The sequence below is a fragment of the Primulina tabacum genome, chromosome 17 (genome assembly GCF_025594145.1).
Source record: "Primulina tabacum isolate GXHZ01 chromosome 17, ASM2559414v2, whole genome shotgun sequence".
Lineage (NCBI taxonomy): Eukaryota > Viridiplantae > Streptophyta > Magnoliopsida > Lamiales > Gesneriaceae > Primulina > Primulina tabacum.
In genome coordinates, this window is record NC_134566.1 from 20,773,617 (window position 1) to 20,845,705 (window position 72,089).

Sequence of the window (72,089 nt, forward strand, 5' to 3'; positions counted from 1 at the left end):
CAAAGTATTTTAGGTAAAAAATGAGTTTTGGGCCCTTAAGTTTAAATTTACAATTGTTGCATATATTTTCTCATAAAATAAATAATTGAAGTAGGACTTTAATTATTTATAGTAAATTGTGATTTACAAGAAATTCGATTATAAATAAATTAATTTGAAAGTAGACAAAGGTGTTTGTATACTTTGTTAATTTAATTTATAATTGTGGCGGTTAGTGATTGGATCAAGATATATAATATTGGATCAATTAATTATTGTGATAATTAATTGATGGTGTATGATATGTGATATTATGCATGAAGGATGATCAAAAGCCCAAGCCCAATTTGCTAGGTGTATGCTAGGATATTTTGTGTTGAATGATTGTAATAATTATCAATTTATAAAGTGGGCTTGGTTTATGGCCCGTTCCCATCCCATGAGATGTATCCCTATGTGCCATGGATATTTATTTGTAAATATTAGAATAGTGGATAATCAAGATTGGAAGATGGTGGCCATGATCAATCGACCCAAAACTAATGGCCCGTGTGAGCTAAACACGGGCCTAGGTCCAATCCTAGGGTAAATGCACGGGATGCAAATGCAACTATTACATTTGTCTTCCTTGTCTTCCATTGACAATGGGTGCATGATGAACGCTATCCGTACTCGGGGCTCGGCTCATATTATTGGGGGGCCCTAGGTGCCGGAAAGCTGTGACATCCATTGACATGGTGATGTGAACTACGTGGAACTCCCATGATTTCGGCTCATATTATTGAGGGAACTCATGGCGACCGTCCATTAAGGTTCAATATCGATGGGTTAGGCTTGAAACGTAAAGATGAACGACGTCATATTATTGGGTCCTAATCAAACGTGAGACAAAAGTATACGTAGAGGGTTGCATGGCGATGCAATTGGAAACTACCTTTTAGGAATTGTGATTGGCTGATATTATTCGGGATCACAATTCGCTAATTAGGACCTTACGTACCTTCTGAGGAAAGTGTTTCCCTTTTTCAGTTGAGGGTAGTGAAAATGTCAAAATAGTGGGAGCGATAATTTATAAAGTAAAAGTCCAACTTTATATCTTATTAAATATTTTAAAATAGTCATTAACATTTCTCTGTTTTACTTTTTAGTACAAATCTTTGACAATGTCATCAATTCGCAACCCGCTTTCCGCTATTCTCGAAAAACATGTCTTAACCGGACCTAACTATCTCACTTGGCTAAGAAATCTGAAAATAGTCCTAAACTCGGAAAAGATTGCATATACACTAACTGAGTCGCCCCCTGTTGAGGCTCCGACTAGCTGCACTCCCGAGGAATTGCAGACCTACAAGGAATGGTGTGACCATGACTTGAAGGCAAGGTGTTATATGCAGGCTTCGATGAACGATGAGCTGCAGAGGCGATTCGAGGATGCAAAGAATGCTGCTGACATTCATTTGCACCTCAAGGAGCTCTTTGGTGAGCAGACTCGGCCTCTAAGGCATGCCACAGTCAAGGAGCTCATCACTTTACGCATGCGAGATGGGGCTTCGGTCCATGAGCATGGCCTAAAGTTGATTGGGCTCGTGGACAAGCTCGTTAGCATGGATCTGATCTTGCCTTCGGAGTTGACCACGGATGTGCTGCTGCTGTCGTTGCCTAGCTCGTTTGATCCTTTTATCGTGAACTTTAATATGAACAAGCTTGAGCCAAGCCTTGAAGAGTTGGTGAACATGCTTGTGACTTTTGAGTCCACTATCAAAAAGGAGAAGCTGGCTCTTTATGTGGGTTCTTCATCTGGCACAAAGAACGATCCACATGGGAAGGGAAAGAAGTGTTCTTTCCAACGTCCCAAGAAGAGCGTGCCCTTGAAGAGGCAAACTCTGGGTCCCGTTGTGGCAGCCGCGCCAGCCAAGGCTGAGAAGACAGTTGACATCTGTCATCACTGCAAGAAGCCTGGACATTGGAGGCGTAACTGCAGGGAATATCTTGCCCAGAAGGGTTCTGGCAAAGGTATGTTCTACATTGAAGTAAATATCTCCATTAACTCTACTTCTTGGGTATTGGATACCGGCTGTGGCTCACATCTCTGTAATGATTTGCAGGTGATGGGAAGAAGTAGGAAGCTCAGGGAAGGTGAGACCTTCTTGAGGATGGGCAATGGAGCAAGGGTTGCTACCAAGGCTGTGGGAGATGTTTATTTACATTTGAACAATGATTTTAATTTTGTCTTGAGAGATGTTTTGTTCGTACCAGACTTGATTAAAAACATTATTTCCATTCCTATGCTTGATATTGATGGATTTTCTTGTTTATTTAGCAAAGTTGTTTGCAATATTTACAAGAATGAATGTTTAGTTGGTACCGGAGAACTTGAAAACAATCTCTACACCTTAAAATTGAAAGATATTCCACTTAACAATGTCCAAGCAATAACAACAACAAATAAGCGCAAACAAGATACTCTTAATTCGGCACAATTATGGCATGCTCGATTAGGACATATTTCCTTAAGCAGGATGAACAAGCTAGTGGGAGTTGGCATGTTTGATATGTCCGATATTAATGCTCTCACGACTTGTGATTCCTGTCTAAAAGGAAAGATGACCAAAATTCCCTTTAAGGGCCATGCGGAGCGAGCCAAAGGGTTATTGGATTTGATCCATACCGGTGTGTGCGGTCCGCTTAGCATCACCACTAAGCATGGACATGCCTACTTCATCACCTTTACCGATGACTTTTCGAGGTATGGGTATGTGTATTTGATGAAATACAAGTCTGAAGCCTTTGAAAGGTTCAAAGAATTCAGAAGTGAAGTAGAAAAGCAATTGGGACGAAGCATCAAGGCACTTCGATCGGATCGAGGTGGTGAGTACTTGAGTGCCGAGTTCCAAGAGTATCTTAGGGAGAATGGGATTCTCTCGCAGTGGACTCCGCCCGCTACACCGCAGTTGAATGGTGTTTCGGAGCGTCGTAACCGGACTTTGATGGACATGGTTCGATCTATGATGGGGTTCACGGAGTTGCCGTCATCCTTTTGGGGATATGCGCTTGAAACAGCGGCACTGTTGTTGAACAATGTCCATACAAAGGCAGTTGACAAGACTCCATATGAGATATGGATGGGTAAGCCTCCCAAGTATTCTTATCTTAGAATATGGGGGTGTCCTGCTTATGTGAAGCAGGCAGTGGGAGATAAATTGGATAGTCGATCCATTTTATGCTACTTTGTGAGATATCCAAGGAATTCCGTTGGATATTATTTCTATCATCCCCAAGAAACAAAGGTGTTTGTTTCTAGGAATGCAACCTTTTTGGAAAAGGAATTTCAATTGGATAGAAAAGGCGAGATGATAGAACTCGAAGAGGTTCGAGAGACACCCACAGTTGTAGAACCCACACCCAATGAGCTAAGTGAGGAGATACAAGCTCCTAGAAGATCCGAGAGAGTCTCGAGACCACCTATGAGGTATGGTCTGCTTCTTGAAGAGGGCCATGATGAGCCTAACCTTGGATGTGATCCATGGACCTTCAAGGAAGCTTTATCTGATGCCGATTAATCCAAATGGATTGAAGCAATGGAATCTGAGATGAGTTCCATGCATTCGAACCAAGTGTGGAATCTTGTGGATCCACCTGAAGGAACTGTTCCCATAGGGTGTAAATGGATTTACAAGAGAAAACTTGGGGCGGATGGGAAGGTAATGACCTTCAAGGCGCGATTGGTAGCAAAAGGGTATACTCAAAGGCAAGGTGTTGACTATGAGGAAACCTTTTCTCCAGTTGCAATGTTCAAGTCCATTAGGATTTTGCTAGCCATAGCTGCATGGTATGACTATGAGACATGGCATATGGATGTCAAGACTGCCTTCCTTAATGGGGATATTAAGGAAGAGATTTACATGTCTCAACCTGAAGGGTTTACATCTATCGGAAGTGAGCATATGGTATGCAAACTTCAAAGATCTATTTATGGTCTTAAGCAGGCATCTAGGAGTTGGAACCTCAGATTCGATAGTACAATCAAAGAGTTTGGTTTTACTAAGAATCCTGAGGAACCCTGTGTGTATAAGAAGGTCAGTGGGAGTGCTGTGACACTCCTTGTTCTTTATGTTGATGACATTCTACTCATTGGGAATGATGTAGGAATGTTGCAATCAACTAAGATATGGTTAGCAAGTAAGTTCTCGATGCAGGACTTGGGTGAAGCATCATTTGTATTGGGAATACAGATCTATAGATATAGATCAAGAAGATTGCTTGGTCTCACCCAGTCCACATACATTGATACCATCGTGAAGCGGTTCTCGATGGATGAGTCCAAGAGAGGACATCTACCAATGTGTCATGGCGTGTCCCTATCCAAGTCTATGTCTCCCAAGACTGATGCAGAGATAGCGGCGATGACACGAATTCCGTATGCTTCGGCTATTGGTAGTATCATGTATGAGATGATATCTACACGTCCTGACGTGGCATTTGCACTAAGTGTAGTGAGTAGATATCAATCCAACCCTGGTCTTCCACACTGGAAAGCTGTGAAAGACATCCTCAAGTATTTGAGAAGGACCAATAAGTTTTTCTTGGTCCATGGGGATGGAGAACTTAAATTGGAAGGCTATACCGACTCTAGCTTCCAAAGCGATATCGATGACTCGAAGTCAACCTCCGGATTCATATTCGTGCTCAATGGTGGTGCTGTCTCTTGGAAAAGTTCCAAGTAAGACAGTACTGCGGATCCCACCACTGAGGCAGAATACATTGCTGCATCGGCTGCAGCAAAGGAGGCTGTTTGGATTAGGAATTTCGTCCAAGAGTTGGGCGTCATTCCTAATGGAGTTGCTCCTATCCCGGTGATGTATGACAACACGGGAGCCATAGCTCAGGCGAAGGAGCCAAGGTCTCATCAGAAGTCCAAACATGTATTGAGAAAGTACCACATCCTCCGAGAGATTGTGGAACGAGGAGAAGTGTCGATCGACAAAGTCGGCTCCGCAGATAATGTTGCTGATCCACTAACTAAGCCTTTACCAGGACCATCATTCGAGAAGCATCGCGAATCAATGGGTTTGAAGTATATGGGTAGTTGGCTCTAGTGCAAGTGGGAGATTGTTAGAGTAGGTGCATGTCGAGCCAAGTGTTGGCCGAGTGTTCACGATGAAACTCTATGTATAAACGATCTTTATTTTAATAATATTTGAATTTATTATATTGGCGCATCTTTATCTGTATACCCATGCTAGTTGCATAGATAAAGTCCTTGAATATACAAATAGTAGAAAGAATATGAGATGCTCATATGATGAGTATCATGAAACTCATATTTGGAATACTGTATATTCTAAACGGTTCCTAGTCGATTCAGCCGCCACTAAGAAGGATATAGGCGGCTCGAGTTCGAGACTAGTATCTGCGATGTGAGTACCATGTTTCATTGGTAGGGGACATTTTGATGTCCGAGCATGCAGATAGGTGCTCCTGGTAGAGTGCACTGAACAACCCTCCATAAAGGACTTTCCAAGTGGTTCTCACTTATCGAGTGGAAATGTCCTAGTTTATGGTTGTACATCATTAGTCCTTATGACCCGGGACAACATTGAGACTCTATGTGCTAGCGTTTCACTTTGACTTGTTTACCGACTTTTATGGGGTCATCAGGTGGCAAGGTTGGGTGTTACGGCGAAACATATAGGAGTCGATGCATTGTAGTCGGGGATTCACCGCTTACCTACGGGTATGGATATCCTATATGTTTTCATGTGCGTGTAGTTTGAAATCTCTTATCAGAGTATGGTTGTAATTATGAAAGGGGTTTCATAGATTACACCATCGATGCAACTACGACATGACACATAGTATCTATTCATTGACAACTCTCGATAAACCAATAGTTGTCGAATCGGTTGGGATATATGAGTTGAAGGGACCGTACTGTACGCTAACCATAATTGAATGGTTCTTGCAGGCCCTATCATTTGATACCTAGGGAATCATGTAAGCGATGCTGCTAGGCGTTTAACATGATTGGTTGGGTAATATCAGAGTTGAGTTCTGACGTTCTTATTATCAAGGGGTTGATAAATAAGAATGGAGCAATTGGGGTATGCTCATATAAGGACATGTTTAGTCCTAATCACATGGAGATGTGAACCCACGGCTAGTCGTATCAATGAACCATTGAGGGCCACACAAGTACTAGCTTTGTAAATCCCGATGAGAAGTAAAACAGTTCAATGTGTTGAACGGCTTATAAATGTGTTTATAAGCGTAAAGAAAAATAGAAGTATGACTTCTATGAGAGAAATATAAATTTTAATTTATGGAAGTGTTCCTAGATTAAAATTTGGCAAAGTGAATAATGTATTTCAAAATTGTGATTTTCATAGACATTATTGTGGACTAAATTAAATTAATTCAAGTGTTGAATTAATTAAACACTAGTGGACCTAGTAGAGCCCAAATAATTAAATTAATTCAAGTGTTGAATTAATTAAATATCATTGAGCCTTGTAGAGCCCAAATGGAGATAATTATTTAAACTAGTGGACTTGAATAAAATCAAGTAAAATACAATTGGGCTCAAAATGTTTGAGACAATTAAATATAAAATGTCCATGGGCACTTGTAATTTGTTACAAGCCCTTTAGGGTTTGCATGCTTGGGAGGTAAAGAGGTTGTGAATACTTTTGATTAAAAAAAAAAATTGGAAAGCATGCAACTTTTTGGTCCCAACTTTTCCCACAACAAATACTAGACTTCACTCCTCCATTCAAGCATCTCACTTGGCCGAAAAATTCACTCAAAAATCCTCTCAATATTTTTCTTCATTTTGTTCTTAAAAGTGTTGGAGAATAAAAAGTCTTCTCTTTGATAAATCCTCAAATTTTTCTAGTGCAAAATTTGAGGGGGTTTATCTAGTTAGTGGTGGGCCTTATTTTGAAGGAAAGGGAGGAGGAGCTTGTAGACTTGCCTACCTTGAAGAGCTTTGTTGTTTACAACAAAGTTGGAGCCATTCATCAACCTCAAGAGGTTAATAGGTAAAACTTTCTAACACCCTATGAATGTTTTATGGTGTTTGAATGTAAATGTTGCACACAAACATGGTGGCCGAAAATTTGAGCTTAAAATTAAAAATTTTTGACTTCCGTTGCGCTTCCGGCCACCGTAACCGGTCCGCTAACAGTACATGGCCTTCAGAAATTCCTACTAAGAGTCTCAACTCCATATCTTCACAGGTTAATAAGTGTTCCAATTTATGGGAATGATTTCTCTCATGGAGTTGGAATACAGTTAAATGCTCAGGAAAATGGTTTACAGAATGCAGACAGACAAACGAGCCAAACTAATCAAAAGATAGGAAATCCATAAATTCAAAATCCAGTTGTTCTTATTATATATTTTTTTCCTGATTTTTTTATTTTTTTTTACATCATGGAATCAGACTAATTTTATGCTTCTTGACCACATATTTATTTAATTTGTACAATGTATTTCTCTCTTTCTTTCTCTTTTTTTTTCTTTTTTTTATATTTGTATTTTTATGAGAGATAAATGGGTCGCAGCATAAAACTTAGAAATAACATAAATCTTCAACATCTTTCTTTTTTTTTTCTTTTTTTTCAGGAAATATCAAATTTTTTTTCAAAATAAGAACACAAGATCTAAACAATAGATAGCCTCTCTGATTATCAATAAAGGCTCGCAAGCTGTTTTCTCAATCCTCTCCACTCACTCACAAAATATGTGTGAGTTTAAAAATTTTAGGCACTCTTATCAGGTATATCTTGGGCAATATACTTTAATAACTGATTTTATCACAATGGTTAATCATTCAAAAAGATTTCATAAATCATATTTTTAGAGTGATCAAAATATTAAAATTGAATTTTTTTTTTCAAATAAAAATTTAAACATCCTTAGATAGATTATTACAATTTCTAATATAAACCTTTCAAACATGTAATGTATGATATTTTTGTAAAAAATACTAAGATACAAACAATAAACATGTTTTTATTTTAAAATAATTTTACATGTTTTTATTTTAAAATAATTTTTTTTAATTATTATTTTTTATTTTAAGTTTGTTCTCCCCCAATCAGAATATGACATTGTCCCTAATGTCAAAATAACTATTAATAAAGAGTACATAATGAAAGAGATATCACCTGGAATTTTATTGAAGATAACAAACTGAAACAAACGCAAACCAATCCACGATTTTTGAATCAATGATCCAAATTTCTTTTCTTACTGCTTGATTGCGACCAATTGATATTTGTTATCATCGGATCAGGCTTATGAACAAAAGCTTCCAAATCATCAATTAATTGGTCGGGAGTCGAAGCACAGATGAGCATCCGTCGTGAATTTTCTGAAATGAAATTCTGTTCTACATCTTTATCAAGAAATGTCAACAAACTGTCATAATAATTATTGATATTCAACAAGCACACAGGTTTACTATGGATATTAAGTTGTGCCTAAGAAACAGTGTGAAAAATTTCTTCTAATGTACCAAAACCACCTGGTAGTGCGATAAAAGCATCAGAATTTTAAATCATTTTGGTGATTCTTTTATACATAGAAGAAACTTTCAATTCCTCCCCAATCGTAATACCTGTAATATTTCCTTCAACTAAAGCTGTAGGAATAATACCTAAAACCTGACTAGCTCCAAGATGAGCAGATGTTGAAACATATCCCATTAACCCAATATTACCTCCCCCATATACCAAGTGAATTTTTCTCTCAGCCAATATCTTTTCAAGATTATTCGCTGCTTCTACAAATACTTCATTTTTTCCAGAACTCGACCCACAAAATACACAAATATTTTTCAATGTTTGTGCAGAGGATCCAACCATGTTTTTACTTTCTTTTTGGTCTGCGAAAATAGAGAAAAAGATGAGAGATTTTATAGGGGTAATAATTATCATGACAAAACTATGGGTCATAGCTGTAAGCAGTATAATCAGAATAAACAGTAAAAATAATAATGACACACATGCATATAAACAGTAGGGTGATTGTGGCTCACAATTTTCCTCTGGTTTAACGTCCAGAAACGACTTCAATGCCTTCTATGAGTCGAGGATATGCTTCCCTTCCAATTTTCTTATAAATTGGCAAACAGGGTCTTTTTTAGTCGGATTCCCAAGACTATGACGCTCATCTTGAAATTGTTTCCATAAACGGAGAAGTTCAATTTGCACATTTCCACTAGAATGCGTCTCAAGAGTCAATAAGATGTTATCTAAAGACTCCTTACTCAGCACATTCTTAATGAAACCAATTTTATCTTCTCTGTTATCGGAAACACATCCCAAAGATCTGCATCGTTTGTCACAAGTCCATCTTGTACACTTATGACAAACCCCTAACCTTTTGGCCCTTCGTTTTTTCCCATAAGTGCTTTTTCCTAATCCAGACAAATACCGAATGAACAATGATTGTGGAACTTCTCCTCCTAATCGGACCTTAGCTTCTATTACAAGACGAATATCTTCTGGAATTCCTTTTTGCATTAAGAATCTCGATCTTTCACACCTACCTGCATAAATTTTTCTTATAATATTTTCAGAAACAGAAAGAAAATATTTACAAATTTTTGAGAGATTTTCATCCATTTTGAAAAGAAAAGAAATGATTTTTTTTTATTTTTGTATCAGCAATTGTGGGAAACTGATTTAACCGACTATGAGAGTCACGGAGTACCGTTATCCGTCATTTAACCGAGAAAATAAAAATATTAAGGAAACCTGAAATAAAAACAAACAAAATTAAATGCAACATAAAAATTTAAGGATCAGAAGGGAAATAAACTCTTCCTGAAAGATTTCATTTTTCAAAAATGGTTTAAGTCTTTGTCCATTCACTTTAAAAACATCACCATTTTTAGGATTTTCAATATCCACAGCTCCATAAGGATACACATGCTTTACAACATATGGGCCTGTCCATCTTGATCGTAATTTTCCTAGGAATATGTGAAGTCGAGAATTATAAAGCAAAACTTTTTTACCAATCTCAAAAGATTTTCTAAGAATTGTTTTATCATGAAATGATTTGATTTTTGCTTTATAAATCCTTGAATTCTCATACGCATCATTTCTGAGTTCATCAAGTTCATAAAGTTGCAATTTGCTCAATTTGTTGCAATCATCCATGCTTGAATTAAAATTTTTGATCGCCCAATAAGCTTTATGTTCCAATTCCACAGGCAAATGGCAATGTTTTCCGTAAACCAACCTATAGGGAGACTTTTTTTAATGATGTTCTAAAAGCTGTTTGATATGCCCAAAGTGCGTCATTAAGTCGCAGAGACCAATCTTTTCTATTTGAGTTAACAGTTTTTTCCGAAATTTTCTTTATCTCCCTATTAGCTAATTCAACTTGTCCATTTGTTTGAGGAAGATAAGGAGTAGTTACTTTATGAGTAATATCATATTTTTTCATTAATAAAGCAAATGGTTTATTAACAAAGTAAGTTCCCCCATCACTTATCATGGCTCGAGGAATTCCAAATCTACTAAAAATATTTTCTTTCAAAAATTTGATGACGATTTTATGATCATTTATTCGACATGGAATTGCCTCTATCCATTTGAAAACATAATCAACTGCAACTAAAATATACAAGTATCCAAACGACGGTGAAAAAGGTCCCATAAAATCAATTCTCCAACAGTCAAATATTTCAATTTCAATGATAGGATTTGTGGCGCCCGGTTTAGAAATTCATAATTATTCCCTTACTAAGTGCCACATTTTTTTACAATCTTTCTTTATTGAACTTCTATTTTTATTTTTACCATTATTATTATTAGAAAGATATTGTAGATAAAAATTTAAATATTTTCTACTATAATTTAAAGATTATCTACAAATATTTACATTCTTATTTCAAATATGTACAATTATTTTACACCAGAAGTTTAACATTTATAGACAGATAATCCCAACTTTCAAATGCTCTTATTTCAGCTTCAGTTATTTTCCTCTTGTTCCAATTCAGGGGTTCCTGTGTCTGAAAATTACAATAGACGAAAAGAAACAGAGGGTTAAGTCTTTGAGGACTTAGTGAGTTTAAATTAGTATATGGCTTTTAAATAACACTTCATCATAATTATGCATGAAACAACAGGCATAACAATTTTGATATTATGAATGATATGCAATGAAATAATAGATAAATGAAAATTTCATAAATTAACATTGGTGGCTGTAATTGAGCACTTTTTACGAGCCGGGTGAACCATTCTCCGGACCGAAATATTCGGTGCGCGTTGTTTAGATGAACCATATACCTGGGACTTTTGACCCGTTGTTCATTGGACTCATTTTCCGAGCCGAAGTCACGTTTTCCAGTGGACTCAATTTCCTGACCGAAATCCGTTGTCCATGACTCCATTCATTAATAGTATATCAATCCATTCATAAATATGCAAGAAAATATATCCGTAATTGAAATGAACTGTCGATGATATTTGAACATTAAATAAATGCTATTGAAATTTCCAGGCCAAATGCCAAAGGCTTTAATAGAAGAATGAATAGTAATTTTCTCACCTGATAACTTACAGTTTAGGCTTGATTAATAATCAGAGTTGCTGGAGCAAGTCCTAAAAATATATTATGAATGATATTTATATGTTAGAGTTTTTAAATAACTAGCTGATCATATCCAGATTAATTTTTCTTTGTTCAAAAAAATTTAACCCGATTGATTTTACTTAAGTTTCCAAAATTCATATTAATTAGAAGGTATATCCAAATATTAGGAAAGTTGGCCAAAAAGTCGAAAATATCATCAGGAACGTTCGGCCGCCGGAAAATCCCCAATCCGACGGCGCGTGACGGTGCCGGCGCGTGAATGGCCTTCCGGCGGTCACGCGCGGCCGGTTTTTTTCCAGCATATGTAACTTTTGAAGATCTTTAATTCTTCTGTTGAAAGTTTTTTCAAATTCCTAACCCATCAATACCAGATTTAAATATCGTCGTATGGCTAACTAAGGTACTTCGGCATTCCGAAAATGTTAGTTCCGGCAATATTTTGGGACGACGGGCGGTATGTGCCTCATCTATGCAACAAGAGGTACAACTTTTATGTTCAAGCCGACCTCTAGTTTGGTGTGTAGCGATAAGAAAAATGAGCGAAAAGTACCTAGCTTGAATACGGGATACCGTTGCCGTTTCGCGGACTATCTTTGTTTGATTTTCTTGTTTTTTGCTCGATCCTCTTGCATCACCTCTAGTGCTATGTTGCTTTACAATATGAGGTGAGTAGTAAGTGATTTATTGGGATTTTTCGGAAAGGGGTATAGCTTTTTCTTCTATTTCTTCCTCTTTTTCTCCTTCCTCCCTCCTCTTCCTTCTTCTCCCTCCTCTCGTTTCTCTCTCTTTCTCGGTTGATTTTGGTGAATTGAAAGGAAGGAGTGCAGTATATATATAGCCGATTCCATTCTTATCCTTTTATTATTATTATTATTATTTTTTATTTTTATTTATTTATTTATTGAAAAAAATGTTATGTTTATCCAAACTTAATATTATTATATTCATGTATCTAATTATTGAACATAATTATCTTATATTAAACTTAATAATTATTGTAATTAATTACTTAACATATTTGTTGAGTTTAATTATAATATTTTATTATATTTTGGGTATTTGATTTTGGAATGGGAACTTCATAGTGCTTGATGAATTTTTAAGTGTATTGTGATGTATTTTAATGTATTTCTAGATACTTTGGACAAATAAAATTTGTACTAAAAAATAATGTGGTAAAAATTTAAAAGTGAAAATAGTAAAATTTATACTAATAAAAATGCATTTATGCACCTTTGTTTTTAGGGTGTCACAATATCTCCTCCTTTTTTAAAAATCTAGTCCCCAGATTTAAGAGTTATTGGAATAAATGAGGATATTGACATCTCATATCTTTCTCTGTTTCCCACGTTGCTTCTTCAATGTTGTGGTTTTTCCATAAGACTTTTATCAACTGAATTGGTCGACCACGAAGTTCCTTTATTCTTTGGTCCAAAATCTTCACAGGTTGTTCTTCATATGTTAGATTTTCTTCCAGATCTATCTGTTGGTGGTCAACTAATTGGGCTGAGTCTATTTTGCATTTCCTTAATTTTGATACGTGGAATACGTTATGTATACCAAATATATTTTCAGGTAGAGATAGACGATAAGCCACAGTGCATATTCGTTCAATTACTTCAAAAGGTCCAACAAATCGAGGATGCAACTTTCCCTTCTTTCCAGTACGCTTGATTCCTTTTCTTGGTGATACTTTTAGTAGTACGAAATCTCCGACTTCAAATTTCAAATCTTTCCGCCTCTTATCTGCATAACTCTTCTGTCGACTTTGAGCTGTTTGTATTCGTTGCCTGATAAGTTGTATTTTGTCGACAGCTTCTTGTATAATGTCAGGCCTGATTGCTCGTTCTTGTCCATTCTCTGTGCCTCTCCATTCATCCATATCCCAGTTAAGAGGAGAGCGACATTTTCTTCCATATAATGCTTCATATAGAGCCATTTTTATTGAGGATTGATAACTATTGTTGTATGAAAATTCAACTAGAGGCAAATGTTTTCCCCAGTTTGCCCCAAAATCCAGCACACATGCGCGAAGCATGTCTTCCAATATTTGAATGGTTCGTCCAGACTGACCATCGGTTTGCGGATGTGCTGCTGTGCTAAAATTTAATTTGGTACCAAGGCATTCTTGAAGTTTTTTCCATAATCTTGACGTAAACTTCGGATCTCTATCAGATATTATGGTAGTGGGGATACCATGTAATCGTATAATTTCCTTCTGATAGAGTTCAACCAGCTTTTCCACCCCATATTTGTGACTTATGGGTATGAAATGTGCTGACTTGGTCAAGCGATCAACGATTACCCATATGCTATTAAAACCTCCTGGGAGCTGGGGTAATCCGGTCACAAAGTCCATAGTTATTTGATCCCATTTCCATTCATGTATAGGAAGTGGTTGCAAAAGACCTGCTGGTCTTTGATGTTCAGCCTTTATCATTTGGCAAGATAGGCATTGTGAAATAAAATCTGCAATATCTCGTTTCATTCCTTTCCACCAGAAGTGTTTTTTAATCTCTTGGTACATCTTAGATCCTCCTGGATGAATGCTGATCCGAGACTGATGTGATTTTTCCATTATTTCCTTTTTCATTGAGCTAGGCACACAAATACGGTCATGATAGCATAGTATTCCTTGTGAATTGGTGACGAAATTGGTATCAGTACGGAGTTTTGAAACTTCTTGGTCCAATTCTTGATTTTTCTTAATTCTGGTATGAAATTCAGGTTCAATTCTCAATCCGGCCAAGTGCCCACGAGAATGGATGTGTATCCATTCTCTTACTTCTTTAATTTCCAAACAAGCCATGCTAATCTTTCTACTTAAAGCATCAGCCACTACATTAGCTTTACCTGATTGATAAAGAATGGAACAATCGTAATCTTCCAAAAATTCAATCCATCTTCTTTGCCTCATGTTCAGCTCTTTTTGAGTAAATAAATACTTCAGGCTTTTGTGGTCTGTATAAATATCAAAAGTGGAATCGTACAAGTAGTGTCTCCATTTTGCTAATGCAAACACTATTGCTCCTAATTCCAGATCATGAGTGGGATAATTTAACTCGTGATTCTTTAATTTTCTAGATGAATATGCAATAACTTTATCGTTTTTCATTAATACACATCCAAAGCCTTCTTTTGAGGCATCTGTGTAAACCACAAATCCTTCTGTCCCTTCTGGTAAAGCTAATACAGGTGCACTGGTAAGCATTTCTTTTAATTTGCAAAAACTTTTCTCACACTCATCATTCCATAAGAAAGGGTTGTCTTTGCGAGTTAGCTGTGTCAGGGGGACAACAATTTTCGCAAAATCTTTAATGAATCTTCGGTAGTATCCTGCTAAGCCGAGAAAACTTCTAATTTCTGTGATGTTGATTGGTTGTTTCCAACGAGATATGGCTTCTATTTTTGCAGGATTTACTTCCAGTCCTTTCTTAGAGATAAAGTGGCCAAGAAATGACACCTTCTCTAGCCAAAATTCACACTTACTGAATTTGGCATATAATTGATGCTCTTTCACAGTTTTGAGAATCAATCGTAAATGTTGAGCATGTTCCTCGTGATCTCTTGAAAATATCAAAATGTCATCTATGAATATGACAACGAATTTATCCAAGAATGGTTGGAATATTCGATGCATCATATCCATGAAAGCTGCAGGAGCGTTGGTTAATCCGAATGGCATTACCACAAACTCATAGTGTCCATAACGGGTATTAAAAGCCGTTTTGGAGATGTCATCCTCCCTAATTCTCAATTGGTAATATCCTTGTCGCAAATCAAGTTTTGAATATACTTGAGATCCTTGTAAAACATCAAACAATTCTTCGATATGCGGGAGATGATATTTGTTTTTGATGGTAACATTGTTAAGTTCTCGATAATCAATGCACATCCTTAGAGTTCCATCTTTCTTTTTGACAAATAATACAGGAGCACCCCATGGAGATGTACTAGGCTAGAAGTATTTCTTGTCCATGAGCTCTTGTAATTGAAGTTTTAATTCTTTTAACTCTGAAGGTGCCATTCGGTATGGAGTTTTAGATCTGGGTTGTGCTCCAGATATTAGATCAATGGAAAATTATACGTCTCTCTAAGGAGGTAAAGTATTGATCCCTTCAAGAAAAACTTCTGGAAATTCTTGTACAACTGAGATTTCTGAGATCTTGATTTGATCTTTTGGCTTATTTATCAAATAAGCTAGAAATCCTTGTCCGTTGTCTTTTAGTATAGCTCTAGCTTCTGCGGTTGATACTATTCCCATGGTATGGTTAGCTTTGGAAATGATTGGATGAGAAGTTTGAAGATAAACTTCTTTTGTGTAGCAATTGAGTTGGGCTTGGTGTCTATATAACCAGTCCATTCCAAGAATAATATCATAGTTTTTGATAGGTAATTCAATCAAATCTGCTAGATATTCTTTTTCTTGGAATTTTAAGGGACAGTTTCTGTAAATGATGTCAGTAATCATCGTTGTCCCTAAAGGTGAGCAAATTTCGAAGCTATATGGTAGCTGCTCAAATAACAGTGGTAATTTACGTACAAAAACTTTTGAGATAAAAGAATGAGTAGCTCCTGGATCAAATAATGTTTTTGCAGAACTGGATAATATGGTAACAGTACCTTCTACGACTGCAGTGGGGTCAACTTCCTCCTCTTGGTTTCCTAAGAGGGCATATGCTCGAGCAGGTATCTTTGGCTTTGTTGTGGGTTGGGTCTTCTGCGTTCTTTTTGGACAATCTTGAATACGGTGTTGCTCACTTCCGCAAATAAGACATTTCCCACCTTTTCTCCAGCACTTTTCTTCTTCATGATTTGGTAATCCGCAATATCCACACTTTTTACTGTTGTTTCTTGAAACTTTTCCTTTGACAGCTTCTCCTTGCCTGACTGGTTGTGTTCTCTTTTCAAATTTTCTTTTCCGGTTATTATCCTCAAAAGGGTTAGGTTTCCTGATTTTCTTTTCTTCTTCCTCTTTTTTAAGAAGTGCCTTGATATCTTCTTCCACTCGTAGGGCTTAATTAACAGCAGAAACATAACTGGTAACTTCTGTAGACAGTGTTGCCCAACGAATATCGAGCTTTAATCTTTGAACAAATTTTTTTCTTTTTCTTACCTCATCTTCCATGTAATGTGGTGCATAATGTATAAGACGGTGAAATTCTGCCTCATATTGAGCTACGGTCATGTCACCTTGGACTAAATCCATAAATTCACGTTCTCGGGTATTTAATATAACTTGAGTTATATATTTACCTTCGAATTCTTGCAGAAAATTGTCCCACGTTTTGTGGTGTGGTTCTTTGTCCATTTATGTTCCACCGTACGCCACCAGTTATGAGCTGCTTCTTCAAATAAGTAAGTGGAAAAATTTACCTTTTGTTCTTCAGAATAATTAAGAATAGAAAATATTTTGTTGATTTTGCTTAGCCAAGATTCAGCTTGATACGAATCTGGTTTGCCTTCAAACTTTGGCGGCTTGAATCTCAAAAATCTCTCAAGAGCTCGATCATTTGCCTCAATGTGATGTTCTTGAGCTTGATCATGAGGTCGTGGTTGATTTTGCTGACAAAACTGCATAAATTGATGCATTATTTCAAACATATTTTGTATGTTTTGTTCTTGGGGGGGGATTGTATTGAGCGTTTCTGGAATTTCCACCAGTTGCCGAGTTGTGGTCATCTTGAGGGGGGATGTCTTGTCCGATTCTGGCTTGAGTACTATTTTGTGAAGACGTCATTCTGAACACATAAATATAAAATATGAACATATCTTGCAATGAATGTACATAGTTATGTCAGAGGGTAAACAGTCAGTTTTATTTATAAACAAGACATGTTTCAAATATTTACAATACCCAAGCAAAATACAAACAGAACAAGCAAACTGAGTCATCATGCCTACAAAAAATGATGACCATGATAATCATCATGCCTACAAAAGATGATGATTATTAATACTAGTTATATACTAGTGCCAAATAGTCATTGTCTTCATTCGTCGTCGGAGAGATCTATAAAAGTTGTGTGGCTCGAGCCTTCAATTGTGCCTGTGGTTCCCATGGTAACATTTTGATCCGTATTTGGCCGTGATGTATGTGGTTCAATTGGGTCCGGTTCATAACTAAGCTCATTTTCATTTTCACTTTCAGGTAGGAGAGTCATTGGAATAAATTCATTGTAAGGCCCGAGATTATATCATTTTAATTCGAGATTATTTAATTTACGAATTTTGGAATGATGAATTAAATTCCACGATTTTTGTAATTAATTAGGATTGAAATGGAATTAAAAAGAGTTTTGAGGACCAAATTGCAAATAGTGAAGAATTCAGGGGCTAAAGTGCAATATTGGATTGAGTGGGACACTTGTCACCACCATACAACTTGATACATATATCACAATCTCCAATTCATTCTTCAGCAAAGAAAATCGAGAACAGCTCCAGAGAAGTGCTCAAATTCCTTGTGATCTTAGAAATCTATTTATGCATGATTCGGCCATAAGAATTTCTATCCGAACACGGTTCTGTGCTCCTCTCGTCACCTACTACACAAGAACGTAAGTTTCATTACTTTCTGACATGGTTTGAAATTTATGTATTGGGAGAATTATTATTTGATCATTATGATGTGTTCTGGGAATACTAGACATTGCATGATCGAAGTCGGATCGAAGAAAAGATTGATTATGGAATTTTTATGAATTTCTGATTATATCGATTGAAATTGGACATATTTGAACTATGAATTGATTACAGACTATATTGGATATGGGTTATGATTTATAATTAATATCTGTTGAGGTTGTATTGACGGGAATATTCAGATTGTTCCGTTATGCCGTTGATTTTGAATTAAATTCAGATTGATCAGATTCAGTGTTGAATTGAGAATATAATTTTGATATTATGATTCTCGATATGTCATTTTAGATTGATAGAGACAGTCTTGAATTCAGAACTTCCAGTTCGTCAGACCGAGACTACGAAAGAAAGGTATAAGTCAACGTGGTATTGGGAGAACGACTCGAGTAGGATATAATTGAGTTTCCCTAAATCACATACTTATTGTTATTGTATGCATTGTTTTGAATTAATATGCTTGTTCTATTGATTTATAGAAAGCATGTATTAGACGAGTATTAGACGAGTGATCTTGTGACAGAAGTGCCTGATAGTGGTGGGATCGCCACGGGCACATTGCACGATGTCACAGGATAGTGAATCGGCGATAGTGCTAAAGTCTGTGACGGATAGGTCAAGACACTGGATGTTTGGTTATATCGGCGTGGATAGAATCGGAGTTTCTTCTATTACTGATGGTCGATATGGAATGCCAACGTCTGGAAACCGAGATCCCTAGACTAGGATTGAGCCTAGTATGAGACGTGGAGTCACGAGTCGGATTGACATCATCATATTGATTTTATTTCCAAATTTTGATATATATATCTGATATCTGTTGCATGCTTTGTATTGATTATATGATTGCATGTTCGTTGATTTATACTGGGATTATATTCTCACCGGAATTATCCGGCTGTTGTCGTGTCAGTATGTGTGCATGGCAACAGGTGGGGCAGGATCAGGATCGAAGAGATGAAGAGAGATCGTGATAGAGTGGAGACTACGGACTTTATTGTAGATAGGGTTTGAACACTTGATATTTAGCTATTGAACCTTAGTTTGTATTGAATGTATGTTGTACAGGACTTGTACCTTATTTATACTGATATGTATAATAGATGAATTCCATTACATTCCGCATTTAATACTGTATTTTAAAAAAAAATTAGACCTTGGTTATTACAGTTGATTAATTTGTCCCAATGATGATTAAGAACATGATTAGCGTCCGGGTCCCACAACAGGTGATATCAGAGCGATAAATCCTTTAGACTGATATAGGAGCTAGTGAGCGGGGTAGAATGAGTTTTCTTTCTTTGCTTTTGATTGCTAGCATGACTTACTGCTTTATAATGCATTTTTATCTGTTTATCTGATTTGATTTGAAAACATGTGTTATTGTGAATAAATCAGGGCCGATTCTGGATCAGCAGTAAGATGATAGGAGGATGACTGAAACAGAATTATTGTATTTGGATTACTAATCTTTTTGATAATCAGATATGCCTCCCAGAAGAATACCAGAACAGGGTAGTACTTCAAATCCTTCGATGGATGTCACAGCAACTCCGATGGAAACACTTCTGAAGAGATTTCAGTCATTCCATCCACCGACTTTGAAGGGTACTGAGACTGCAGTGGATTGTGAGAGTTGGCTAGATGACATAGAGATGCTGTTTGACTCATTGGACTATACAGATGAGCGAAGAGTGAAGCTGATAGGGCACCAGTTGCATGACGTTGCAAAGAACTGGTGGATTACAACGAAGAATGCATTGGAGCATAGAGGTACGACTATTACCTGGAATGTGTTTAAGACCGAATTTTATCAGCGGTTCTTTCCAGTTTCATACAGGAAAGACAAGGGGGCCGAGTTTGCAAATTTGAGACAGGGACACCTGAATATTGAGGAGTATGTGTCCAAATTCTCTACATTACTGAGATTTGCTCCACATGTGGCCGAGAATGAAGAAGCGGTGGCTGATCAGTTCATCAATGGCCTGAATCCTGAAATATTTACCTTGGTGAACACCGGACGACCAAACAACTTTGCTGACGCCCTGAACAGAGTAAAGGGAGCAGAAGCCGGCCTGATTAGGCAGAGAGGAGCTTCGTATGTTGCCCCAGCACCAATACCACAGCAACCCTCTCCCAGATTTGAGAGTGGCAGCAGCAGTGATGGAAAGAAGGACTATCTGAAAGCCAGAGGAAGATAGTTTAAGAAGTCTGGCAGCAGTTCTTCCAGTTCCAGTGGCTCGAGACAGACCGGTCAGGGTCAGAGTTATACAGGAGCTTATTGCAGCACTTGTGGAGGGAAGCATTCCACATAGCAGTGCCGAGGAGTGTTTGGCTCCTGTCGTATATGTCGACAACAGGGACATTTTGCCCGAGTATGTCCCCAGAGAGGTGCACAGGGATCCCAGGCAGCAGAGTCATCTGGATCAGTGGCTCAAACAGGGAGACGACCATCTACTGTCCATTTTTTCCAGCCAGCACCGTCTGCCCAGTCACATCAGAGGCCAGGAGGAAGCCAGACAGTGAGCCAGCCTCCGAGACAGCAGGCCAGAGTTTTTGCTTTTACTGAGGAGCAGGCACAGGATGCACCTGATGATGTCATTGCAGGTAACTGTTCTATTTCTGGTTACCCTGCTTATGTATTGATTGATACTGGTGCATCACATACATTTATTTCATTGAGATTTGCATTTATGCATGCATTATATGTTGAGTCCCTATCTACTGTATTATCTGTTTCTTCTCCTTTGGGAAAAGGTCTTGTATCAGTGACTTCTATTAGGTCTTGTATACTACGATATGACTTGCATGAGATTGAGTGCTTGGGTTGTCTGATTTTGACTGTATTATCGGAATTGATATGTTGACCAAGTACAGAGCTACAGTTGATTGTTTCCACAAGATTGTGAGATTCAGACCTGAGATGACTGAGGAGTGAAAATTTTACTGTAAGGATTCTCGAGCCAGAATTCCTTTGATATTCGTATTATCTATGAGTCGATTATTGCAGAAAGGAGCGGAAGGATTCCTTGTATATTCAGTTGATTTACTGAAGTCGAGTCCATCATTGGCGGACTTGCCAGTGGTGTGTGAGTTTGCTGATGTCTTCCCAGACGAGATTCCTGGATTGCCTCCGATTGGAGAGATAGACTTCAGCATTGAGTTGATGCCAGGTACAGTTCCGATTTCTAGAGCTCCGTACAGAATGGCACCAATTGAACTCAAAGAGTTGAAGGATCAGTTGGAGGATTTATTGGCCAAGGGATACATCCGACCGAGTGTATATCCTTGGGGTGCTCCCGTGTTGTTTGTGAGGAAGAAAGACGGTTCAATGAGACTCTGCATTGATTACCGGCAACTAAACAAAGCAACGGTAAAGAATAAATATCCATTGCCTCGTATAGATGATTTGTTTGACCAGTTGCAGGGTTTTTCTATTTATTCCAAGATCGATCTGAGATCTGGATATCATCAGCTGAGAGTCAGGGATTCTGATATCTCGAAGACAGCGTTCAAAACCAGGTATGGACACTATGAGTTTATTGTCATGCCATTTGGTTTGACCAACTCTCCAGCGGTGTTTATGGGTCTGATGAACCGTGTATTTCAGAAATATCTCGATGATTTCGTGATTATTTTTATTGATGATATTTTGATTTATTCGAAGAATATGATTGAGCATGCAGAACATTTGAGAACTGTGTTGAAAATTTCGAGAACTGAGAAATTGTATGCTAAACTGTCAAAATGTGAGTTCTGGTTGAGACAGGTAGTATTTCTGGGTCATATCATATCCGGAGATGGTATATCAGTTGATCCCAGCAAGGTTGAGGCTGTGATTTCTTGGCCGAGACCGACATTAGTGCCAGAGATTCGCAGTTTTATGGGTTTGGCATGATATTGCCGTCGGTTTATTAAAGATTTCTCGAGCATTGCCAAATCGATTACTCAGTTAACTCAGAAGAATGCTCCGTTTGTGCGGTCAAAAGACTGTGAGTCCAGTCTTCTGGAATTGAAGAAAAGATTGACCAGTGCACCGATACTGACTATACCCTCAGGTATTGGTGGATTTGTTGTTTATTGTGACGCTTCTCACAGAGGTTTGGGTTGTGTATTGATGCAGCGAGGGCATGTGATTGCTTATGCCTCGAGACAGCTGAAGCCACACGAGACTCGCTACCCAATTCATGATCTTGAATTGTCGGTCATTGTCTTTACATTGAAGATATGGCGACATTACCTCTACGGTGAGAAATTTGAAATTTATTCTGATCACAAAAGCTTGAAATATCTTTTTTCAATGTCAGAGTTGAATATGAGACAGAGGAGATGGCTTGATTTGCTGAAGGATTTCGATTGTGAAATCAAATACTATCCTGGAAAGTCCAATGCAGCGGCTGATGCACTGAGTCAAAAGGTATGTTCTTTGTCCTTGTCGACTATTGGTGTTTCACATTTGATAGAGGATTGCTGTTTGTCTGGATTGGTATTTGAGACAGATTGTAAACCGATGAGATTATACACTGTGCAAGCTGAACCAGAGCTGATTTTGAGGATTAAAGCAGCTTAGAAAGTTGATCAGAAAGTACAGAAATCAATTGAGATGGTCAGATCAGGTCATCGATCACAGTTTCAGGTACATGATGATGTACTGTATGTGAATAATCGTCTTGTTGTGCCGAATGTTTCAGAGTTGAGACAGCAGATATTGACAGAAGCGCATAACAGTCGATTTAGCATTCATCCTGGTGGCAGAAAAATGTATAACGATCTGAAAGGAAATTTTTTGGTGGAAACAGATGAAGACTGACATTGCAGAATTTGTTTCCAGATGTCTGAATTGCCAACAGGTGAAAGCGGAAAGAAAAAAACCCGGAGGACTGTTACAGAGTTTGTCTATTCCTGAATGGAAATGGGATCACATTTCCATAGATTTTGTGACGCAGTTACCGCGTTCCTCCAGAGGTTCTGATGCGATTTGGGTGGTGATTGATAGACTGACAAAATCCGCATGTTTTATTCCGTACAAGATGACGTACAGATATGACCAGATGGCTGAGATATATGTCAGAGAAGTGGTCAGATTGCACGGAGTGCCGAAGTCGATTGTTTCAGACCGTGATCCTCGGTTTACTTCGCACTTTTGGTAGAGTTTCCAGTGGGCTCTAGGTACAAAGTTACATCTGAGTACCGCATATCATCCACAGACCGACGGACAGTCAGAGCGGACTATCCAGACACTGGAAGATATGCTGAGAGTAGTAGTGCTTGATTTTAGCACTGGATGGCAGGAGGCATTGCCACTTTGCGAGTTTTCGTACAACAATAGCTATCAGACGAATATTGAGATGGCTCCGTTCGAGGCGTTGTACGGAAAGAAATGTCGATCCCCTCTGTATTGGGATGATATCTCTGAGGTTCCTGAGATTGGACCTTACATGATCAGAGATATGACTGTGAAGGTAAAGCTGATTCAGAAGAAAATGAAGACAGCTCAGGACAGACAGGCCAAATATGCCAACCTTCGACGCAGACCGTTTGTATTTGAGGTTGGAGACCGAATATTTCTGAAGATTTCACCTTTCAAAGGAGTTGTCCGATTTGGCAAGAAAGGAAAGTTATCTTCACGATACGTTGGGCCGTATGAGATTCTTGAAAAGATAGGAGATCGTGCCTATCGACATGCCCTTCCGCCTTCTTTATCTGGAATACATGATGTTTTTCATGTATCTATGTTGCGGAGGTATCTCCCTGATGATTCTCACATTATTCAGCCAGATGAGGCCGAACTTGATGAAAGTCTGAGTTATATTGAGAAACCGATACAGATTATTGATCGTAAGGAAAAGAAACTCAGAACAAATATTATTCCTCTTGTGAAAGTGCAATGGACTCGTCATAGAACTGAAGAAGCTACTTGGGAGACTGAATCAGATATGAGACAGGAATTCCCAGAGTTATACCACTTATGTGAGTTTACGATTTCAGTTTCTGTTATTTCTGATTTGATTGCATGTGATATGATTGCTTGAGATTTCGAGGAAGAAATCATGTCTCAGAGGGGAAGAATTGTAAGGCCCGAGATTATATCATTTTAATCCGAGATTATTTAATTTACGAATTTTGGAATGATAAATTAAATTCCACGATTTTTGTAATTAATTAGGATTGAAATGGAATTAAAAAGAGTTTTGAGGACCAAATTGCAAATAGTGAAAAATTCAGGGGCTAAAGTGCAATATTGGATTGAGTGGGACACTTGTCACCACCATACAACTTGATACATATATCACAATCTCCAATTCGTTCTTCAGCAAAGAAAATCGAGAACAGCTCCAGAGAAGTGCTCAAATTCCTTGTGATCTTAGAAATCTATTTATGCATTATTCGGCCATCAGAATTTCTATCCGAACACGGTTCTGTGCTCCTCTCGTCACCTACTACACAAGAACGTAAGTTTCATTACTTTCTGATATGGTTTGAAATTTATGTATTGGGAGAATTATTATTTGATCATTATGATGTGTTCTAGGAATACCAGACATTGCATAATCGAAGTCGGATCGAAGAAAAGATTGATTATGGAATTGTTATGAATTTCTGATTATATCGATTGAAATTGGACATATTTGAACTATGAATTGATTACAGACTATATTGGATTTGGGTTATGATTTGTAATTAATATCTGTTGAGGTTGTATTGACGGGAATATTCAGATTGTTCCGTTATGCCGTTGATTTTGAATTAAATTCAGATTGATCAGATTCAGTGTTGAATTGAGAATGGAATGTTGATATTATGATTCTCGATATGTAATTTCAGATTGATAGAGACAGTCTTGAATTCAGAACTTCCAGTTCGTCAGACCGAGACTACGAAAGAAAGGTATAAGTCAATGTGGTATTGGGAGAACGACTCGAGTAGGATATAATTGAGTTTCCCTAAATCACATACTTATTGTTATTGTATGCATTGTTTTGAATTAATATGCTTGTTCTATTGATTTATAGAAAGCATGTATTAGACGAGTATTAGACGAGTGATCTTGTGACAGAAGTGCCTGATAGTGGTGGGATCGTCACGGGCACATTGCACGATGTCACAGGATAGTGAATCGGCGATAGTGCCAAAGTCTGTGACGGATAGGTCAAGACACTGGATGTTTGGTTATATCGACGTTGATAGAATCGGAGTTTCTTCTATTACTGATGGTCGATATGGAATGCCAACGTCTGGAAACCGGGATCCCTAGACTAGGATTGAGTCTAGTCTGAGACGTGGAGTCACGAGTCGAATTGACATCATCATATTGATTTTATTTCCAGATTTTGATATATATATCTGATATCTGTTGCATGCTTTGTATTGATTATATGATTGCATGTTCGTTGATTTATACTTGGATTATATTCCCACCGGAATTATCCGGCTGTTGTCGTGTCTGTATGTGTGCAAGGCAACAGGTGGGGCAGGATCAGGGTCGAAGAGATGAAGAGAGATCGTGATAGAGTAGAGACTACGGACTTTATTGTAGATAGGGTTTGAGCACTTGATATTTAGCTGTTGAACCTTAGTTAGACCCTGGTTATTACAGATGATGATTAAGAACATGATTAGCGTCCGGGTCCCACATTCATCTACTCCAAATACAAAGTTTTCCTACATGGGGTCAGGAAGAAATTCAACTTCCGGTGACTGCAACAGATAATCTTTTATCATAAAGGGGTCTTGATCTATTGTTGTGTTCATGATTCCAGAATAGTCTGCAAAAGGGGCTGGTACGTACTCTGGAACACTACTACCTCCGGTTTCAAATGTGCTAGTGATCGGAGGAGATGTGGTCTGATTTGTGTAAGATGGACCGATAACACCAGGTTCCATTCCGTGGATAGATTGATAAACCAGTTCACGCCCATTAATGATTAAGTGGTCAATGTGAATCGAAGGGTGTGATACTCCTTTTAAGAAACTAATCAAACCTCGGTCATAGAATTCATGCATGTCTATTAAGTATATAAGAGTGCGGTCTCTTTCATACAGTACATGACCTAATTCTCCCTGATATGCTAGATTATCAGCCCTCATCCGTTCTTCTATAAATCCATGAAAAGTTTCAGTTGTTCCAAAGGTTTCAAAATGCTCCCGATACATGTTCACTAGGCATTTCAAATCCGAATTTTCTTTGCTTAATTTTGCTATTTCTTCCTCCATTTGTTTGATGATTATAGTTTGTTTTTTCTTTGATGTCCCAATAGACTCTGTCATCCTGAAAAGAGACATTTCAATTATGAGGAAAACATAAAGATTAACGTATGACATTATAATAAACCTTAGACTCCTGTCTCTAGACTGTAAGTAACCTAGGCTCTGATACCACCTCTGTGGCGCCCGGTTTAGAAATTCATAATTATTCCCTTACTAAGTGCCACAATTTTTTTACAATCTTTCTTTATTGAACTTCTATTTTTATTTTTACCATTATTATTATTAGAAAGATATTGTAGATAAAATTTAAATATTTTCTACTATAATTTAAAGATTATCTACAAATATTTACATTCTTATTTCAAATATGTACAATTATTTTACAGCGGAAGTTTAACATTTATAGACAGATCATCCCAACTTTCAAATGCTCTTATTTCAGCTTCAGTTATTTTCCTCTTGTTCCGATTCGGGGGTTCCTGTGTCTGAAAATTACAATAGACGAAAAGAAACAGAGGGTTAAGTCTTTGAGGACTTAGTGAGTTTAAATTAGTATATGGCTTTTAAATAACACTTCATCATAATTATGCATGAAATAATAGGCATAACAATTTAGATATTATGAATGATATGCAATGAAATAATAGATAAATGAAAATTCCATAAATTAACATTGGTGGCTCTAATTGAGCACTTTTTACGAGCCGGATGAACCATTATCCGGACCGAAATATTCGGTGTGCGTTGTTCAGATGAACCATATACCCGGGACTTTTGACCCGTTGTTCATTGGACTCATTTTCCGGGCCGAAGCCACGTTGTCCAGTGGACTCAATTTCCTGACCGAAATCCGTTGTCCATGACTCCATTCATTAATAGTATATCAATCCATTCATAAATATGCAAGAAAATATATCCGTAATTGAAATGAACTGTGGATGATATTTGAACATTAAATAAATGCTATTGAAATTTCCAGGCCAAATGCCAAAGGGTTTAATAGAAGAATGAATGGTAATTTTCTCACCTGATAACTTACAGTTTAGGCTTGATTAATAATACGAGTTGCTGGAGCAAGTCCTAAAAATATATTATGAATGATATTTATATGTTAGAGTTTTTAAGTAACTAGCTGATCATTTCAAGATTAATTTTTTTTTGTTCAAAAAAATTTAACCCGGTTGATTTTACTTAAGTTTCCAAAATTCATATTAATTAGAAGGTATATCCAAACATTACGAAAGTTGGCCAAAAATTCGAAAATATCATCAGGAATGTTCGGCCGCCAGAAAATCGCCAATTCGGCGGCGCGTGCAGTACACGCGCCGACGGCGCCGGCGCATGAGTGGCCTTCAGGCGGTCACGCGCGGCCGGTTTTTTTCCAGCATATGTAACTTTTGAAGATCTTTAATTCTTTCGTTGAAAGTTTTGTCAAATTCCTAACCCATCAATACCAGATTTAAATATCGTCGAATGGATAACTAAGGTATTTCGGCATTCCGAAAATGTTAGTTCCGGCAATATTTTGGGACGACGGGCGGTATGTGCCTCATCTATGCAACAAGAGGTACAACTTTTATGTTCAAGCCGACCTCTAGTTTGGTGTATAGCGATAAGAAAAATGAGCGAAAAGTACCTAGCTTGAATACGGGATACCGTTGCCGTTTTGCGGACTATCTTTGTTTTATTTTCTTGTTTTTTGCTCGATCCTCTTACGTCACCTCTAGTGCTATGTTGCTTTACGATATGAGGTGAGTAGTTGGTGATTTATTGGGATTTTTCGAAAGGAATATAGCTTTTTCTTCTATTTCTTCCTTTTTTTTCTCCTTCCTCCCTCCTCTTCCTTCTTCTCCTTCCTCTCGTTTCTCTCTCTTTCTCGTTTGATTTTGGTGAATTGAAAGGAAGGAGTGCAGTATATATATAGCCGATTCCATGCTTATCCTTTTATTATTATTATTATTATTATTTATTTTTATTTATTTATTTATTTATTAAATGAAAAAAATGTTATGTTTATCCAAACTTAATATTATTATATTCATGTTTCTAATTATTGAACCTAATTATCTTATATTAAACTTAATAGTAATTGTAATTAAATACTTAACATATATGTTGAGTTTAATTATAATATTTTATTATACTTTGGGTATTTGATTTTGGAATGGGAACTTCATAGTGCTTGATGAATTTTTAAGTGTATTGTGATGTATTTTAATGTATTTCTAGATACTTTGGACAAATAAAATTTGTACCAAAAAATAATGTGATAAAAATTTAAAAGTGAAAATAGTAAAATTTATACTAATAAAAATGCATTTATGCACCTTTGTTTTTAGGGTGTCACGGGATTCAAAGGCATCATGTTTTTTTTTGAAATCGCACCCAATTTTTGACAATTTTCACGGATCTTGCAGATTTCGTGGGTGTCTTTAAACAAAGTGGGCCAATAAAATCCACAATGCAAAATTTTTGCAGCCGTTTTCTTTGAAGAAAAATGTCCTCCGCGTGCTTCTGAATGACAAAATTTAATGACACTACTTACCTCATTGTCGGGTATGCAACGTCGAAAAATTTGATCTGGACAATACTTGAACAGATACGGTTCATCCCAATAAAAGTTTTTTACCTCATTCAAAAATTTTCTTTTATCTTGGGAACTCCATTGCGGTGGCATTTTTCCTATCACAAGAAAATTTACTATGTTAGCAAACCAATGTGTAGTAGTAACTGAAAATAGATGTTAATCAGGAAAATTATCGTTAATTGGTGTCATTTCACAAGACGATCCTGTTACTAGTCTCGATAAATGATCGGCTACGACATTCTCGGTTCCTTTTTTATCTTTGATCACAATGTCAAATTCTTGGAGCAACAAAATCCATCGTATCAGTCGTGGCTTTGCGTCCTGTTTGGTCAACAAATATCTAATAGCAGTAAGGCTTACCGTTTCTTCTTTGACCCAGTACTGCACCTACTGCATAATCACTCGCATCGCACATGATTTCAAATGGTAAAGACCAATCAGGAGGTTGCATGATAGGAGCTGATGTTAAATGTCGAATGATTTTATCAAAAGCATTTTGACAGTCTTGAGTTCACTCAAATGCAGTGTCTTTTGTTAAGAGGTTACAAATGGGTTTAGAGATTGAACTAAAGTCCTTTATAAACCTCATATAAAGTCCAGCATGTCCCAAAAATGAGCGAATTTCTTTAATGGTTTTTGGAGGGGGTAAATTGGCAATGACATCAACTTTGGCTTTATCAACTTCAATTCCATGAGATGACACGACATGTCCCAAAACAATCCCAGAAGTAATCATGTAATGACATTTTTTTCAATTTAAAATAAGACTTTTTTCCTCGCATCTTTTTAAAACTTTTTCCAAATTTTCAAGACATTTATCAAATATATTCCCAAAAACAGTTAAATCATCCATGAAAATCTCTAAACAATTTTTAACCATGTCGCTAAAAATGCTTAGCATACATCTTTGAAATGTTGCTGGGGCATTGCATAATCCAAACGGCATCCTTCTAAATGAAAATGTTCCAAAAGGACATGTGAATGTAGTTTTATCTTGATCATCGAGTGCAATGGGAATTTGATAATAACCTGAATATCCATCAAGAAAACAGTAGTATGAATTACCTGCTACTCTTTCTAAAATTTGATCCAAAAATGATAATGGAAAATGATCTTTTCTAGTGGCGTCATTTAATTTTCTATAATCAATACACATCCGCCAACTAGATGGGACTCGACTTGTTTACAATTCACCTTTTTCATTTTTTATCACTGTGATGCCTGATTTTTTTGGAACTACTTGTGTTGAGCTTACCCACTTACTATCAGAAATAGGGTAGATAATCCCAACATCAAGTAGTCTGAGAACTTCAGTTTTCACAACATCTTTCATGTGTGGATTTAATCTCCTTTGGGGTTGTTGAGATGTTTTTTCATTTTCTTCTAAGTGAATTTTGTGAGTGCAAGTTAGTGGATTAATGCCCTTGAGATCTTTTAGTGTCCAACCAATTGCATTTTTATGTCTTTTAAGCATATCAACTAATTTACCTTCTTGATCACTTGCTAGTTTGGAAGAAATTACCACCGGATATGTTTCATCTTCTCCAAGAAATGCATACTTCAATTCTTCTGGCAAGGGTTTTAACTCTAATATGGGTGGTTCGTCTTTGTTCTCATATTTTGCCTCAAATTCTTTCTCTGATCCTGGTAACGAGTGATACCTGATAAAATCATCAAGATCAATTTCAATATTTTCTTTAACAGTTTCAATCGAACAAATATCTAATTGATCACGAATACTCCCTTCTTGAATGTTTTCTTCCACGAGAGTTTCAATAAGATTTTCATCTTCACTTTCATCTCCTTTGTCATGTGGTTGCTTACAAAGATTAAAAACATTGAGCTCCAAGGTCATGTTACCAAATGACAACTTCATTATTCCATTTCTGCAATTTATAAGAGCATTAGAAGTTGCTAAAAATGGACGACCCAGAATTAGAGGAATTGCATTACAAACTTCGATAGGTTGTGTATCTAAAACTATAAAATCGACAGGATATACAAAGTTATCAACTTGGACCAACACGTCTTCTACCATACCTCTTGGCACTTTAACAGATCTATCGGCAAGTAAAAGTGTTGCCGAAGTAGATTTTAACTCGCCTAGATTGAGTTCTTGATAAACTGAATATGGAAGTAAATTCACACTAGCTCCAAGATCAAGCAAGGCTTTTTTAATCTTTCGTTCTCCAATAATACATGAAATAGTAGGACAATCAGGGTCTTTGTATTTCAAAGTATTATTATTTTGAATGATTGCACTTACTTGTTCGGCTAAAAATTCTTTCTTTTTCACATTCAATTTTCTTTTCACAGTGCACAAGTCTTTCAAAAATTTGGCATATGATGGTACCTGTTTTATTGCATCTAATAAAGGAATATTAACTTTTACTTGTTTAAAAATATCATATATATCAGAATTCAAATTTGATTTTTTTGTATTTTTCAATGCATGAGGGAATGGTGGTGACACTGTCTGTTGAACTTCCTCTTCGCAAGTTATGGGTTCCACATCCTTACCGTTTGGAGTTGATTTATCATCATCTTCACAAGGTTCAGGAATGGATTTTTCCACAACCTTACCACTTCGAAGGGTAATAACAGATTTTACCTGATCCATCGGTTGAGTTCCAGAAGTTCCAGTTTGTGAATGATGATCCTTGGGATTAGGTTGTGGTTGTGAAGGAAATTTACCTTTTTCATGAACATTAAGTGCATATGCAAATTTAGCAATAGTATCTTTCAAATCTGTCATGGTTTGAGCAGTTTGAGTATTGATCTTTGCAATGAAAGAATTAACTAAATCTTCCAAATTTCTTTTAGGTGGAGGAACATAAGGTGCATAATTTTGAAAATTTTGTTGAGTTTGAAAATGTGGTTGCGGAAATTGTGCAGCATTATCATTCCTCCAACTAAAATTTGGATGATTTCGCCAACCTGGATTGTAATTTTGATAAAATTGTTCAAAATTTGGCCTTTTGAAATTGTTCAAAACATTGACTTGTTCATGGAGACAATCTTTAAAAGAGGGCAAAGTGGGACAATCTTTTGTAGAATGATCACTTGTATCATAGATGTGACACGCAATTTCTTGAATAGCTTTTAATTGACCATTTTTTTCAATTCAAGTGCCTCAACCTTTCTTGCCAAAGAGGTAAATCTAGCTTGGAGATCATGATCATCTTTGAGGGTGTACATACCTCCACCAGATGTGGGAGATTGAATCTTGTTTGATGGTTCGATTGTACCTATAGTGTCCCAATTTTGAGCATTTTCAGCTAATGAATCGAGATACTCAATTGCCTGGATCTTTATCTTCAAATGTTCCATTACACATAAATTCAACCATTTTCCTATCTTTAGGTGTTAAGCCTTCATAAAATTGAGAAACAACTCTCCAAATTTCAAAACCATGATGTGGACAAAGATTAAGCAATTCTTTGTATCTATCCCAACACTGATAAAAAGTTTCTCCTTGTTTTTGAGTGAAAGTGATGATTTGCCTTTTGAAAGAATTTGTTCTATGATATGGAAAAAACTTTTTCAAAAATTGTTGTTGCAGTTCATCCCAAGTTTGAATGGATCCCGATCTAAGATTTTGTAGCCAAGTTTTAGCTTTATCATTTAAAGAAAAAGGAAAAAGCTTTAGTCGAATGGTGTTCATGCTACAATTTAGATCATTATATGTGTTGCACACTTTTTCAAACTCTCGTAAATGCATGTATGGATTTTCAGAATCTAAGCCATGAAAATTGGGTAAAAGTTGGATAATACCAAGCTTAAAATTGAAATGAGATGCATCAGGGGGGAAAAACTAGACATGAAGGTGCACTATTACGTGTAGGATTCATGTGATCTCTAAGTTTTCTTCGTCTATCATGATCATGTTGAGATTGAATTTCATCTTCATTTTCTTGGATGGGTTCTTCCGCCATGTTTTGTAAAAATAAATGGTTATTTCGAATGAGTCGACCACTAAGTGTACGTGACCAAATGCTCATGCAAATGCAAATGCAAAAGAATAAAAACACACAAAAGCAATAAAAATTCAAATAAAGAAAAATAAACTATAAACAAAATTAAATAGACTTGAAATTAAATTATACTTTCCCGGAAACGGCGCCAAAAACTTGTTGCGACTTTGATTGTTGCACTCCCAAGAGCAGGTTGTCAACAAGTAGTGTAATTCAGTGAGTCCGAATATCGTATCCACAGAGAAGCTAAGTTAACTACAAGTCCACTACAATGTCATTTTGTTTTTTTCTTGTTTTTTTTCTTTTAATGGTTTGAATCTTTAATTGGTAATTTTTAATTGTTCAAATTTTAATTTAAGTAGTTGAGATTAAAGGATCCACTCTTGGTATTTTAATAAAGTTAATATTAATGAATATTATTGAAATTCACTTAATAAAATGGTTCCAATATATATTAAATAATCATATTTTTTTATGTTATATATTATTATCTTATAAATATATAATATATACCAAAACTTGTAAATGTTGTCAAGTATTTATTGTGCTATATAAATATTTGTAAACATTAAATCAAGGTTCCTACTTTAAATGGTTGGTAAAACCAAACAAACATTTAAATGGTACAAAGAAATTAATATTATGATATTAATATATAATAAATATAAATCAAGGCATCCACTTTAAATGGTTGGTAATACCAAACTAATATTTAAATGGTTCCAAGAAATTAATATTATGATATAATCATATAATAAATCAAGGCATCCACTTTAAATGGTTGGTAAAACCAAACAAACATTTAAATGATATCAAGAAATTAATATTATGATATATTCATATATAATAAATCAAGACATCCACTTTAAATGGTTGATAACACCAAACTAACATTTAAATGGTTCCAAGAATTTAGTGTAACATATAGCAACAATAAATCAAAACTCCCACTTATAAGTAGGGTACAATAATACTTAAAGAAATAAATATAACATAAAAAATTAATAATGATTAAATAATATAAAACATAGATTCTTACCTTTTAATAACTTTATTATCATGCCATGAGTTTCACCTTTTCATCTGTACTTTGGGAAGTTATCTACTCATTATTCAAATTGTAAAACTTTGAATATGAATTTAACATGCTAATTATATTTAAATGAAGAAATAAAGGAAAATATAGTGCAGATCTCCTCTTTATTGGGATGATATTTCTGAGGTACCTGATATTGGGCCTTATATGATTCGAGAAATGACTGAGAAAGTGAAGCTAATTCAGAACAGAATGAAGACAGCTCAAGTTCAACAGACCAAATATGCCAATGTTCATCGTCGACCGTTGGTATTTGAGGCAAGAGACAGAATATTCCTGAAGATTTCTCCTTTTAGAGGTGTTTTCAAATTTGGCAAGAAAGGGAATTTGTCTCCACGATATATCGGTCCGTATGAGATTCTTGAGAAGATAGGAGATCGTGCCTATCGACTCGCCTTACCACCTTCTCTATCTGGAATACATGATGTCTTTCATGTATCTTTATTGCGGAAGTATCTTCCTGATGCATCTCGTATTCTTCAGCCAGACGAGGCAGAACTTGATGATACACTAAGTTATTTTGAAAAGCCGATCCAGATTCTAGATCGTAAAGAAAAGCGTATCAGATTGTGTTTATCGATTGATTATGAGTTATGATTTGTATCTGCTGATATTGTATTGCTGGGTATATCGAGATTGTACAGTTATGCCGTGGAAACAGAATTAGATTGAGTTCTAATTATATCCAGTATTGATTGAGTTGTATATTGATATTGTACTCCTCAATATTGTCATTTCCAGATTGAGTATTGACAGGCTTTGAATTCAAGACTTCGACTTGATCAGATTGATCTATGAGAAGAAAGGTATAAATCAATGTTGTACCGGGAAGATATAACTCGAGTTAGATTCGACTTGAGTTTCCCAAAACCACATACTTTATTTTATTGCATTGATGTTTGCAATTCATGAGATTGATATGCTTAGTCTATTGATTTATAGCAAAGCATGTATTGAGTCATGGGCGGATGTGCCTAGTCATTGGCTGAGGTGCCAAGTCTTTGGTTGATGTGCCAAGACACTGGATGTTTGGTTTATATCGATGTTGCTTAGCAGCTGATCGACTTCTATTGCTGAGATTCGATATAGTGTGCCAATGTCTAGGACCGGGATCCCTAGATTAGAGAAGATTCGAGTCAGAGATTTTGAGTCGAGAGTTGATTTACAGTTTTATATCGATTCATGTCTTTCAGATTGTGATACATGTTATTGATATCTGTTTCATGCTTTTATATCTGTTTATATGATTGCATGTATACGTTGTTTATACTGGGAATATATTTCTCACCGGAGTTATCCGGCTGTTGTTGTGTTTGTATGTGTGCATGACAACAGGTGGGACAAGATCAGGGTCGAGAAGAGGATGAGAGATCAAGATTAGCGTGGAGATTCGGACTTAGAAGTAGATTTGATTTCAACACTTGATGTAGTTATTGTACACTAGTTGATCTGAACATATATTGTACAAGACTTGTACTTTACTTTCGATGTTTATATCAGATCGATTATCACATGTTGCGCACTCATGTATTTTTAAAAAAAAAATTTAGACCCAGATTAATTAATTGATCCTAATGATAATTAAGAAAATGAATTAGGTTTGGGTCCCCACAGCTAGTGCGGAACATAAATGGCCCTCGGGTGTGTACTGCTGCACTCGATCCACTCAATCGTCGGCGCCTCCCATAAATCATAAAATCCTGCATCATACAAACCTAGTGAGTCTAATGATTCAGCACGTTCTAAACATGGATATCAAATAATATATATACAACCACAAGCATTTAAAAATCATATTTTTATTTAAAATAATTTTGAACATAAATAAACCAATTTAAAATTATTTAAGCATAATTAAATCATAAATCGTAAAATCATTTAAAATAATTTTTGAGCATAAATAAAATATTTTAAAATATCTTTAGAGCATAAAAAAATCATATATCATAACATCATTAAAATCATAAAGCTTTCAATCATATATCATTTTGGGTGAAGTTTGATCCTTCGGTCGACTGATCAGTCTTCAGCCCCATATGGCCCATGGGGGTGGGCACTACGCTCCACCGTGGAAATACGATCTTTGGGGTCTCTCTGGGATCTTCTCCCATAGAAGGGATCCTCTGGGGCTTTGGCCCGTAAACGGGGTCCCTCTAAGGCCTTGGCCCGAATATGGGCTCCCTTTAGGGCCTTGGCACTCACGTCATCCCCACAAAAATGTAAGTTCATCATTCCCTCAAAAATCGGTACCCCCACACATCATATATCATTTGTCACGGTCAATTCACATCTCTCAAAATATTTTTCTTTTTCTTTAAAATAATAAAATAGCATAACTTTCCAAAAATAGCATTTTTAAACAGTACAAATTGCACAACTTTACAATAAATCATAAAATAACATATTATCATCAAAATCATCATTTTAAATCATAGAATATCATTTAACATGCATTATGATCCTTCAGGACGCTGCCATGCGCTTACGTATTTTCCCAAGTGTAAAATTATTGTTTTGCCCCTAGACGTAAAAATTCTTGATTTTATCTTTTCTCACTTTTAATTACATGGAATTATCCCAATAATTATTTAAGCTAAAACATAATTTTTCATAATTTTATTAAACTTAAATTTAGGCGTTTCAATTAATTCTTTAATTAACGTTCGTGAGGCGATTAAATCCCGAATAAATTCAAAACTCAATATTTTGATCCCAAATTTTAAACATAACATTTATATTACCTATTCTGCCTTTGTGAGCCATGAACCACCCCTGTGGACCCATGGTTCCAATTTTAGTTCATAAAATCTCGTTTTTGACCCTCAATGGAACATACCGAGCCATCTCCTTATTTAGTCGAGCCACGCCTGAGGCACCTCAAACCCAACCCTAGCCAACCAACCTAGGCACCCTCCTGACCAAGCATAGCCTGAAGAACCAGAACCTAACTCGCTCAATCACTCTTGGAACCGAGACCTTGGCTGTGCATGGCTTGAACTCAAGCTATAGACTCCTAGAGACACTATGACTCTTCCAGCCGAGCCAACACCGAGCTCACATAACCCTAACCATCCCTGGACCACGCCCAGACCCAACCGAATCCAGCCCAGCCACTTGAACCCACGCACGAACCACCTGAAGCAGACAGAAGCTGCGCACGCCTCTCCTTAACGTGATGGAGTCTCCTTCTCGCATGGGATCCCTCGCCTGAGCCACCACCGAGCCCGAGCCTCACTGAACCTCCCTGGACCACCCTGAGCCAACACCCAGGCTGTAGAGTCCAAATTCAGTACACGTAAAATATATGCATTTATTTAAATTGTTAAATTATTTAATTAAGTTTAAAATGATTTTAGAGATGCATGATTTATTTAAATGTATTATTTTAAATTATTTACCTTTATGTGATTCACGTTAAAATGTTTCCTTGAGTTTCATGTTTCAGGCGATTATTCGATGCGGGATTGAGGAAAAGAGACTGACGACGATTTTTGGCAATTTTAAAATATGGTATTTTATTTTTAGTTAGGATTGGGACATTTTAAATTATTTAATAAGTTTAAGCATTTTTAAGCCTAATTTAGTTAAATAGTGGTTTTAGGATTTTAAAACTTTTAAATTTTAGCAATTGTGTATTTTATTTTAATTAAAGGTATTTTTAAATTTGTGTGGATTAATATTTTTGGTAACATTTTAATTAAGCAAAATTTTATTCCCTTAATTATTAAAAACACACACACACACCAAAACTCGCGCGCACACACCAAAACCCACACACATAAACCTTAACACACACACACATTTATTCATCATTCCATATTTTTATTAGAAAAAAACCTAGGGTTCTAAAAGCAAGAGCAGCCGCCTCCTTTCCCTTCAATTTTCCAGCAATTTTTCATCACTTTTCTTCAAGAAAATCGTGCCACGTTCGTCCCGGGTCAACCCTCGCATCTTTCCCGCTTCGTTTCGGTAACGTTAAATATCAAAAAGCATGTATATTCTTTCGTTTATGCATCGATCTCGTCATAGTATTTGTTTTAATGTTTATTATGTGTAAAAATTCATCTATATTGTACAAAGTTTGAAAAAAAATTGGTTGGATCGATTTTGAAAATATTTTAGATCTGGAAACTCAAAATTTGCTGCCATTTTAAATACTGTTACTTTTCGGTTGATTTTCTAGAAAAACTTTCCTCATATAAAACGTAGTACTTTTTGATACCTTCGATTTGACAGTAAATTTGAAATATTTGGATAAGAAATGAGTGAGGTATGATGGTTTTCGTGGGACTGCTCAAACTGTGATTTTCTGAAAATGCGTTCTTGATGTGTTCTTGAAGTTTTATTGGTGCATGCTTCGTTGGGGATCGACGAGTGATCGTTGCTACATTTAATAATTGTGAGTATGATGTTGGGATGAGTTTTGATACTTCGTTTCATGTCGATGGTCCTTGGGTGCATTAGAAGTCGTAGGAAAAGCTTTGGTGTTAAATTATCTTGTTCACAGGTTGTGTTACGTTGTTTGTGATGCGTAGTTGTTTTGGGGCATTTGTTTGAGTTTGAATCAGTGCCATAGCATCCTAGGATGGGTTTTGAGGTTTTGGTTCACGGTCCATATGATCGAGTGAGTAGGGTTAAGTAACAAGTGTAGGGAATTCCTTTTGTTCACAATTCCAGTAGGTACACGAACCCGAAGTCGGACCTTTACACGGGGTCCGTGCCCTTTTTCCTTCAAAATGCGAAATTCCAGCATCTACCCGGACCCCTACCCGCACCCTTACACGGGGTCCGTGTACTCCCTAAAAAGAATTAATTTAAATTTTAAGGATTGTTTTGGGCTTTGATATCATGATTTAGTACGTTGATTAAACGAGGTCGAGTCCCGAGAGATTTAGAATGTCATAAGAAAATTTGTCATTTTGGGTGTGAGCATGACTACTACGTGTAAGTTATGAAATATAAGTTTTTGAACTCATGTAGTACGTGTAGCAGTGACCTCAAGTGAGATCCAACGAATCCCTCAACGCCAAGTAAGTATGTTCGACGTGCAAAAAAAAATATTTTAAGTTTTTGAGATATGCTAAATGTCTTTGACCAATTATGAACGGGTTTGGAAGTCGGAGAACGTGTCCGAAGACCTCTCCAACTATGAACGGGTTTGGAAGTCGGTGAACGTGGCCGAGGACTTCTCCACCCCGGTAAAGCATGACCGGATTTAGATCAGGATTGAAAAGCGGTAAAGCATGACCAGGGACCAATCCACCCGATAAAACATGACTGGGGATCTCATGTATGTGGCAGTGGATTTTTCCTGTCAGCCCAGTACTGTGGTTTGGTCTGATCAGGCGCATTTATGTATGGGTTACTTACTTTGAAACATATCTCTACGCAAAATGATGTTATGTATGCTCAAGTATGTATGATGCAGGTATGTTTAAGAAAATTTTATGATGATGGCACATCTACGTTTATGCTGCTACGTTCAAGTTTCAAGTATGTTTATGCTATTACGTTCAAGTTTCAAGTATGTAAGCCCTACGTTAAAGATGCATGTGGTTTTATTATGTAGTACTTGCTATCTCCAGTTTATACATGTTGAGTCTTTAGACTCACTAGACTTGATCGATGCAGGTGAGGATGACTTTGAAGAGACCAGGGGTGGGGACCAATGAGCCGATTGGGACAGTGCAGGAGGCTAAACCCAAGGACCGCCCATGTTTTAAGATTTTATGCATGAATATTTTAATAATCTGATTTCACGTTACTGTTTATGATGTTTAAACAAGTAATGCCCGAGAATTTATTCTGTTAATTCAAGATTATTAATCAATGAATTGATATGATTATAGAAGAAACACTTCGAGACAAGAAATTGGGAAAGCTTGAGTATTGCAAGTGTGAGACCAGAAGATCTCGCGCATATGCGCGAGCTGCTATATGCCGAGACAGAAAGTCTCGCGCATATGCGCGAGCAAGATGTATGTACAAGCGCAGAGACAGTAGGTCTCGCGCTTATGCGCGAGACAAGGCACGCATATGCGCGAGCATGTAAAATCCCCAAGTGCCGATACAGTAGGTCTCGCGCATATGCGCGAAGACAGGGCACGCATATGCGCGAGCACTGATATATGAAATTGTGCCACTTGTCTTGCCTCGCATGGGGACATGCATAAACCTCATTTCAATTCAATTTCCCTTCAGACTTTCAGCAGCAAGAACCGAGAGACTCCATGAAAGAATTGTAAAGTTCTTGACATTTAGATTTTGATTGTACAAGATCCGACCGTCAGAATTTCAATCCGAGTTTAGTTCCGTGCTCCTCTCGTCAAAGGCTTCAAAAGTATGTGAGTTTATTTACTTTTCAGCATGGTTCGAAAATATATTATTGGGGGAATCATTATTTGATCTATATTATGTGTTCTTGAAATTTTGATAATCGTATAATCGAAATCGGATTGAAGAACGGATACCGTATGGAATTGTTATCATTTTCCAGTTATGTTTGATTGAGAATATAAAGATTTGATATTAGAATTGTATTTGGTGATTGATTATGAGTTGTGATTGGCATCTATTGATATTGAGTTTCCGGTATTTTGAGATTGAACTGTTATGCAGTCGAAACAGAATTGGATTGAGTTCTGATCATATCCAGTATTGCTTTGAGTTGTATTGATATTGTACTTCTCAAATATAGGATTCCAGAGTTGGTATTAAAGGCTTCGAAGACTGAACAGAGCCAGATTGATATTTGATTTCGTTGACCAGACTGATCTACGAAAAAAAAGGTATAAATCAATGTTAAACCGGGAGAGATAACTCGAGTCAGAGATACCTTGAGTTTTCCCAAAACCACATACTATATTGTTATTGCTTTGATGTAATTGCAATTCATGAGATCGATATGCTTAGTCTATTGATTTATAGCAAAGCATGAGTGTGAGTCTTTGGCAGAGGTGCCAGGTCACTGGGCATTTGGTTTATATCGATGTTCTTAGGAGTAGATCGACTCCTATTGTAGAGATTCGATATATAGGGCCAATGTCTGGGAAGAACGTACCACCATCTAGCTATGAAGAGTAGGTGGGAGACTTGTTACGTTCTTATTCAACCGGGATCCCTAGATTAGAGTCAAGTCAAGATTATGAGTTAAAGAGTTTGTTTTATTGCTTTGTATCGATTTATGCTTTCGTAGACTACGATGCATATTGTTTTACATATGTAATATGATTTTGTATATGTTTATATGAAATGCATGTATACGTTGATTATACTGGGAATATATTTCTCACCGGAGTTATTCGGTTGTTGCTGTGTTTGTATGTGTGCATGACAACAGGTGGGACAGGATCAGGGTCGAGAAGAGGATGAACGATCGAGATTAGAGTGGAGATCCGGGCCTAGATGTAGAATGGACTTTCAACACTTGATATGTAGTTGTTGAACCTTAGTGTGTTATGATTATGTATTGTACAAGACTTGTACTTTTGGATCATGTTGTAGATATTAAACTTGATCTTGTAATTTCAATAAGATGGGACCTAATTTGTTATAAGAAATTGGTACACTTGTTTATAAAGTGTTCAACATTAAAAAAAAAATAATTGCGACCCAATTTATTTAATTGATCCATTTAATCTTAATGATGATTGAAGAAATGTGTTAGCGTCCGGTTCCCCACAAAACAAGTGTTTTTCTTAGGCAAACTTTATTTGTGATCTCTTTTATTGCAAATATTTTGGATGAACAGTTTATTGATGATCGAAATTTGAAATATTTTTTCGCAAATTTTAAAATAGTTAAAAGTACGGTACATTACAGTTGGTATCAGAGCAGTGTTCTTGTAACGCTCTAACCGATTTTGATAAAATAGCAGCGGAATACTAAAAATTTCTTTGAAGGGATTAAGGATTAAAAATTTCTTGACATAAAAACATTTACAATCAAAAGTATATACATGATCAATGAAATGATACAAAAAAATACAAAATATCATTTTTGAGATCATGTCCAAAATGCTAGCAAAAGTAGCCTTCTTCCTTCCCTCTCCTATGCATATGACTTCGGCCCCAATCAACATCCCGGCTCTTCGCTCTTATCTGCATCACATGAAATAACTGAAATGAGTATAAAACTCAGCAAGTGGAACTCTTACATAGCAATGGACATATATATATATCATATTCTGTAAAACATGGCTTTGAAATCATTAAATACCATCAACTCTTGAAACATGAATAACATAGCATAATATAACAATAAGATGATATTTCTCTTTTCTCTGTTGGATTGATATCTATATAGTATCTCTGTCTCTGTACCTATATCCCATCGATATACATCGACAACTCTGAGGGATATAAGCCTATGGTCGTTGATCAACTAATTGCATGCAATCTCTGACTATGTATCTATCAATCCAATAAATCATTTAAACTCTCTCTTTGGCATTAAATCAAACACTTTGAAGACTCTTTTCTCTTGTATTCCCTTTTTCACAATTGAGACATAAAATACCTCCATAATATACAACAAAGTGTATCAATACATATCACGAATCAAATGAAGGGAATAGCACATTAAACCATTGAAACACCATACATATATTATCATGTGAGCACAAGGAATGAAATTCCACTTACAACCAATAGAACCCTTGAATACAATCTCTTGGTACACAACCTACAACAATAAACCATGTATTGCACCATTATCATCTCAATAATCACAAACCCGTACCATTAAATCCATAAAACCAACACAATCCACAAACCCAATACTTCTCCCAACACCAAAACCAAGAAATAAACAAACCCATAAGCTTACCTTAGCTCTTAGAACCCACAATAACTTTGCTCACACTACAAAACTCCAACAAGATGCAAGAATCAAAGAGATGAAGTGAAAGAAAATGGAACCCTAGCCTTCACTTGAGCTGCAAACCGAGAAATGAGAAGAGAAATGAGGAAATAAGAGTCTACACTTGCATTTAAACACTTAAAATCTCAAAACACGACTTTATTGTTCATCGACCGCGGGTACGCTTCCTTTTACACCGCGGGTGCGCTATGCCTTCGGCATCTCATCCAAAAATCCAAAAATGACGACCGCGGGTGCGGTAACTCTTACACCGCGGGTGCGGTGTGTCTTCGGCAACTCGACCAAAAATCTGAAATAACGACCGTGGGTGCGGTCTTCTTTTGAACGCGGGTGCGGTCTCCTCTGAACCAACAATACTCTTCGCAACTAAATCGAATCGCAACGTCACTTCTCTTCATATATTGGAAATACTCTCAACAAGAAAGTTGCACCTCTATAACATATCTAACCACTCCAATTGGCCTCATACCAATCGGCTCAACATACAAATTACCATGAATTAAATCGCAACGACGCTACAATATAACCACACAACATCTATAATAAACAATACTATAAACCATAGATCACAACTCTTAACATCTAAACCATGCTTAAACTTGACCAAATAGTCCATAAACATACGAAATCTTAAACCGTACCGTTCACCAGGCTTGGATATTACAATCTCTCCTCTTTAAAGAAATTTCGTCCCCGAAATTGACTTCACTGTGAAAACAACTCAGGATACTTTTCTTTCATCTCATCCTCTGGTTCCCACGTGGCTTCTTCAATCAAATGATTCCTCCAAAGGACTTTAACAATGCCGATCTCTTTGTTTCTCAACAATTTAACTTTGCGATCCAGAATCTGGACCGGAATCTCTTGATAAGTCAAATTCGGCGTCAAATCCAATGGCTCGTGGCGAAGAACATGGGAAGGATTCGCAATATACTTCCTGAGCATGGAGACATGAAAAACATTATGAACTCTATCAAGATCTGGCGGTAGGGCTAACCTGTAAGCTCGATCACCAACTCTATCCAAGATCTCAAATGGGCCAATAAATCTCGGACTCAACTTTCCCTTCTTGCCAAATCGCATCACACCCTTAAGAGGTGCAATCTTCAAAAACACATGGTCTCCAACTTAAAGGGGATCGGTTTTAGGTGTTCTAAAGCGCAACGGAAGTTCAAAATTTATTTTGTAGCAAGAAAACCGAACACCTCAATTATAGTGTGTAGCAAATACAAAAACACAACTATGGCATTCATAGGGTGTTGAGAAATCGTTACCTATCAATCTCTTGAGATTGATGATGGCTCCAACTTAGTTGATAAACAACTAAACTCTTCAAGGATGATAATCTACAAGCTTCACCTTTCTTTTGGACTCCTTTCTTCAAATTAGGTCCACCACTAACAAGGTAGATCCACTCTAATTTTGCACTAAAAAAATTAGAGCATTTTTCTTTGAGAAGTGTGTGCTTTCATCAACAATTGAAGAAGCAAAAATGGTGGAGAATCTAGGTGCAAATTTCGTCCAACATGAGGGGAGGAGAGAGGGAGGAGTGTTTTTCTTGGTTGTGGAAAAACTAGAATCAAAAAGTTGCATGTGCATGCCATGCAATTAACTCAAAAGTTGTCTCCAACCCTTCACCTTCCAAGCATGCATTTTACTTGGGCTTGTAACAATTACAAGGCCCATGGACTTTTATTTAAATGTCTCAAACACATTTGAGACCATTTAACCTTTACTTGATTTTACTCAATCCCACTAATTTAATAATTATTTCTAATTGGGCTCTACAAGGTCCAATGTTGTTTACTTCCTCAAATTAAAAGTTACATTCTCCTTATAGAAGTCATACTTCTATTTTATTTACGCTTATAAACTCCTTTATAAGCCGTTCAACACATTGAACTATTTTACTTCTCAACGGGATCTAGAAAGTTAGCACTTGTATGACCCTCAATGGTTCATTGATACAACTAGCCGTGGGTTCACATCTCCATATGATTCGGACTAAACATGTTCTTATTTGAGCATACCCCAATTGCTCCATTCTTACTTATCAACTCCTTGATAACAAGAATGTCAGAACTCAAGTCTGATAGTACCCAACCAATCATGTTAAACGCCTAGCAGCATCGCTTACATGATTCCCTAGGTATCAAATGATAGTGCCTGCAAAAACCATTCAATTATGGTTAGCGTACAGTACGGTCCCTTCAACTCATATATCCCGACCGATTCGACAACCATTGGTATATCGAGAGTTGTCAATGAATCGATACTATGTGTCATGTCGTAGTTGCATCGATGGTGTAATCTATGAAACCCCTTTCATAATTACCACCATACTCTGATCAAAGATTTCAACCTACATTCACATGAGAACACATAGGATAGCCATACCCGAAGGTAAGCGGTGAATCCCCGACTACAATGCATTGACTCTACATGTTTCGACAGAACACCCAACCTTGTCACCTGATGACCCCATGAGAGTCGGTAAACAAGTCAAAGTGTAATTCTAGCACATAGAGTCTCAATGTTGTCCCGGGTCATAAGGACTAATGGTGTACAATCATAAACTAGGACTTTTCCACTCGATAAGTGAGAACCACTTGGAAAGTCCTTTATGGAGGATTGTTCAGTGCACTCTACCAGGAGCACCTATCTGCATGATCGGACATCACAATGTCCCCTACCAATGAAACATGGAACTCACATCGCAGATACTAGTCTCAAACTCGAGCGGCCTATATCCTTCTTTGCGGCGGCTGAATCGACTAGGAACTGTTTAGAATATACAGTATTCCAAATATGAGTTTCATGATACTCATCATATGAGCATCTCATAGTCTTTCTACTATTTGTATATTCAAGGGCTTTATCTATGCAACTAGCATGGGTATACAGATAAAGATGCGCCAAAATAATAATTTCAAATACTATTAAAATAAAGATCGTTTATACATAGAGTTTCATTGTGAACACTCGGCCAACACTTGGCTCGACGGGCACCTACTCTAACACCAACCTCAAACTGCAACGGCCTTCGCCTGACATCAGCATAACTCTTTTGTCTTGACTGTGCTGTCTTCATCCTCTCTTGAATAACAGCAACAACATCAGCTGTCTGTTGGACCAACTCTGGACCCAACATCTTCCTCTCACCAATCTCATCCCAATACAAAGGAGATCTACACTTTCTGCCATAAAGTGCTTCATACGGTGCCATGCCAATCGTCACTTGGTAGCTATTATTGTACGTGAACTCAACAAGAGGCAATTTGGAATCCCAGCTACCAGGATAATCGATAGTACAAGCTCTGGGCATATCCTCTAAAATCTGAATAACTCTCTCTGATTGACCATCGCTCTGGTGGTGATATGTTGTACTAAAAGCTAACCGTGTACCCATAGCTCCGTGCAAACTCTTCCAAAACTCTGAAGTAAATCTAGGGTCACGATCAGACACAATCGACACAGGAACACCATGAAGTCTAACTATCTCTGCTGTATACTCTTCGGCATACTGGTTCATGGAATATGTCGTCTTAACTGGGAGAAAATGCGCTGACTTGGTTAACCGATCAACAATAACCCAAATAGAGTTAAAACCTTTCAGCGTTCTGGGAAGACCAGTCACGAAGTCCATCGTAATGTGCTCCCATTTCCATTGAGGAATCGGCAATGACTGCAATGTCCCAGCAGGTCTCTGATGTTCGATCTTCACCTGCTGACAAGTAAGGCACTGAGAAATAAACATGGCAATATCCTTCTTCATACCTGGCCACCAATAGAGTCTACGAAGATCTTGATACATCTTAGTGCTACCTGGATGTATCGAGTATGACGCGGTATGTGCCTCTGTCAAGATGTCTCGCCGAATATCATCACCAGCAGGAATACATATACGGCCTCTGAATGTCACCAAACCATCTCCATTCATCTCAAACTCTAAATTACCTCTCTCATCTGCTCTAGCTCTCATCTCTATCAACTGTGCATCAATGGCTTGCCCTCTACGGATCCTGTCTGTCAAAGTAGCCCAAATGATCAACGCTGAAAAACGAGCAATGGTCCCCGGAACCACCAAAGCTATCTCTTTTCGCTGCAAGTCTAAAAACAATGGCTTCTGAATCTAAGAACTCAAAGAAGAACTCGACTTACGGCTCAAAGCATCCGCTACAACATTCGCTTTCCCTGGGTGGTAACTAATAGTCACATCATAGTCTTTGACAAGCTCTAACCACCGTCTATGTCGCATATTGAGTTCTTTCTGAGAAAACAAATACTTCAAACTCTTGTGGTCCGTGAAAATTTCACACTTTTCGCCATACAAATAATGTCTCCAAATTTTCAGGGCGAAAACCACAGCTGCTAATTCCAGATCATGCGTAGGATAATTCTTCTCGTAGTCCTTCAACTGGCGAGAAGCATAGGCTATAACCTTTCCTCGTTGCATCAGCACTGCACCAAGACCCTTCTTCGACGCATCAGTATAAACAACAAAGTTCTCTGAACCACTGGGCAATGCAAGTACCGGAGTTGTCGTCAATCTATCTTTCAACTCTTGGAATCCACTTTGGCATTCATTGGACCACTCAAACTTCATAGTTTTCCTCGTCAAATTGGTTAACGGCAGGGCAATCTTGGAGAAATCTGAAATAAAACGACGATAATAACCCGCCAAACCAAGAAAAATGCGTACCTCTGATACAGTGGTAGGAATAGGCCACTTCTGAATCGCCTCGATTTTCACTGGATCAACAGCTATACCATCCTTCGAGACAACATGGCCTAAGAAAGAAATCTGCTCCAACCAGAACTCACATTTCTTCAACTTAGCATACAACCTCTTCTCTCTCAACAACTGAAGAACAACTCTGAGGTGCTTTGAATGAAGCTCTCTGGTCTTGGAATAAATCAATATGTCATCGATGAAAACAATGACAAAGCTATCCAAATACGGCTTGAACACTCGGTTCATCAGATCCATGAAGACTGAAGGAGCATTAGTAAGACCAAAAGACATCACAAGAAATTCATAATGACCATACTTGGTCCGAAACGCCGTCTTAGGGATATCAGACTCCCTAACCTTCAACTGATAATAGCCAGATCGCAGATCAATCTTCGAAAACACTGTAGCCCCTTGCAGTTGGTCAAAAAGATCGTCTATCCGTAGCAACGGATACTTATTCCTGATAGTCTCTTTGTTGATCTCTCTGTAATCAATGCAAAGCCGCAAAGACCCATCTTTCTTTTTAACAAAAAGAACCGGAGCTCCCCAAGGCGAAGAACTCGGCCGAATGAAACCTTTATCCAAAAGATCCTGCAACTGCGTCTTCAACTCTTTCATCTCTGTTGGGGCCATTCTATACAGAGCCTTAGAAATAGGAACCGTACCTAGAACTAGATCAATCACAAACTCTACATCTCTGTCCGGCGGTAAACCCGGCACATCATCCTCAAATACCTCGGGAAACTCTCTCACAACATCAATATCGTCAATATTCAACTTCACAATTCTATCCATATCAACAATTGAAGCCAAAAACCCATCACAACCTCTAAACAACAACTTCTTAGCCTCAAGAAATGAAATAAAAGGAAGGACCAGCAAAGTACCTGCACTGGCGAGCATACCTTCCTTATTGCCATCATCTGCAAATTTCACCGTCTTAGCAACGCAATCAATCACTGAACAATAGGTTGATAGCCAATCCAGGCCAAGTATAATATCAAACGCAACCACCGGAATAACAATCAAATCGGCGAAAACCACTCGCTCATCAATTTGAACAGAGCACGCATACACAATAGATGTCGGGCACAACACATCCCCCGAAGGCAAAATAACATTAAACTGGAGGGGAATAACAGAAGGAACTATACCCAAAGATCTCAAAAATAGTTCAGACATAAATGAATAAGTAGCACCTGTATCAATCAATGTCGTAGCTACTCTGCTTGAAATTAAAATAGTGTTAGAGATCACAGAAGAATCATGGTTTATACCTTCCTTTGTCATGGTGAAGATGCGACCCTGCACCTTCTCTTTACTCGCTCCTCTTGGACAATCCTTGGCAATATGGCCTGCAGTGCCACATCGATAACAAGTATGAGTACCAAATCTGCACTCTCCCCGATGATGCCTACTGCACTTGGGACACAATGGCTTCTCGGGATCAAATGGAACTGCCGGTGCTTTCGGACTCGACTCTATCTTGCCTTTCCCCTTGAAATTGCCCTTACCTCTTTGGTTCGAACCCTGGCCTCTTTGAGCAATAGCCTGCTGCCTCGCCTGTCTCTCTCTAGCAATATCTTTCTCATCTTGCTCGGCCAACAAAGCCTTAGCCACAATCTCTTTGAATGTCACCGCCTTGGACATATTGATGTCCCTTCTGATTTCTGCTCTAAGGCCTCTAATGAAATGAGCACCCTTGTTTTTGTCGTTGGAAGCAATATATGGGGCAAACAGACAGCCCTCCTCGAATTTCAGAATATACTCATCAACATTCATACCTCCCTGTCGAAGCTCCAAAAACTCAGTCACCTTCCGAGCTCGAAGTGCATCAGGGAAGTACTTGTCATAGAAAAGATCAGTGAAATCTTGCCACTTTAATGCCGGAACATCAACACCTACCTTGGTAGCATTCCACCAAATGCGTGCAGCTTTGACTAACATGAACACTGCACAATCAATTATGTCTTTGTCTTCATACTTAAGATGATCAAATATAGCCTCAAGTTCTTTAACCCACTCTACAGCCACCAATGGAACGGTGCTTCCTGCAAACTCAGGTGGATCCATCCTCTTGAAAGCAGTAAATATCCCATCGGTTCCAACTGCTTGAACCACTTGACCTCTCCCTTGACCTCTACCTTGGCCTGTACCTTGCAAACGTAGCAACTGTTGGATCTGCTCACTGTGGACCTTGGCTTGCTCTTTCAGTAATTTGCCGAACTCGTCGACAACTCTAGAGGAAGAACTATCCTCACCCTCTGAAGCCTTTCTCTTAGGAGGCATACTCCTACAATGTGCTCACAAAATACATATTAATAGATAACAATGAATAGATGTAGAAGAAGACATACCCGGACTGTTGAAAGTAGACGAAGTCATATGCATTGGTCCGAAGAACTGTGCTCTGATACCACTAAATGTAATGCTCTGATCGATTTTGATAAAATAGCAGCGGAATACTAAAAATTTCTTTGAAGGGAGGAATGATTAAAAATTTCTTGTTATAAAAACATTTACAATCAAAAGTATATACATGATCAATGAAATGATACAACAAAATACAAAATATCATTTTTGTGATTATGTCCAAAATGCTAGCAAAAGTAGCCTTCTTCCTTCCCTCTCCTATGCATATGACTCCGGCCCCAATCAAAGTCCCGGCTCGTCGGTCTTATCTGCATCACATGAAATAACTGAAATGAGTATAAAACTCAGCAAGTGGAACTCTTACATAGCAATGGACATATATATATATCATACTCTGTAAAACATGGCTTTGAAATCATTAAATACCATCAACTCTTGAAACATGAATAACATAGCATAATATAACAATAATATTATATTTCTCTTTTCTCTGTTGGATTGATATCTATATAATATCTTTGTCTCTATACCTATATCCCATCGATATACATCGATAACTCTGAGGGATATAAGCCTATGGTCGTTGATCAACTAATTGCATGCAATCTCTGACTATGTATCTATCAACCCAATAAATCATTTAAACTCTCTCTTTGGCATTAAATCAAACACTTTGAAGACTCTTTTCTCTTGTATTCCCTTTTTCACAATTGAGACATAAAATGCCTCCATAATATACAACAAAGTGTATCAATACATATCACGAATCAAATGAAGGGAATAGCACATTAAAACCATTGAAACACCAAACATATATTATCATGTGAGCACAAGGAATGAAATTCCACTTACAACCAATAGAACCCTTGAATATAATCTCTTGGTACACAACCTACAACAATAAACCATGTATTGCACCATTATCATCTCAATAATCACAAACCCATACCATTAAATCCATAAAACCAACACAATCCACAAACCCAATACTTCTCTCAACACCAAAACCAAGAAATAAACAAACCCATAAGCTTACCTTAGCTCTTAGAACCCACAATAACTTTTCTCACACTACAAAACTCCAACAAGATGCAAGAATCAAAGAGATGAAGTGAAAGGAAATGGAACCCTAGCCTTCACTTGAGCTGTAAACCGAGAAATGAGAAGAGAAATGAGGAAATAAGAGTCTACATTTGCATTTAAACACTTAAAATATCAAAACACGACTTTATTGTTCATCGACCGCGGGTGCGCTGCCTTCTACACCGCGGGTGCGCTATGCCTTCGGCATCTCATGCAAAAATCCAAAAATGACGACCGCAGGTGCGGTAACTCTTACACCGCGGGTGCGGTGTGTCTTCGGAAACTCGACCAAAAATCTGAAATAACGACCGCGGGTGTGGTCTTCTTTTGAACGCGGGTACGGTCTCCTCTGAACCAACAATACTCTTCGCAACTAAACCGAATCGCAACGTCACTTCTCTTCATATATTGGAAATACTCTCAACAAGAAATTTGCACCTCTATAACATATCTAACCACTCCAATTAGCCTCATACCAATCGGCTCAACATACAAATTACCATGAATTAAATCGCAACGACGCTACAATATAACCACACAACATCTATAATCAACAATACTATAAACCATAGATCACAACTCTTAACATCTAAACCATGCTTAAACTTGATCAAATAGTCCATAAACATACGAAATCTTAAATCGTACCGTTCACCAGGTTTGGATATTACAGTTCTTGTAAAGGGTTATGCCTTGCGAGAAGCTCACGAAGTCACACCTCAAGTCTGTAAGTTTTAAAGTTTTAAATTCATTCATGTAATATGTATCCAGTCATGATTTCAGCATCAGCATGTGCATGTTTGAGTTCAATTTACGTGCATCTTATGATATTAGTATTATGTTCATGCATGTTGGGTTTACGTGTTGGGTAAATATTGGAACAGTATGTCTCCCAGACGTAAGATTGTGCGTGAAGTAGGCGATGAGAATAGGGTAGACCAGGATGGGGAGAGGGTCACTCCTTGTCGTCCACCCCCAGATATGCAAGCCCAGATGCTTGTAGGAATGACTCAGTTCTTCACACAGTTTGCGGGGAACCAAGCTACCGTGGATACAGGGGCGAGGCCTAGAACTGAGACAGTTTAGGAGAGGTTTAGGAGGATGGATCCGAAGGAGTTTTCGGGGACTACTGACCCGATTATAGCGGAAGGATGGATTAAGTCCAACGAGATAATCTTTGTGTTTATGGAGCTGCAGGATGCAGACAAATTTAGATGTGCCACCTTCTTGTTGAAAGGAGACGCCAGGCTTTGGTGGGAAAGCGCGTCAGTGTTAGTGAACTTACAAACACTTACGTGGAATGGATTCAAGGAGGTTTTCTACTCCAAGTACTTCACTAAAGAAGTACACTCCCGCCTGACCAAGGAATTCATGTCGCTGCGACATGGTGACAGCAGCGTGGCAGACTTCGTCAGGAAGTTTGACAGGGGGTGTCACTTTGTGCCCCTGATTGCAATTGATGTTCAGGAAAAGTTGAGACATTTTATGGATGGGTTGCGGCTGATCTTGCGCCATGTTGTTCGAGTTGCTGGTCCTATGACTTATGCAGTTGCCGTGTCGAGAGCTTTAGCGGCAGAGCAGGACCAGAGGGACATTGAGGTCAATAGGCAGGGCAAGAGGCCCTATTAGGCATCTCAGCAGCAGCGACCTCAGTTTAAGAGGCCTTTCCCAGGACAGCATGGGAAGATATCTTTTCAGGGACCGCCAAAAAGCAAGGGTCCTACCCCTCAGCAGAAGGCTCCTCAGAGGCCGAGAGAGCACCCGGTGTGCCCGAAGTGCAACTGCCAGCATCCGAGATGGTGTTTATGGGGATCGGGCAAGTGCTTCAAATGCGGAGCCAACGATCATATGCTGAGAGACTTCCTGCAATGGAGGCAGCCGACCTAGGGTAGATTGTTCGCCATGCAAGCAGAGGAGGCGAACCCAGACACGACCCTGTTGACTGGTAACTTATTTAATTCAGCACCGCATTATTTTTGCTATGCATGTTCGAATTTTATTTGGGATTATTAGTGCGCTAGTTAGTATTGTTGGGTGATTTGTGTAGAGATTTTTCTACTATGCTTGAATTAGAATTTTGGGATATAAGTTTTGTGTTGTACCAACGTCTCTCGGGAAATATTTTCATTAAGAGGGTAGCCACGAAGGCCATGATAGATTCAGGGGTCACTCATTCTTTTATTTTGGAGACGTTCGCTAATCATCTGGACGTCGAGTCTATTGGACTCAACATGAGCTATTCAGTTACAGTCCCATCAGGGGAAGAATTGTTAGCTACAAGCGTGGTCAGAGACATCGATCTCGAACTGCTATATGCCGATCTAATCGTGTTGCAGATGCCAGAATTTGATATTATCTTGGGAATGGACTGGCTGACGAAGAACAGAATTCTCATTCATTTCCAGAAAAGGTCAGCGTTGGTAAGATCTTTGGACATGGATCAGTTTCTCTTTGAGACAGATAGATGGAGGAGTTTCCCTCGCATGATCTCTTCTATGGAAGCACAGAAACTTATTCATAAGGGTTGTCAGGCTTTCTTGGCCAACATTGTTTCAGCACCTGACGTACCTACTCCGTCGATATCTGATGTACCGATTGTCAGAGATTTTCCTGAAGTCTTTACAGACGACGTCACAGGTCTTCCCCAGAGAGAGGTGGAGTTCGCCATCGACCTTATGCCAGGCACTATGCCAATTTCAAAGGCACCGTACCGTTTAGCTCCAGCTGAGAGTTAGAACTCAAGCAGCAGATTCAGGAGCTCTTGGATAAAGAATTCATCCGCCCTAGTTTCTCACCATGGGGCGCACTAGTACTCCTAGTAAAGAAGAAAGATAAGAGCATGAGGTTGTGTATCGATTACCGAGAACTAAACAAGGTAATGAGCAGGAACAAATACCCACTACCAAGGATCGAGGACTTGTTCGATCAGTTGCAGGGAGCCACGGTGTTCTCTAAGATAGATCTACAATCTGGGTATCATCAACTGAAGTTAAAGGATGCAGATGTTCAAAAGACAGCCTTCAGAACCATGTATGGGCAATACAAGTTCTTAGTACTGCCATTTGGACTAACGAATGCTCCAGCAATATTTATAGACCTCATGAATCGAGTATTTCAGCTCAACATAGATTAGTTCGTCATAGTATTCATTGACGACATTCTTATCTACTTGAAGAGCCAAGAGGAGCACCATCAGCATTTGGGTACAATTTTGCAAGTCTTGCATAGTCGCAAGTTGTATGCAAAATTCAGTAAGTGTGAATTCTGGTTGGAGAAGGTAGCGTTTTGGGTCATATAATATCCAGCAGTGGTATTGAGGTGGATCCAGCTAAGGTGGCAGCGGTTAAGGAATGGGTTGAGCCGAAGAATGCGTTAGAGATCCGCAGTTTCCTAGGCTTAGCAGGCTACTACATGAAATTTATTCAGGGATTTTCTTCAATTGCAGTGCCACTCACTTCATTGACTAAGAAGAATGCTAAATTCATATGAAGTGTAGAGTGCCAAAAGATCTTTGATACGTTGAAGCAAGCTCTTATTTCAGCGCCAGTGCTGGCCATGCCAGTAGGTCAAGGCAATTTCGTGTTGTACACCGATGCATCTAAGCTCGGGTTAGGCACAGTGTTGATGCAGCATGGTCGGGTCATAGCTTATGCCTCTAGACAGTTGAAAGTGCATGAGAAGAATTATCCGACTCATGATCTTGAGTTAGCCGCCGTTGTCTTTGCGTTGAAGATATGGAGACATTACTTGTACGGCAAGAAATGTTAGATATTTACTGATCACAAGAGTTTCAAGTATTTCTTCACGCAGAAAGAGCTGAATATGAGACAAAGACGGTGATTAGAGTTAGTGAAAACTAAGATTGAGAGATTAGCTACCATCCGAGGAAAGCTAATGTTGTGGCAGATGCTTTGAGCATAAAGGTTACAGTCGTAGCACAGCTGTCAGTATAGAGATCTCTGCTGTCAGAGATTCAGAGATTTGGGTTAGAGGTTTATCCTAAGGACAGAGCTCCTAAGCTGTCTAATCTGACAGTCAAGTCTTCTTTGTTTGACCGAATCCGTAGAGGTCAGCCTTTAGATGAGCAGTTGCAGAAATGGAGACTGAAGGATGAAGCCAAGGGAAGTGTACTCTACGCAGTGTCCGATGTTATTGTGAGGTACAAAAGAAGAATGTGGGTACCTAGTGTTGATTCAATTAGAGAGGATATTCTGACAGAGGCACACGCATCTCCATATTCCATTCATCCAGGAGGCACCAAGATGTACAAGGATTTGCAGATTCTGTATTGGTGGCCAGGTATGAAGAGAGACATCCGCCGATTTGTTTCTGAATGTCTCACAAGTCAGCATGTGAAGGCAGAGCATCAGAGGCCAGCAGGGATGCTTAAGCCGCTCCCTATCCCCGAGTGGAAGTGGGAGAATATCACCATGGACTTCGTTGTTGGTTTGCCGAGGTCAGTCAGATGATCCAATGCTATTTGGGTTATAGTGGATCGACTTACTAAGTCGGCACACTTCTTGCCAGTAAAGACGACTTTCTCCATGACACAGTATGCGGAGCTCTATATCACAAAGATAATTCGATTGCACGGGATCCCAGTTACTATAGTGTTGACAGGGACCCGAGGTTTACATCGTCCTTCTGGAATAGTTTGCACGCAGCCATGAGGACGAAGTTGCTATTCAGTACAGGTTTCCACCCTCAGACAGATGGCCAGTCTGAGCGAGTGATTCAGATTTTGGAGGATTTTTTGAGAGCTTGTGTGATTGATTTCCATGGGAATTGGAAATCGAAGCTACCTCTTGTGGAGTTTACAAACAACAACAGCTTCCAATCATCTATAGGTATCGCTCCCTACGAGGCATTGTATGGGAGGAAGTGCAGATCGCCGATTCATTGGGATGAAGTCGGTGAGAGATTAGAACTTGGTCCAGAGATTGTTCAGCAAACTGCAGATGTGGTGGTCAAGATCCGAGACAGGATGAAGACCGCCCAGAGTCGTCAAAAGGGTTATGCTGACAAGAAAAGAATGGATCTTGAGTTTACTGTAGGTGATCACGTTTTTGTAAAGATAGCACCTATGAGGGGTGTTATGAGATTTGGGAAGAGAGACAAACTTAGTCCTAGATTTATTGGACCATTCGAGATTCTTGACAGAGTTGGGACACTAGCTTATCGTGTAGCCCTACCGCCGAATCTGACCAGTGTACACAATGTGTTCTACGTCTCGATGCTGAGGAAGTACCTATCGAATCCTTCGCATGTTTTGAGCTTTGATCCGTTACAGCTTGCTCCAGATATGTCGTATGAGGAAAGACCTGTCCAAATCCTAGACAGACAGGAGCGGAGACTTCGGAACAAGGTGACCAAGCTGGTCAAAGTCCGGTGGCTGAATCAATCAGTGGAGGAGACCACTTGGGAGACCGATGCAGATATGAGAAATCGCTACCATGAGTTGTTTGGTAAAACGTAATTTCGAGGACGATATTTATTTAAGTGGGGGAGGAACTGTAAAGCTAAAATTCAGTACACGTAAAACCCATGTATTTATTTAAAATTTTAAATTATTTAATTAAGTTTGAAATTATTTTAGAGATGCATGATTTATTTAAATGTATTATTTTAAATTATTTATGGTTATGTGATGCACGTTAAAATGTTTCCCTGAATTTAATGTTTCAGGCGATTATTCGATGCGGGATCGAGGAAAAGAGACCGACGACGATTTTTGGCAATTTTAAAATACGGTATTTTATTTTTAGTTGGGATTGGGGCATTTTAAATGATTTATTAAGTTTTAAGAATTTTAAAGCCTATATTATTTAAATAGTTGTTTTAGGATTTTAAAACTTTTAAAGTTTAGCAATTGTGTATTTTATTTTAATTAAGGGAATTGTTAAATTAGTGTGGATTAATATTTTTGGTAACATTTTAATTAAGCACAATTTTATTCCCTTAATTATCAAAAACACAGACACACACATCAAAACCAACCCACACATAAACGTTAACACACACACACATTTCTTCACCATTCCATAATTTTTTAAGAAGAAAACCTAAGGTTCTAAAAGCAAGAGAAGCCGCCCCCTTTCCTTTCAATTTTCCAGCAAGTTTTCGTCACTTTTCTTCAAGAAAATCGTGCCACGTTCGTCTTGGATCAACCCTCGCATCTTTCCCGCTTCGGTGTCGTCGTTTCGGTAATGTTAAATATCAAAAGTCATGTATATTCTTTCGTTTATGCATCGATCTCGTCATAATATTTTTTTATATATTTATTATGTGTAAAAATTCATGTATGTTGTATAAAGTTTGAGCAAAAATTGGCTGGATCGATTTTGAAACGATTTTAGATCTGAAAACTCGAAATTTGCTGTCATTTTAAATACTGCGATGTTTCGTCGATTTTGTGGAAACACTTTTAACATATAAAACATAGCAATTTTTGATACCTTCGATTTGACAGTAAATTAGAAGTATTTGGATAAGAAATAAGCGATTTATGATGGTTTTTGTGGGACTGCTCAAACTGCGATTTTCTGAAAATGCGTTCTTGATGTGTTCTTGAAGTTTTATTGTTGCAGGCTTCATTAGTGATGTAAGGCCCGAGATTTTATTACCGTAATCCGAGATTAATCTGAAATGATTTATTTATTAATTGAGATGATTATGGAGGAAACGGATCAGACCGGGAGAGCCGAAAGAAGATTTTACATTTTGTGCAAGAAGAGTCCCCGCGCACATGCGCGGCGGAATGCGCGCACATGCGCGGAACGTCCAGAGAGTTCGACGCACATGCGCGGCAGAAGGCGGCATATGCGCGAATGGTGAAGGCACGAGACAGTAGGTCTCGCGCATATGCGCGAGCAGTCTGGTGGTTCGGATAAGGCATCCGGCGCATATGCGCGACTTATGTGGGCGCATATGCGCGAGCAGTCTGGTGGTTCGGATAAGGCATCCGGCGCATATGCGCGGCCTTGTGCGCGCATATGCGCGACGTGCAGGACATGCAACAAGCCACTTGCCATAACCGTAAGCAACGCATGTATATATATATATATAGGCAACGTCAATCGTTCAGAATGAAAGAAGAAAGAAACCGAAGCTCCAAGTTCCTGATGTGTGAAAATTGAACGTCGCGTAAATTCCTTCCATATGATTTTAAATCTGAGTACAGCATCGTGCTTCTAGCGACGACAGCTTCAACTGGACATTGGGTATGGACAGAGTTGACTTCAATACTTCGTCTTCGTCGGACCGAGAAGATAAAGGTATAAATTAATGTTGAGTTGGGATTGCACAACTCGAGTGAGGTTTGGCTCGAGTTTCCCTAAATCACATACTTTACCTTATTGTATTGATTTGATTGATGTACTTGTTCTCTTGATTTATAGATAGCAGGTATTAGACGAGTAATCTTGTGACAGAAGTGCCTGATAGTGGTGGGATCGCCACGGGCACATTGCACGATGTCACAAGATAAGGTATTGGCGATAGTGCCAAAGTCTGTCACCGGATGATTGGTTATCGATGTGGATAGGAATGTGGCTTCTTCTATTACTGGTGATCGGTACTGTATTGATGTGGATAGAATCGTAACTGTTCTATTACTGATGATCGATATCATATCGATGTGGATAGAATTGGAGTTTCTTCTATTACTGGTGATCGATACTATATCGATGTGGATAGAATCAGAGCTTCTTCTATTACTGGTGATCGATACCCTATCGACGTGGATAGAACTGGAGTCTTTTCTATTACTGTTGGTCGATATGGGAATGCCAACTTCTGGAAACCGGGATCCCTAGACTAGGATTGAGTCTAGTCTAAAATGTGGAGTCATGAGTCTAATTGACAGTTATATTGATTTATGTTGATTTTGTTCCTGAATATGGTACATGATGAATTATGTTCCTGATGATGGTACATGTTTAGAATAGGATTTATTCTTGATATGGATTTATATTCTGATTTGAATATATGTTAGACATATCTGTTATATGCTTTTATATTGTTTTTATGATTGAATGTATACATGATTTATACTGTGAATGTAATTCTCACCGGAGTCATCCGGATGTTGTCTTGTTTGTATGTGTGCATGGCAACAGGTGAGATAGGATCAGGGTCAAGAAAAGAACGAGGCTGGACTAGATACCATGGAGATCCGGGCTCTGAGGCAACGTAGGATTCAGCACTGTCATATAGTTGAACCTAGTTGAATTCTTGTAGACAATACAAGATTCGTATGTTTATGTTTCATATGTAATTTGAATTGAATTACATTACGTTTCCGCTTTGTATTTTAAAAAAAAATATTTAGACCCTGTTTATTATAATTGTTTGAATTATTCTTAAAGACGATTAAGGAATGAATTAGCGTCCGGGTCCCCACAACAGGTGGTATCACAGCATTAGGTTCCAGAACAGTAGGTTCTTGAGATTGAGATAGAAGAGAGTGAGCGGGGTAGATTGAGTTTCTTTCCTGCTTTTGATTGCTAGCATGTGACTTATTATAATGTTGACTTACATTATGTATGCTAGCATGATATTAAGTTTACTGCTTTTAAATACATGTTACCTGAATACCTGAGTTGATTTGGTAATGTATTTGATTTGAAAATGAATCAGAACCAATTCTTGATCAGAAGGTAAGCTGATCAGGAAGGGACTGAGATTGATTTATCTCATGCGGTACTAACCCTTGTGGTAAGCAGATATACCTCCTCGAAGAATCCCTGAAAGAGGTAGTACTTCGATTGATCAGATGGATGAAACAGAAACTTTGATGGAAACACAGATGAAGAGGTTTTAATCGTTTCAACCGCCGATTCTGAAAGGTAATGAGACGCCAGTGGAGTGTGAGAATTGGTTAAATGATATAGAGATACTGTTTGATTCACTTGATTATCCAAAGGAACAGAGAATTAAACTGGTGCCCAATCAGTTACACGAGGTCGCTAGGAGTTGGTGGATTACAACCAAAAGAGTATTAGAACAGCGGGGTACGGTGATTACGTGGGAAGTCTTTAAAGCTGAATTTTATCGAAGATTCTTCTCAGGATCGTATCGAGAGGACAAGAGAGCAGAGTTTGAGAATTTGAGACAAGGCCAATTGAATATTGAAGAATATGTTGCTAAATTCTCTACCCTACTGCGTTTTGTTCCTCAGATAGCTGAGAATGATGAAGCTGTAACTGAGCAGTACATCAAAGGATTGAATTCAGAGATAGTTGCATTTATAAATATGCAGCGACCTTACCATTTTGCTGATACTTTGAATAAAGCAAAAAGAGCTGAGACGAGTCTGATTAGACAACAAGAAAGGTTGTGTGCAATGCAACCCCAGACACAACAATTCCCTCTCCGATTGGATAATGGCAGTACGAGTGGGAAGCAAGATTTGCTGAAAGCTCGAAAAAAACAGTTCAAGAAGTTAGGGAGCGGTTCATCTAGCTCCAGTGGTTCTAGCCCGAGTTACACCGGAGTTTATTGTAGAACCTGTGGAGGGAGACATCCCATGGAGCAGTGCCAGGGAGTGACTGGTAGGTGCAATATCTGTAAACAGCAGGGACACTTTGCTAGAGTTTGTCCACAGAAAGGTTCCCGAAGATTTCAGGGAGCAGAATCATCTGGTGGTAGTGATCGAGGAATAGACCCAGGACACACGTGATGATATAGTGGCAGGTAATAACCTTTTATGATTATGTTTCATATGTATTGATATATACTAATGCATTCTCTACAATTATCTTTGACTGAGTTGTATTGATATATATTGTACCTGCTGGGTCTGTATTACTGTAGTATGGATCTTTGTACCTTTTGGGGAGAGGAATTGATATCAGTAAATTCTGTGATATATTGTGTACTGCAGTAAAAAGAGAATGAGATTGAATTAGATTGTATTGTACTTGTATTATCTGATTCTGACTACATTATTGATATTAATATGCTAACAAGTACAGAATTATTATAGATTCTTGCCAGGAGATGGTAAGATTCGGACCTGAAATGGCCGATGAACGAATGATATACGGTAAGGATTCTCGATTTTGAATTCCTTGATATCCGTATTATGTATGATTCGATGATTATCGAAAAGAGTGGAGTAATTCCTTATGTATTCAGTTGATTACTGAAGTTGAGCCTATCTGGGGATGATTTGTCAGTAGCAGGAGAGTTGCTATAGTCGTTCCAGATGAAATTTCGGGTTTGTCTTATATCAGGGAGAGCGACTTCAGCCTTGATTTGATATCAGGTATGAATTTCATTTTAGGCTTCTGTACAGAATGATATTGATTGAATTGAATGAATTGAAATGTTAGTTAGCAGATTTACTGCCTGAGAGTTAGAGTTACATCTGATTATGTGTTTCTCTGGGAAATACTTCAGTTCTGTGTATGGGTTGATAAATCATGTGTTCCGAAGTGTTCTGATGACCTTATGCTCGTTTTATCTATGATATTTTGATATATTCGCAGCGTATGATTGATTGAATCGAACAGTTGAAATTTGCATTGAATATTCTGGGAACTGAGATTGTTGTATACAGAATTGTTCGGCTATGAATCCAGATTACAACAGATTGTATTCAGAGTCTGTGATATCTGAAGATAGTATACTGATTAATTGTAGCACAGTTGAGACAGTGATCAGTGGCTGAAAACGACATTAATAATGGCAGAACTTCAGAACGTTCAAGCCGACTCAGAGCTGATGCTGAAAATTACAGCAGTTCCGAAGTTTGATCAGATTGTTCAGAACTTGATTTCGATAGTCAGAACAGTGTGTCAATCAGAATACCAGGTAGATAATGCTTTATTTTATATAATTAGCTGATTTGTTTGTGCAAGATATTTCGAATTTGAAATGACAGGTAGTGTCAGATGCGCACAGTAGTAGATTCCGTATGATTCTGGTAACAGGAAATGTGTGATAATTCGAACGGACAGTTTTGATGTAAACAAACGAAATCAGTTATGTCAGAATTTGTAATGAAATGTCTAAATCGGTGACAGATGAGGACAGGAAAATAGAAACCAGAAGATTGGTTATACAGATTATCAATTCCTGAATAGAAATAAGAGTATAATTCTATGGATCTGGTGATAGACTTACCGAAATCATGCCAAGAACATACCAGGATATGGTTATGATTGAACAATTGTTCAAATCGGCATATGTATATTGTACAGGATGACGTACAGATATGACAAGACGACTGAGAGATATGTCAGAAAAGGGGTCAAATCGTATTGAATGCCAGAGTTAATTATATCATACCGTGATTTCTGGTTGATTTTAAACTTTTGGCAGAATGTATAGCATGATGTTTCATCTATGATTTATAGATTGACGGATAGTCGGAGCGAACTATCTAGATACTGGAAGATATCCAGGAACTATAGTGCTGGCTTTTAGCACTAGTGACCTGATGTCTTGTCACTTTATGAATTATTGTACAATAATAGCTATTAGATGAATATCGAAATAGTTTTATTTGAGGCATTGTACAGTGAGAACTGCGAATTTCCTTCATATGGGGATGATACTGCGGTGATACCTGAGATTGGATTTGATGGAATCGAAGATCTGATAAAGAAAATGAAACTGATTCAGAAGCAAAGGAAGGTAGCTCGGAAGTTGATATGAAATATGCCAATGTCAGATGATGACTGTTGGTATTTGAAGCCGAGATTGAGTTGAGGAGCTATTGATTGGTATATACGGATGTTGTATAGCCAGTATTTGCAATTAATTTTATCAGAATGATCGTAAGTAGTATGATGATATTATACTTTTTGAGTTCTTCTTCAGATTAAAATCAAGGATGCGTGAAAGAATGAAAATTCAGAATGAAGACTATTCTGTTGTTGGAAATACGGTAAAGTTGCAGGGCATTAAAAGAGACAGAATCTGATATGAGATTGAGATTTCAGAATGATTTTATAGAATAAGTTTTCCTGAATTAACCTCTATTATACATTCCTTCTTTATCTGATTTGATTGTCCATGATTTCGAGGACGAAATCATATCTTAGAGGGGGAGAAATGTATTCGAGATTAATCTGAAATGATTTATTTATTAATTGAGATGATTATGGAGAAAACGGATCAGACCGGGAGAGCCGAAAGAAGATTTTACATTTTGTGCAAGAAGAGTCCCCGCGCACATGCGCGGCGGAATGCGCGCACATGCGCGAAACGTCCAGAGAGTTCGGCGCACATGCGCGGAACGTCCAGAGAGTTCGGCGCACATGCGCGGCGGAATGCGCGCACATGCGCGGAACGTCCAGAGAGTTCGGCGCACATGCGCGGCAGAAGGCACGCATATGCGCGAATGGTGAAGGCACGAGACAGTAGGTCTCGTGCATATGCGCGACTTATGTGCGCGCATATGCGCGAGCAGTCCGGTTGTTCGGATAAGGCTTCCGGCGCATATGCGCGGCCTTGTGCGCGCATATGCGCGCGACGTGCAGAACATGCAACAAGACACTTGCCATAACCGTAAGCAATGCATGTATATATATATATAAGCAACGTCAATCATTTAGAATGAAAGAAGAAAGAAACCGAAGCTCCAAGTTCCTGATGTGTGAAAATTGAACGTCACGCAAATTCCGTCCGTCTGATTTTAAATCTGAGTACAGCACCGTGCTTCTAGCGACGACAGCTTCAACTGGACATTGGGTATGAACAGAGTTGACTTCAATACTTCGTCTTCGTCGGACCGAGAAGATAAAGGTATAAATTAATGTTGAGTTGGGATTGCACAACTCGAGTGAGGTTTGGCTCGAGTTTCCCTAAATCACATACTTTACCTTATTGTATTGATTTGATTGATGTACTTGTTCTCTTGATTTATAGATAGCAGGTATTAGACGAGTAATCTTGTGACAGAAGTGCCTGATAGTGGTGGGATCGCCACGGGCACATTGCACGATGTCACAAGATAAGGTATTGGCGATAGTGCCAAAGTCTGTCACCGGATGATTGGCTATCGATGTGGATAGGAATGTGGCTTCTTCTATTACTGGTGATCGGTACTGTATTTATGTGGATAGAATCGTAACTCTTCTATTACTGATGATCGATATCATATCGATGTGGATAGAATCGGAGTTTCTTCTATTACTGGTGATCGATACTATATCGATGTGGATAGAATCAGAGCTTCTTCTATTACTGGTGATCGATACCCTATCGACGTGGATAGAACTGGAGTCTTTTCTATTACTGTTGGTCGATATGGGAATGCCAACTTCTGGAAACCGGGATCCCTAGACTAGGATTGAGTCTAGTCTAAAATATGGAGTCATGAGTCTAATTGACAGTTATATTGATTTATGTTGATTATGTTCCTGAATATGGTACATGATGAATTATGTTCCTGATGATGGTACATGTTTAGAATAGGATTTATTCTTGATATGGATTTATATTTTGATTTGAATATATGTTAGACATATCTGTTATATGCTTTTATATTGTTTTTATGATTGCATATATACATGATTTATACTGTGAATGTAATTCTCACCGGAGTCATCCGGCTGTTGTCTTGTTTGTATGTGTGCATGGTAACAGGTGGGATAGGATCAGGGTCAAGAAAAGAACGAGGCTGGACTAGATAGCGTGGAGATCCGGGCTCTGAGGCAACGTAGGATTCAGCACTGTCATATAGTTGAACCTAGTTGAATTCTTGTAGACAATACAAGATTCGTATGTTTATGTTTAATATGTAATTTGAATTGAATTACATTACGTTTCGCCTTTGTATTTTAAAAAAAAAATTTAGACCCTGTTTATTATAATGGTTTGAATTATTCCTAAAGACGATTAAGGAATGAATTAGCGTCCGGATCCCCACAGGTGATCGACGGGTGATCGTTGCTGCATTTAGGTATTGTGAGTATGATGTTGGGATGAGTTTTGATACTTCGTTTCGTGTTGATGGTCCTTGGTTGCACTAGAAGTTGTAGGAAAAGCTTTGGTGTTAAATTATCGTGTTCACGGGTTGTGTTACATTGTTTGTGATGCGTAGTTGTTTTGGGGCGCTTGTTTGAGTTTGAATCAGTGTCATAGAATCCTAGGATGGGTTTTGAGGTGTTGGTTCACGTTCCGTATGATCGAGTGAGTACGGTTAAGTCACAAGTGTAGGGAATTCCGTTTGTTCACAATTCCAGTAGGTACACGGACCCGAAGCCGTACCCTTACACGGGGTCCGTCCCTTTTTTCTTCGAAATGCAAAATTCCAGCATCTACCCGAACCCCTACCCGAACCCTTACACGGGGTCCGTGTACTTCTAAAAAAAATAAATTAAAAAAAATTAATTTAAATTTAAAGGATTGTTTTGGGGTTTGATGTCATGATTTAGTACGATGATTTAACGAGGTTGAGTCCCGAGAGATTTAGAACGTCATAAGGAATTTGTCATTTTGGGTGTGAGCATGACTAATACGTCTAAGTTATGAAATATAAGTGTTTGAACTCATGTAGTACGTGCAGCAGTGGCCTCAAGTGAGATCCAACGAATCCATCAACGCCAAGTAAGTATGTTTGACGTGTAAAAGAAAATATTTTAAGTTTTTGAGGTATGCTAAATGTCTTGTGACCAATTATGAACGGATTTGGAAGTCGGAGAACGTGTCCGGGGACCTCTCCAACTATGAACGGGTTTGGAAGTCGGTGAACGTGGCCGAGGACCTCTCCACCCCGGTAAAGCATGACCGGATTTAGATCAGGATTGGAAAGCGGTAAAGCATGAACATGGACCAATCCACCCGGTAAAACATGACCGGGGATCTCATGTATATGACAGTGGATTTTCCCTGTCAGTCCAGTACTGTGGTTTAGTCAGATCAGGCACATTTATGTATGGGTCACTTACTTTGAAACATATCTCTACGCAAAATGATGTTATGTATGCTCAAGTATGTATGATGCAAGTATGTTTAAGAAAATTTTATGATGATGGCACGTCTACGTTTATGCTGCTACGTTCAAGTTTCAAGTATGTTTATGCTATTACGTTCAAGCTTCAAATATATAAGCCCTACTTTAAAGATGAATGTGGTTTTATTATGTAGTACTTGCTATCTCCAGTTCATACATGTTGAGTCTTTAGACTCAATAGAATTGATCGATGCAGGTGAGGATGACTTTGAGGAGACGAGAGGTGGGGACCAATGAGTCGGCTTGGACTGTGCAGGAGGCTAAACCCAAGGAACGCCCATGTTATAAAATTTTATGCATAACGATTTTAATACTCTGATTTCACGTTATGGTTTACGATGTTTAAACAAGTATTTTTCTTAAACAAACTTTATTTGTTATCTCTTTTATTGCAAATATTTTGGATGAACAGTTTATTGATGATCGAAATTTGAAAGTTTTTTTGTATTTAAGAAAATTTTTATTTTTCCGCAAATTTTAAAATAGTTAAAAGTACGGTACGTTACACAGGCCCCCTAGCCTAGCCCCAAACCTATCTGCAAGCCACCTGCACATGAAGACAGCAGCAGTGCCTCTCCATGGTTACCTCACGTTTTTCTCAAACCATAGCGCACCCACCTACACCAACCCCTGGCCCAACCCCTATCCATCTCCTTTGGACCCTGACAGACCACCCTGGCTCGCCCTTAGCCCCGCTGCACCCCTCATCCAAAGCACAGCAGTGCATAACGCATGGGGGAGAGTCCCACTTCATGTGGACTCTTCCCCAGCCCATGACTCGAGCCCTAGCCCTCCTAGGACTCTATCTAGGACCTAACCAGTAAGAGCCTCCCTTGAGACCTGGTCAGCACCATGACTCCCTGCATAGTAACCGAGTCTCTTGAATTATGTACACTCCCAACAAAACACGTGTCCTTCTTCTCTCGTGTCCCACCGTTTCCTTCTTTATTTCCTTTAAATTTTGTCATGTTTTATTCATATTTTATTATGAATTGGCAGCGTATCCGTTGGGTTTATAACGTTCTTCAAATAAACCTAAAATCGTCGTGTTTTTGAAATTATACGATCTACCGTAAAAAAATCCAACAATCAATATTTTACATGCATAATCAATGAATACACACATACTATGATTTTTATGATGTTTTAAAAGAGTTTAGGAACGTGACTTTGCATTTATAACGCTCTAATATACGATTGTTGGCGAGGGTGCGACGTGGGACAACCGGACAACGAAGAGCACAAGCCTTTTCTTCCTCCAAAATAATTCGAAATTCTTGTGTGTGAGAGAGTGAATTTTCGGCTGCTGATGGTGATGAATTGGGTGAATAAACACTAGGTTTAGTTATTTATAGATTTAATTAACAAGTTAATGGGTTTTGGTTTTGGGCTTGCAAGCTTAAGGGTAATTAGGCCTACTTAAATTGGGCTCAATAACACTTATTTAATTAATTGATAAAATTTTATAAAATTAGTTTCCCAAAAATAATATTTTTTATCTTTTAAAACTCCTTGTTTGTCCAAACCGGCTTCCCGAGAAAAATCAAGCTCGACTCGTAAAATAATTCGAACTCCAACATTTTTAGAAAAATTAAATCATTTTTAATCATATTAGGAAGCCTTGCCATTAATTAAAAAAAATACATATTCTTGTCTTGGTCGTCCCGGTCTCATTTTCTCTGCCTATTATCGAATATTCAGGTAAAATCCTTAATTTCATGTAATAATGTCATATAATTGTTTAGTCATGCAATCCTACATTTAATCATACATTAAACATCATGTAGCATTTAAAATCAAATAAATAAAATAATTAAGCAATTAAAACAATTTTGCATGCATGCGATTTACGTAGGTTGGTTTTTCGGATGTTACAAGGATTATTTTATTACATGGGAGAATATAAAAAAGAGCATCCCAAATAAATTTACTAGGAACCCTCAGTTCCTCATGTCACTTCAGACCTGGATTATGAGTAAGAAAAATTGAATTTGTGTCATACGGCATTTAGAAGAAGCCATGAGTTGCATGACAGAAAATGTGGGCAAGATAATGTCGAACATAGTGAGAAGATTGGAAGAAACTATAGAATATCAGCAAAATTCTGGACAATGGGAGGAAGACCAGAATAATGACCACGAACAAAATGCTGAGGTTGGAGAATCATCAGGGAATTATCATCACCACTATTTTGATGCATTGCCAGGTCACTCAGAGGTGGAGGACGATATCCAAAATTTAGATTGGGTTCATATTAAAGATGATTTTTCCTAGAGATATGGTCTAAATAACAAAGATGAAGAGTTTTATTTTTCAAACTTTACGGAGTGATGTGGATAGCTCGAGCAAGAAAATAAGGGGGACACGATATGTTGATTAATCAAAGAAAGAAATAAAAGAAGAATGTGATGAAAAAGTATAGGATTCCAAAAGAAGTGATATTTGATGTGAAAACACTCGTGTCTAAAGGTAATCCAAGAAGTCATAAAATAGCGTTGGGTACACCGTAATATGATTTTTGAAGCCAAAGATAGAAAAGAAGAATGTTTCAAGATGGAGGATCATCATTATTATAGGGGGAGGACACTTGACAGTTTGAGGAATACAAGATATAATGGGAGATCCATGGAATAAGAGCTGAGCAACAAATATTCGAGAGGGTGCCTTGGAGAACACCATTCTCGGTTAACCATAAAAAAGATGAGAAGAATATAAAAAAAATGATGGAAATGTATAGGATTCCCAAAGAAATGATATTTGAGGTAAAAGATTTATGTTCAAAGTAGGAAATGAAGAATTCCCTCAAGAAATCCACAAAAGAGTATTGGGTGCCTAGAGATAAGATGTTTGAAAAGAATGATAGGTATAAAAGAAGTTCAAGCAGAGAGAAACATCATTTTAATTGAGGAGAAATGCTCTTGAAAGATGGTGGAATGTAAGGTACATTAGGGGATCCACGGCCAAAAGGCCAAAAAATCAAGAATAACGTCGGGAATCATCAACCGTAAAACAAGGAGCCAAGAATATTTTGGACGATCAAAGCTTGGAAGATCGAGGATCATTGATTATGGTGGAGGATTCTTGGCCTCAAATATAAGAAATAAAAAAATACATCAAATCATCATTCTTCTAAGTTCAAAGGAATCAGATAAGATTGAAGCCGGGCATGAAAGATTTTCATGATATAAGTTGGGAGTTCATAAGCATCCTCAAATCAGTACTCAAGGGATTAACAATCCTTATATTCAAATGATCAATTCAAGGAGCATGAAATTCGTACTTCCTCCTAAATCAATGAAGAAAGACGAGTGTCAGATTATAAACTTCCACAAGTTTCCACTTCCACCTACTAAAATCAAACAAAGAAAGTATTTGCAGAAGGTAGAGAAATTGAGGAATTAAGAAAGGCACAAAATTATAGGGAAGGAACAAGTTTGCTAAAAAGGTTATTGGGCAAAAGGATGCTGATGATAAACCAATACTTAAGGAAAATTTCAATGAAGCAGAATACAGTTTCCAATTAATTGATTGAGAAATAATTTGTGTGATGATGGTCTGAAGTTAAATATATAAATTGATTGAAATATGTTAGTGATTACATGTGGAAATATTCCAGAGAGCTGGTTATTTAGATGTGCTTGATGATGATTAAAATGAGATTGACATATTGTTTGTAAGAGATATTGTATAAAACATGTAATTTGGTCGTTTTGACAAAATTTCGATAGATTTTTCCTGTAATTATTACATAGCCACAATATCAAGCAATCATAAACAAAAAGGAAAGCACAATAGAAACACATCAGAGACATTCAATAATGAAGCATGACTAGTGGTCGTTCTCATCATTCATAAAAACAATATATTGTTCGTACAAAATTACCAAAGAAAATCCAACATTGTCATCTACAAGTTGAACAATTTATTTTATGGCTGACAAGGCCACTTTACTATCTAAAAAATAAATAAAGTTTGAGCCCTAAGAAATTTCTCCCAATGCACATAGCAATTCAACATCTTTCAAGGTTGTTGTCCAAGTTTTATAGTTTTGTCTTTGATTGGTCAACTGGATTTCAAGGATTTGAGCACCTTCAATAGTTTGTAGCTTTGAAGTCTTCGGGTCTTCAGGTTTTCCCAAAAATGATGAAATTACGGCCTTGATCGGGGATGATGATTGATAATCCTGAATCTTATAGAGATTTTAAAGATTTTATTTTATCATATTCATGCTTATCTGATATTTTTGTCCCTTATTTTGTGCTTGTTTGAATTAATTTTATAATATTTGTATATTTGAACAAAAGAGGAAAAAAACATAATTTTGGAGATAATATGATTTTAAAATAATTTCAAGGACAACGGAATATCACAAATAAGGAAATAAAAAAATTGAAAAAATTTATTCTACATACTTGTACAACACAATGAATGCAAGGATAAAGAATGAGTAATTTTTACAAAATCTGGACATATCCATGCGGAATCCCACCTTTTGAGATAGGAAAGCTTTGAAATTTTTAAAAAATGAATTTTGTTTATCTATTTTCGTTCTCATCATATGATAATCTTCAACTTAAGAAGATCAATTTGGGTGGTGAGAATTCCTTTGGGCTTTGCACAAAAGGACCCATTTACGTGAGATATAAGTTAGAGAGAGAGGACATAATGGAAGGGATAGGACAAAACACTATACGTACAATACTACACGTGAATAGAAAAGAGAAGAGAGAACGCAATAGCACATGAACAGAGGAGGCAGAAGACTACGCAGAGAATAACAACATAGGGCAAAAGATCTAACTTGGAGGAAGACAGTAAACAACTTTCTCTTGAAACTTGGATAAAGAAGGAAGCTGCTAGGGTTTGAAAGAGAGAGGAGGAAGACAACTTCAAATGAAGAATCACGTCAACCACATTAAGATTTTCTTATTCCTTCTTACATTTTATTCTTTTTAATTTGAATATTGTGTTTTCGTTTTGTTTTGATTTTATGGAATAAATTTCTTGAGGTCAAGACCACAATAGGTCCAAAAAATATTTTGTTTGATATTTGGTTTTATTTTCAATAGATTATGTTTCTAGTTTTTAATTATTTATTGATGTTAGTTTAATATTTCTTATTAATAACCTAATCACCTATTAGCATGTTTATTGATTATTCATGAATTGGAAGATGATTGTTTAAATATAGGAACAAAGACGTCAATCAACACATGGTTAAACTTACTAGAAATAGTATTCGATTTCAGTGTGCGGTTTTATGTGAAAAATGAAATTTCACAAAGATTTAATGCATTTAGATCTCATTAAATTAAATTAAAAAAAATTAGATTGTTAGAAAAGAGAATAGAAAAGAGAAGAAAGAACGCAATAGCACATGAACAGAGGAGGCAGAAGACTACGCAGAGAATAACAACATAGGGCAAAAGATCTAACTTGGAGGAAGACAGTAAACAACTTTCTCTTGAAACTTGGATAAAGAAGGAAGCTGCTAGGGTTTGAAAGAGAGAGGAGCAAGACAACTTCAAATGAAGAATCACGTCAACCACATTAAGATTTTCTTATTCCTTCTTACATTTTATTCTTTTTAATTTGAATATTGTGTTTTCGTTTTGTTTTGATTTTATGGAATAAATTTCTTAAGGTCAAGACCACAATAGGTCCAAAAAATATTTTGTTTGATATTTGGTTTTATTTTCAATAGATTATGTTTCTAGTTTTTAATTATTTATTGATGTTAGTTTAATATTTCTTATTAATAACCTAATCACCTATTAGCATGTTTATTGATTATTCATGAATTGGAAGATGATTGTTTAAATATAGGAACAAAGACGTCAATCAACACATGGTTAAACTTACTAGAAATAGTATTCGATTTCAGTGTGCGGTTTTATGTGAAAAATGAAATTTCACAAAGATTTAATGCATTTAGATCTCATTAAATTAAA

The 72,089-nt window shown here is 37.6% G+C and overlaps 1 pseudogene; it reads right to left on the reverse strand.

Moving 5' to 3' along the window:
* Nucleotides 1-10,247: 10,247 nt before the first annotated feature.
* On the reverse strand, nucleotides 10,248-32,381 carry LOC142530569 (uncharacterized; annotated as a pseudogene).
* Nucleotides 32,382-72,089: the final 39,708 nt, after the last annotated feature.